Source organism: Chlorocebus sabaeus, chromosome 21 (genome assembly GCF_047675955.1).
Source record: "Chlorocebus sabaeus isolate Y175 chromosome 21, mChlSab1.0.hap1, whole genome shotgun sequence".
Taxonomy (NCBI): Eukaryota; Metazoa; Chordata; class Mammalia; order Primates; family Cercopithecidae; genus Chlorocebus; species Chlorocebus sabaeus.
Genome location: NC_132924.1, coordinates 86,873,697 through 86,945,785, shown reverse-complemented (window position 1 = coordinate 86,945,785; position 72,089 = coordinate 86,873,697). Strand labels below are relative to the sequence as shown.

Below are 72,089 nucleotides of genomic sequence, written 5' to 3'. Positions count from 1 at the left end.
TTGTAATGACTTAGAAGGTACTTCAAGATCTTATATTGTTGAACATTGATTTTTACTATATTGTAGAAGTACAGAAATGCAAGAAAAGGTATCATTAATAGACTACTAGGAAGATGAGGGCTTATGTTAAATTCATTCATTCTGCCTTGTATCTATCCATTTACCCATCCATCTATCCAGTCATCGATCTATTGATCCATGGAAGCATCCATTTATCCATACTATCCATTCATTTACACACTATGGGATTTATGGGGATACAGTGATGCACAAAATAGATATTTTTTTCTCATGGAAGTTTCAGAAAGAAAAATAGACAATAGCTATATTGATAAGTAATCTTTTCCCTTGTAAATTTTTAACTATGTAATTTTGACTGATATAGATATTTCTATTGTTCCAAAGCTTTCTATTAACTCATTTGATCCCTGTAGCATCCTTTTGAAGTAGTAACTATTAGTCTTCTTATTTTACAGTTGGGGGAATAAAAGCAGAGAAAGAGTGAATAATTCCTATGGTCACTCAGGTAATAAATAGAAGAAGCAGGATTTGAGCTTATGCAATGCCTCTTCAGACACCATGACACTGTGTTCTGAATCCCACACCTCGATATTAAAAGTGTGTTAATACAATCATCAATACTGCAATATTATCAGCAAGAATAACAATAATAATATATGCCACTTTTACTGCTTATAATAAACTTGTCACTATTGACAACTGCTTATAGATATGCACTAGTTTAGTCCTCTCAGTGATCAAATGAGTTAGGCATTATTGTGCTTCATTCATAGAATGAAAAATAAGGCACAGAGTGGTTTAATATCCTGCTCGAGATCAAACAGCTTATAAGAAAAAGAGCAGGCATTTGAATCAGGTCTCTTATTCTAAAATCCAGGTTCTATGCCAAGCAGCCATAAAAAAGAACAAGATCGTGCCATTTGCAGAAACGTGGATGGAGCTGGAGGCCATAATCCTAAGTGAACTAAGGCAGGAACAGAAAACCAAATACCACATGTTCTCATGTGCTTTTTTTTTTTTTTTTTTTTTTTTTTTTTTTTTTTTTTTTTAGGTGGAGTTTCCCTCTTGTCGCCCAGGCTGGAGTGCAATGGCGTGATCTTGGCTCACTGCAACCTCTGCCTCCTGTGTTCAAGTGATTCTCCTGTCTCAGCCTCCTGAGTAGTTGAGATTACAGGCATGCACCACCATGCCTAACTGATTTTTTAATTTTTAGTAGAGATGGGTTTTCACCATGTTGGCCAAGCTGGTCTTGAACTCCTGACCTCAGGTGATCTGACCACCTCGGCCTCCCAAAGTACTGGGATTACAGGCGTGAGTCACCACTCCCGGCCCGCATGTTCTCACTTATAAGTGGGAGCCAAACATTGAACACATGGACACAAAGAAGGGAACAACAGACACTGGTGCCTACTTGAGGGTGGAGGGTAGGAGGAGAGAGAGAATCTAAAAACTACCGGCAGGGCATGGTGGCTTACGCCTGTAATCCAGCACTTTGGGAGACCGAGGTGGGCAGATCATGAGGTCAGGAGTTTGAGAACAACCTGGACAACATAGGGAAATCCCATCTCTACTTTAAAAAAAAAAAAAAAAAATTAGCTGGGTATGGTGACAGATGCCTGTAGTCCCAGCTACTTGGAGTTGACGTAAAGAATCACTTGAACCAGTGAGCCAAGATTGTGCCACTGCATTCCAGCCTGGGTGACAGAATGAGACTCCATCTCAAAACAAACAAACAAATAAACAAACAAACAAACACAAAAAACTGCCTATCAGGTATTATGCTTATTATCTGGGTGATGAAATAATCTGTACACCAAATCCCCATGACACGCAACTTACCTATAAAACAAACCTAGACCCTTGAACCTAAAATAAAAGTTTAAAGAAAGAAAAAACCTCACATTCCTGACCACTTGCTAAACTTCCAGTTAAATGTTTAATGAAATAAATATTGTATGTAGACAGGGCACAGTGGCTCACACCTGTAATCCCAGCACTTTGGGAGACTGAGGCAGGCTGATCACGAGGTCAGGAGATCAAGACCATCCTGGCTAACACGGTGAAACCCCGTCTCTACTAAAAATACAAAAAATTAGCTGGGTGTGGTGGTGGGCGCCTGTAGTCCCAGCTACTCAGGAGACGGAGGCAGGAGAATGGCGTGAACCCAGGAGGAGGAGCTTGCAGTGAGCCGAGATCACGTCACTGCACTCCAGCCTGGGGGGAAAGTGCAAGACTCTCTAAAAAAAAATAACAAGTATTTTGCATAAAAAATATGACATACATTGGAACAAGATGGTCAACTAGATGCAGCCAGGTGGAACAGCTGCTGCTAAGGGACTGGGACTACTGGTGCACTCCTAACAGATCTGCAGAGGGAAGGCACTGAGAATGCAGGGAGGGAAGACACAGAAGCTGGGCTGAAGGGGAGGAAGCTGGGAACCCTGCAAGGGGCCACCTCACACCAGGACTCCTACCTGGCCCCCACTGACTCTGGCAGAATGGGTGAGTTGAACTGGCAAGGAGCAACCTGCTCTCATTATAGAACTCTGGAATTCTGGAAGGAGGACACCCCTTGACCACAGTGGACACTTGAGCTGTCAGGGAAAGCTGCTTAGAGAAGTCTAAGGGGTAGCACATCTGCCAATGCAGAGCCACGAGGGTTTGGTGTGAGAGCATCTGTAATAAAGCATGGGTAAGAATGCCCATCCCCCTAGGCTCCACTTGCACCCATAGCAGACTTCAGTCCTAGGGAATCTGTCAGACCTAAGCTCTGCAGGGCAGTCTTGCTCATCAGACAACGCCAGTCCTACCTGAGCAATCCTTGGTCTGCTGGCCTTTCCCAGGGCCCCAACCTGTCCATGCCTGCTTGCATTGTATCCTCAGGTGCCCTGGGGACCCACATCATAGCTCCTAGGCTGGCAGACCATGCCTATCCAGCAGACAGCTCCAGCATGGCAGCCAGTCTACAGTGTCATGCACCAGCCTGCCTGCTCCCTCCCCAACCTGCAGCTTCCTTGGGGGCCCATGGCCACCCCCCACATCACTTTGCTGGTGTGTGTGCACACACAAAATTTGCCTTCCTAGTCCTGCCAGCACATGTATGTACATACACCATGCCCTGCCACTGCTGCCAGTGGAAATGCACTCTGCCCCTCCTCTCCTGCTGTACTGCCATTGCACTTGGAGCCTTGGTGGGCACAGAGCCTGACAGACCCAACCCCACCAGCACCTCACCCCCACCCATAGGGGTGAAACTAGGCACTGGAGAACAGCGGACACTCCCTCACCCTGAGTGGCCACCCCCACCTGCATTAATGCACAGAGAGGGCACACACAGGCCTGCATCTGCCACTGCTCTGCCCCTGTGCTAACACCACCACCAGTGTGACTACATGCAAAGTTACCAGTGGAGACCACCAGAGCCATGCTGTCTCCATTGCTACTGTGAATGCAGGCATGGAGGAAGGCACCCCAGCACCTGCTAGCACCCTGCCACAGCTGATGAGCATGTACCTTGCTGTGTTACCACTGCTGCTGCTGGCACATGTGAATGAGGACAGATCCTGCTGCCACCACCCTATGAAACACTTTGGTTGGATGGCACCCATCAGAGGGTAGTGGCCAGTGGTCAAGGAGCACCTTGACTCCACTGGTGCAGTGGGTTCCTAACCTCAAGGAGATAGAGAAGAAAGTTGGGCCTGTCACAAGTCCTCCAGAGTTAAAGCTTGCAGCCCAGGAGATGGGATCTGAGTCTTGGTCCCTAAAATCTTCCAGAAACAAAGCCAGTCAACTGAACCCATCTTATACCACAATCAAACTCTCAAGATCATCAAATAGGATAAAGTGAAAAAAAAAAAAAATCCAAAGGACAGCAACTTCAAAGATAGAAGGAACATCAGCCCACAAAGATAAGAATGAGCCAGTACAAGAACTCTGAAAACTCAAAAAGCAGACTGCATTATTTCCTCCAAATGACCACACTACCTCTTTAGCAAGCGTTCTGAACTGGGCTGAGATGTCCGAAATGACAGATAGAATTCAGAATATAGATAGGAATGAAGACATTGAGATCCAGAAGTATGTTGAAACCTGATATGGTTTGGCTCTGTGTCTCCACTCAAATATCATCTTGAATTGTAATTCCCATGGTGGGAGGTGATTGGAACATGGAGAAAGTTTCCCCTATGCTGTTCTTGTGATAATGAGGGAGTTCTCATGAGATCTCATGGTTTTAAAAGTGTCAGTTTCCCTTGTGTGCTTTCTCTCTCCTGCTGCCATGTAAGTTGTTCTTTGCTTCTGCTTTGCCTTCTGCCATGATTGTAAGTTTCCTGAGGCCTCCCTAGCCATGTGAAACCATAAGTCAATTAACCTCTTTTCCTTATAAATTACCCAGTCTCGTGTAGTATCTTTATAGCAGTGTGAGAGCAGATTAATACAGAACACAATCCAAGGAAGCCAAGAATCATGAAAAAATGATACAGGAGCTGACAAAAAAAAGAATGTAACTGATCTGATAGAGCTGAAGAACACATTACAAGAATTTCATAATGCAAGTATTAATAACAGAACAGAGAAAGCTGAGAAAAGAATCTCAGAACTTAAAGACTGGCTTCCTAAAATAAGATAGTCAGACAAGAATAGAGAAAAAAGAATAAAAAGGAACAAACAAAACCTCCAAGAAATATGGAATTACGTAAACAGACCAAATCTGTGACTCATTGATGTCCCTGAAAGAGATGGGGAGAATAAAACCAATTTGGAAAACATATTTCAGTATATTATTCAAGAGAACTTCTCCAACTTAGCTAGAGAGGCCAACATTCTAATTAAGGAAGTGTAGAAAAACCCAATAAGACCCCTCTTAAGAAGGCCATCCCCAAGACACATAATCATCAGATTCTTTAAGGTCAAAATGAAATAATAAAATGGTGAAAGCAACTAGAGGGAAAGGTCAGTTTACTGACAAAGGGAAGCCCATCAGTCTAACAGAAGACCTGACAGCAGAAACCCTACAAGGCAGAAGAGACTAGGGGCCAGTATTCAACATTCTTAAAGAAAAGAAATTCCAATGAATAACTTAATTTCCAGCCAAACTAAGCTTCATAAGCAAATGATAAATAAGATTGTTTTCAGACAATGCTGAGGGAATTTGTTACCACCAGACCTGCCTTATAAATGGTTCTGAAGAAAGCACTCAATATGGAAAGGAAAAACCATTAGCAGCCACTACAAAAACACACTTAAGTACAAGAGCAGTGACACTAAAGGAACACACAATCTGCATAATAACCAAATAACATCATGATGACAGTATCAAATCCACATGTATCAATATTAACCTTGAATTTAAATGTGCTATATGCCCCTAATTAAAAGACATGGAGTGACAGGTTGGATGAAGAACCAAGATCCATTGGTATGCTGTGGTCAAGAAACCCATCTCACATGCAGTGACATCTGTAGGGTCAAAATAAAGGGATGAAAAAAAAATCTACCAAGCAAATGGAAAACAGAAAAAAGCATGGGTTGCAATCCTAATTTCAGACAAAATAAACATTAAACCAATAAGGATTTTTAAAAAAGAAGGCTGTTACATAATGGTAAAGGGTTCAACTCAACAAGAAGAACTAACTATCCTAAATATATATGGACACAACCCAGGAGCACCCACGTTTATAAAGCAAGTTCTTAGAGACCTTCAGAGACTTAGACTCCCACACAATAGTAGGAGATTTCAACATCCCAGTGACAGTACTAAACAGATCAAGGCAGAAAATTAACAAAGATATTTAGGACCTGAACTGAGCACTGGTTCAAATGAACCTGATAGACATCTAGAGAACTCTCCACCACAAAAAAGCAGAATATACATTCTTCTCACCACAGGGAACATACTCTAAAATAGAACACATAATCAGACAAAATGCTCCTCAGCAAATGCAAAAGAACTGAAATAACAACCACTCTCCTGGACCACAGCACAATAAAAGTAGAAATCAAGACTAAGAAATTCTCTCAAAACTATACAATTACTTGGGATTCAATAAACTGTCCCTGAATGACTTTTGAGTACATAATGAGATTAAGAGAGAAATCAAGAAGTTCTCTGAAACTAATGAGACAGGACATACAACATACCAGAATATATGGGACACAGCTAAGGCAGTGTTAAAAGGGAAACTTGTAGCACTAAATGTCCACATTAAAATGTTAGAAAGATCTCAATTTAACAACCTAAAATCACAACTAAAATAACTATAGAACTGATTTGATTTGGCTGTCTCCACTCCCAAATCTCATCTTGAATTGTAGCTCCAATAATTTCCATGTGTCGTAGGAGGTACCCTCTGGGAAATTCTCCCATACTGTTCTTGTGGTAGTGAATAAGTCTCACAATATTTGATGGTTTTATAAGGGGTTTCCCCTTCCACTTGGCTCCCATTCTGTCTTCTCCGCCACCATGTAAGACACAACTTTTGCCTTGTGCCATGATTGTGGGGCCTCCCCAGCCATGGTTTTTCTTTATAAACTACTCAGTCTCAGTTATGTCTTTATCAGCAGCATGAAAATGGACTAATACAGTAAATTGGTACCAGGAGTGGGTGCTGCTGTAAAGATACCTGAAAATGTGGAAGTGATTTGGAACTAGGAAACAGGCACAGGGTGGAAAAGTTTGGAGAGCTCAGAAGAAGACAGGAAAATGTGAAAAAGTTTGGAACTTCCTAGAGACTTATTGAATGGCCTTGATCAAAATGCTGATAATGATATGGAGAATTAAATCCAGGTTCAGGTGGTCTCAGATGAAGATGACGTACTTGTTGGGAACTGGAGTAAAAGTGACTCTTGCTATGTTTTAGCAAAGAGACTGACAGCATTTTGCCTTTGCCCTGGAGATTTGTGGAACTTTGAACTTGAGGGAGAGGATTTAGGTTGTCTGGTAGAAGAAATATTTAAGCAGCAAAGCATTTGAGAGGTGACTTTGGGGTCAGGCACGGTGGCACATGCCTGTAATCCCAGGACTTTGGGAGGCTGTGGTGAGTGGATTACGAGTTCAAGAGATCAAGACCATCCTGGCCAACATGGTGAAACACTGTCTCTACTAAAAATACAAAAATTAGCTGGGTGTGGTGGTATGCACATGTAATCCCAGCTACTCAGGAGCCTGAGGCAGGAGAATCGCTTGAACTAGGAGTCAGAGGTTGCAGTGAGCCAAGATTGCTACTGCATGACAGCCTGGTGACAGAGCGAGACTCCATCTCAAAAAAAAAAAAAGTTCAGAAAATTTGCACCCCGATAGTGTGATAGAAAAGAAAAACACATTTCATGAAGAGAAATTCAAGCTGGCTACAGAAATTTGCATAACTAATGGGAAGCCAAATGTTAATCACTAAGACTATGGAGAAAATGTCTCCAGGGCATGTCAGAGACCTTTGTGGCAGTGCCTTCCATCATAGGCCTGGAGGTCTAGGAGAAAAAAAATGATTTCATGGACCAGGGCAGTGCCCCCCTGTGGTTTGCAGCCTAGGAACTCAGTGCCCTGCATCCCAGCTGCTCTAGGCATGGCTTACAAGGGGCCAAGGTACAGCTTGGTCCATGGCTTCAGAGGGTGCAAGTCTAAAACTTTGGCATCTTCCACATGGTGTTGAGCCTGTGGGTCCACAGAAGTCAATAATTGAGGTTTGGGAACCTTTGCTAGATTTCAGAGGATGTATGGAATTGCCTGGATGTCCAGGCAGAAGTTTGCTGCAGGGGAGGGACCATCATGGAGTATCATTGCTAGAGCAGTGTGAAGAGAAATGTGGGATCAGAGCCCCTACAAAGAGTCCCCACTGGGGCACTGCCTAGTGGAGCTGTGAGAAGAGGGCTATATCCACCAGACCCCAGAATGATAGATCCAGCAACAGCTTGCACTATGCACCTGGAAAAGCCACTGACACTCAACTCCAGCCCGTGAAAGCAGCCAGGAGGGAGGGCTATACCTTGGGAAGTCATAAGGACAGAGCTGCTCAAGACCAAGGGAATCCACCTTTTGCATCAACGTGACCTGGATGTGAGACATGGAGTCAAAGAGGATCATTTCAGAGCTTTAAGATTTAGCTGCCTCACTGGATTTTGGAATTGCATTCAGCCTGTATCCTGTTAAATTTTGGCCAATTTCTCCCATTTACAATGGGTGTATTTACCCATTACTTGTATCCCCATTGTATCTTGTGAGTAACTAACTCGCTTTTGATTTTACAGGCTCATAGGTGGTATGGACTTTCCTTGTCTCAGATGAGACTTTGGACTGTGGAATTTTGAGTTAATATTGAAATGAGTTAAGACTTGAAGGGAGTGTTGGGAAGGCATGACTGGTTTCGAAATGTGAGGACATGAGATTTGGGAGGGGCTGGGGCAGAATGATATGGTTTGGCTGTGTCCCTACCCAAATCTCATCTTGAATTGTAGCTCCCATAATTCACACATGTCATGGGAGGGACCCCATGGGAGATAATTGAATAATGAAGGTGATTCATTACTACTGTCCTCATATTAGTGAATTAGTCTCATTAGATCTGATGGTTTTATAAGGGGTTTCCCCTTTACTTGGCTCTCATTCTCTTTTGTTTGCCACTGTTTAAGATGCTTTTCACCTTCTGCCATGACCGTGAGGCCTAACTAGCCATGTGGAGCTGTGAGTCCATTAAACCTCTTTTTCTGAATAAATTACCCAGTCTCTGGTATGTTTTTATCAGCAACATGAAAATTGACTAATACAAGAACTAAGAGCAAACTAACTCCAAAGCTAGCAGAAGATAAAAAATGGCCAAAATCAGAGCTGAACTGAAGGAGATTGAGACATGAAAAACCGTTAGAAAGATCAACAAATCCAGTTGGATTTTTGAACAAAATAATAAAATAGACCACTATCTGGAAAAATAAAGAAGAAAAGAGAGAGGATACAAAGAAACAGAACAGAAATGATGAAGTGGATATTACCACTGACAGCACAGAAATACAAATAACCATTAGAGAATATTGTGAACACCTCTATGCCCACAAACTAGAAAACAGAGGAAATTGATAAATTCCTGGACACATGCACCCTCCCAAGACTGAATCAGGAAGAAATTGAATCCCTGAATGGATCAATAATGAACTCTAAAATTAAATCAGTAATACATAGCCTGCCAACCAAAAAAAGTCCATGTCCAGATGTGTATTAGTCAGTTTTCATGCTGATGATAAAGACATATACAACACTGAGAAGAAAAAGAGGTTTAATTGGACTTACAGCTTCGTATGGCTGAGGAGGTCTCAAAATCATGGAAGGAGGTGAAAGGAACTTCTTACATGGCAGCAGCATGAGAAAAATGAGGAAGAACCAAAAGCAGAAACCCCTGATATACCCATTAGATCTCGTGAGACTTATTTACTATCATGAGAATAATATTAAGACTGGCCCCCATGATTCAATAATCTCCTCCTGGGTCTGTCCCACAACACGTGGGAATTCTGGGAGATACAATTCAAGTTGAGATTTGGGTGGGGAGACAGCCAAACCGTATCATTCTGCCCCTGGGCCCTCCAAATCTCATGTCTTCACATTTCAAACCAATCATGCCTTCCCAACCATCCCCCAAAGTCTTAAGTAATTTCAGCGTTAACCCAAAAGTCCACAGTCCAAAGTCTCATATAAGACAAAGCAAGTCCCTTTTGCCTATGAGCCCATAAAATCAAAAGCAAGCTAGTTAGTTCCTAGATACAATAGGGATACAGGTATTGGGTAAATACTGCCATTCCAAATGGGAGAAATTGATCAAAACAAAGGAGTTACAGAGCCCATGCAAGTCTGAAATCCAGTGTGGCCATCAAATTTTAAAGCTCCAAAATGCTCTCCTTTGACTTCAGGTCTTACATCCAGGTCACGCTGATGCAAGAGGTGGGTTCCCACGGTACTGGGCAGCTCTGCTGCTGTTGCTTTGCATTGTACAATCCCCCTCCAGGCTGCTTTCACAGGCTGGTGTTGAGTGTCTGTGGCTTTTCCAGGTACACAGCGCAAGCTGTCAGTGGATCTATCATTCTGGGGTCTGGAGGACGGTAACCCTCTTCTCACAGCGCCACTAGGCAGTGCCCCAGTGGGGACACAGTATGGGGTCTCCAAACCTACATTTCCCTTCCACACTGCCCTAGCAGGAGGTCTCTATGAGGGCCCTGCCCCTGCAGCAAACTTTTGCTTGGGCATCCAGGCATTTCCATACATCTTCTGAGATCTAGGCAAAGGTTCCCAAACCTCAATGATTGACTTCTGTGTACCTACAGGTTCAACACCACATAGAAGCTGCCAAGACTTGGGGCTTCTACCCTCTGAAGCTGCAGCCCAGGCTTTATGTTGGCCCCTTTCATCCATGGCTGGAGTGGCTGGGACACAGAGCACCAAGTCCCTAGGCTGTACACAGCATGGGGACCCTGGGCCCAGCCCAACAAACCACTTCTTTCTCCTGGGCCTCCGGGACTGTGATGGGAAGGGGTACTGTGAGGGTCTCTGACATGGCCTGGAGACATTTTCCCCATAGTCTTGGGGATTAACATTAGGCTGCTTGCTACTTATGCAAATTTCTGCAGCTGCCTTGAATTTCTCCCCAGAAAATGGGTTTCTCTTTCCTGATGTATAGTCAGGCTGCAAATTTTCCAAACTTTTATTCTCTGCTTCCCTTATAAAACTGAATGCCTTTAACAGTGCCCAAGTCACCTCTTGAATGCTTTGCTGCTTATAAATTTCTTCTGCTGGATACCTAAATCATCTCTCTCAAGTTCAAAGTTCCACCCCTCTCTAGGGCAGGGGCAATATGCTGCCAGTCTTTTCACTAAAACGTAGCAAGAGTCGCTTTTGCTCCAGTTCACAACAAGTTTCTCATCTTCATCTGAGATCAACTCAGCCTGGACCTTATTGTTTGTATCACTATCAGCACTTTGGGCAAAGCCATTCAACAAGTCTTAAGGAAGTTCTGAACTTTCCCACATTTTCCTGTCTTCTTCCGAGCCCCCAAAACTGTTCCAACCAGTTCCAAAGTCACTTCCACATTTTGGCATATATTTCAGCAATGCCCCACTCAACTGGTACCAATTTACTCTATTAGTCCCTTTTCACACTGCTGATAAAGACATACCTGAGACTGGGAAGAAAAATAGGTTTAATTGGACTTACAGTTCCACATGGATGGGGAGGTCTCAGAATCATGGTAGGAGATGAAAGGCACTTCTTACATGGAGATAGCAAGAGAAAAATGAGGAAGAAACAAAAATGGAAACCCCCGATAAACCCATCAGATCTCGTGAGACTTATTCACTATCATGAGAATAACATTGGAAAGACTGGCCCCCATGATTCAATTTACCTCCCTCTGGGTCCATCCCACAACAAGTGGGAATTCTGGGAGATGCAATTCAAGTTGAGATTTGGTTGAGGAAATAGCCAAACCATATCAAGATGGTTTCACAGCTGAATTCTACCAGATGTACAAAGAAGAAATGGTACCATTCCTGCTGAAACTATCCCAAACAATTGAAGAGGAAGGACTCCCTGCTAACTCGTTCTATGAGGTCAGCATTATCCTGATACCACAACCTGGCAGAGATACAACAATAAAAGAAAACTTCAGGACAATATCCTTGATAAACATTGTTGCAAAACTTTTCAAAAAATACCGGCAAAGTAAATCCAGCAACACACCAAAAATCTTATCCACCGTGATTGAGTAGGTTTTATTCTTGAGATACAAAGTTGGTTCAACATATACAAATCAATAAATGTGATCTAAACAGAACTAAAGTCAAAAACACATGATTATCTCAATAGATGCAGAAAAGACTTTCAGTAAAATTTAACAACCTTTCATGTTAAAAACTATCAATAACATAGGTATTGAAGGAATATACCTCAAAATAATAAGAACCATCTATGACAAACCCACAGCCAACATCATACTGAATGGGCATAAGCTGGAAGCATTCTTCTTGAAAACTGGCACAAGGCAAGGATGCCCTCTCTTGTCACTCCTATTCAAAATAGTATTAGAAGTCCTGGCCAGGGCAATTAGGCAAGGGAGAGAAATAAAAGGCATCCAAATAGGAAGAGAAAAAGTCAAACTATCACTATTTGCAGATAACATAACTCCAAATCTAGAAAACCCCATAGTCTTGGCTCAAAAGCTCCTTCAGCTGATAAACAACTTTAGCAAAGTTTCAGGATATGAAATCAAGAAACAATGATTACTAGTATTCCTATACACCAACAACAGTCATGCCGAGAGCCAAATCAGAAATGCGATCCCATTAACAATGGCCACAAAAAGAATCAAGTACCTAAGAATACAGCTAACCAGGGAGGCCAAAGGTCCCTATAATGAGAACTAAAAACCACTGCTCAAAGAAATCAGAGATGATACAAACAAACAGAAAAACATTCCATGCTAAAGGACAGGAAGAATCAATATTGTAAAAATGTCTGTACTGCCCAAAACAATTTACAGATTCAGTGATATTTCTATCAACCTACCAATTACATTATTCAAAGAATGAGAAAAAAACTATTTTAAAATTCATGTGCAAACAAAACAAAGCTCAAATAACCAAGGAAATCCTAAGTGAAAAGAACAAAGCTGAAGGCACCATGCTAACTGAAACTCTAGTATAGGGTCAAACTCTAGTATAGGGTTACAGTGACCAAAACAGCATGGTACTGGTACAAAAACAGACACATACACCAATGGAACAGAAGAGAGAAGCCAGAAATAAGGCTGTGCACCTACAACCATCTGATATTTGACAAAGCAGACAAAACGAGCAATGGGAAAAGGACTATCTACTCAATAAATGGTGCTGGCTAGCCATATGTGGAAGTTTGAAACTGGATCCCCTTCCTTATACCATATAAAACAATTAACTCAAGATGGATTAAAGACTGAAATATAAAACCCTAAACTATAAAAACCATGGAAGACAACCTGGGAAATAACATTCTGAACATAGAAACACTCTGTACATTTGTTTAAGTTCCTTATAGATGCTGAATGTTAGATCTTTCTCAGATGCATAGTTGGCAAATATTTTCTCCCATTCTGTAGGTTACTCTGTTGACAGTTTCTTTTGCTGTGCAGAAGCTCTTGTTTAATTAGGTTCGATCTGTCAATTGTTGCTTTTGTTGCAATTACTTTTGGTGCCCACTCTGGACAAAGATTTCATGACAAAGACACCAAAAGTAATTGCAACAAAAGCAACAGTTGACAAATAGGATCCAATTAAACTAAAGAGCTTCTGTATAGCAAAAGAAACTATAACAGAGTAAACAGACAATCTACAGAATGGGAGAAAATATTTTCAAACTATGCATCTGACAAAGGTCTAATAAAGAACTTAAACAAATGTACAGAATAAAAGCAAACAACCCCATTAAAAAGTGGGCAAAGGACCTGAACAGACACTTTTCAAAAGAAGACATAACATGTGGCCAAGAAGAATATGAACAAAAGCTTAATATCACTGATTGTTAGAGAAATAAATATCAAACCCACAATAAGACAGCATCTCACACCAGTCAGAATGACTATTATTAAAAAGTAAAAAATAAAAGATGCTGGCAAGGCTATGGAGCAAAGGAAATGCTTACACACTTGGTGGGAGTATAAATTAGTTCAACCATTGTGGAAAACAGTGTGGCAATTCCTCAAAGACCCAGAAACAGCAACACCATTCAACCCAGCAATACCATTACTAGGTACATACCCAAAGGAATATAAATTGTTCTATTACAATGATACATGCACACGTATGTTTATTGTGGCACTGTTCACAATAGCAAAGACATAGGATCAGCATAAGTGGCCATCAATGGTAGGCTGGATAAAGAAAATGTGGTACATATACACGATGGAATACTATGTAGCCATAGGAGAGAATGAGATCATGTCCTTTGCAGGAACGTGGATAGAGCTGGAGGCCATTATCCTTAGCAAACTAATTCAGGAACAGAAAACCAAATACTGCACGTACTCCCTTATAAGTGGGAGCTAAATGACAAGAACACATGGACACATAGAGGGGAACAACACACACTGGGGCCTACCAGAGGGCAGGGTTTCGGAGGAGGGAGAAGATCAGGAAAAATAACTAGTGAGTGCTAGGCTTAATACCTGGGTGACTAAAATCTGTATAACAAATCCCTAGGACATGAGTTTACTTGTATATATAACAAACCTGCACATGTACCCGTGAACTTAAGATAAATTAAAAGACATATGCATCCAAAACATGAGTCAAAATATACATTGTCTAAATGTAACTATTAGAAATAATAATTTTAAGTTTAAATTAAAATTAATCTTTTGATAATTCATATTAACATAAATAGAACTTTAAATTTTGCTTTTCCCCCTAATTGCACAAAGTAATGATTCTAGGCTATCTGTATCATACCAGGGGATATTTGACTCTGGTATGGACTCCTTGGTATTTCTTGGCTGATGCATCTAACTAGAGTGAAAGTGTGGGATAAACAAATTAGCAGAGAGTTTTCAATTAGCATGCAAGCACTTGAGTCCCTGCCACTGAATGGTTAACAAAATCAACAAAGTAAATAGTCACAAAAGTCATTATTGGCAGGTTTTGAAGTCCAGACTTCTTTGGAATAGTAATGGATGGTCCCTGGCTGCTAATAAAAAATTGTAAAAATCTGTCTATGATACAAGAGTCCAATTCTAACATAATAAAGAGGAGACTGTGGGCAGAACCCCTAAAGCCAAGTTTATGATTTCCCAATCAATAACTAAAGCTATTAATGCAAGGAAGTGAGATCCATAATGATGGAGAATTTCTGTTGTTCCCTCTCTCCATTAGATGCTAGGGTATTGAGAACAGATTCCGTATTTTATAACTTACTTCGTAATCTTAGGATCTAACACAGTGCCTGACATAGAGTAGAAGTCAATGAATGCTTGCTTCACAATTAAATGACAACTTTCTTTTTTTTTAAAAAAAAAAAATTTATTATACTTTAAGTTCTAAGGTACATGTGCACAATGTGTAGGTTTGTTACATATGTATACATGTGCCATGGTGGTGTGCCGCACCCATTAACTCGTCATTTACATTAGGTATATCTCCTAATGCTATCCCTCCCTACTTCCCCCACCCCACGTCAGGCCCCGGTGTGTGATGTTCCCCTTCCTGTGTCTAAGTGTTCTCATTGTTCAGTTCCCACCTATGAGTGAGAACATGCAGTGTTTGGTTTTCTGTTCTTGCGATAGTTTGCGAAGATGGCTTCCAGCTGCATTCATGTCCCTACAAAGGACATGAACTCAACCTTTTTTATGGCTGCATAGTATTCCATGGTGTATATGTGCCACATTTTCTTAATACAGTCTGTAAATGACAACTTTCATGATAAAAGGTTCATGTGTCTGCAGATTTCACAGTTTTGAAGAGATTTTCAGTAATATTCAGACATTTACACAAAGAACTTAAATGATTTCCAAGGTCACAGTTTCTTAACAATAAGCATGGCTCTAGAACTTAGGCCTACTTACTCCTAATACAGTGTGCTTAGCTATATTTTTAAATATGAAAATATTTTTAAATATATACTATGAACACAAATTTTATGGGTCAATTAAAAATTTCCTAAGATATTATTAGATGAGATCTGTCTTTAAGCTTGTAATATATTTTCCTTCTAGGGTTAATGCTGGAATCACACACACATCAAGGAAGAATCCACTTGACCACTGAAATTTCAGTTTTCTTAAGTGCAAAATGAAGAGGTTATCTCTGATGTGTGCTTGCTAAACATCTTAGAGATCTAGATTTCTGACTATATATTTATATGTCTTTATTTTGGTCAAAATTTAAAGCACATTATACAATCCATATAAAATAAGCCCTTGGTGCTTGAGTATTATACTAGTTTATCTTTCATAAATTAAGCTAAACAACCTGAATGCTGCCTTTGGTGGCCAAACTCTTCTGCTATAACATGATCAATTATCTATATTGAATCATTCAACTATTCAAGGAATAAATGACACAACCTTTTGCAAATGTAGTGACCAGCCTGGGCAACATAGTGAGATCCCCATCTCTCAAAAAAAAAAAAAAAAAAAAATAGCCGAGTGTGGTGGCATGTTCTTGTAGTCCCAGCTTCTAGGTTGGCTAAGACAGGAGAATTTCTTGAGCCCAGGAGGTTGAGGCTGCAGTGAGCCATGGTCACACCACTGCACTCCAGCCTGGGCAACAGAACAAGACCATGTCTCAAAAAAGAAATTACCTATATCTTGCAAAGTTTCCATTCTGTTCTGACTTAACTGTGCATGCCCTATTGGTAGATATGAACATTTTCAAAGAAAACTTTTCAGTGACTGACATCTGAAGAACAATCTCTGTCTCAAACTGTTTGAAGTGATATCCTTTCACTAGTAGTCTTTTAAAATACTAAATATTAATTTTAGTTCTAAGAGATTACATAATTCATTTTTATAACTTAGATCAGTAATTCCCAAATAGAAATACAGCAGTGTCTCTGAGGGAGAGAGAGAACCATATAAGATATTAAATTTATTAAAGGGGGCATAAGCTGGAAAAGGTTGAGAGAGCTTGTCACAAAGAAAAATTGTCTGGACACCCCTGGAGATCTTTCATCAAATGGAAAAAGGAAAGTTCACAAAAGTTAATTGATTTAAAAAAAAATGAAATCTAGAAGAGATTAATTTTAATGACTATTTTCAAAGAATGATTAATTTGTTAATTATGAATTCTAAAACTAGAAGTTGGCATATGTATGGAATAATACGAACATTATTGGACTGAGGGCAAGAGAGAGCTGAGTTCAAGAGAGCTGAGTTCAAGTCAGCTCTCTGTTATTAGATAATGGAGTCCTTCATTATTCTGAATTTATGTTTCTTTATGTGAATATGAAGGGACTAGCCTAGATGATTGCTAAGTGACGTTAAAGCTCTACCCAATTCTTGCTTTGTTTTTCCTAAAAGCATTTTATAGCACCCCCCCACACACTAAAAATAGCACATAGTACGTATGTAGAGGGATAATAGCTACAACCGTTTTCATAACTAGAACTTAAGCCCCTGACTATGGCAGACAGACTAGGAGACCATACCCTTTTTTTTTTTTTTTTTTTTTTTGTGAGAACTAGTCTCCACTCTGTCTTCAGGCTGGAGGGCAATGGCACGATCTCAGCTCACTGCAACCTTCGCCTCCTGGGTTCAAGCTATTCTGCCTCAGCCTCCTGAGTAGCTGGGACTACAGGTGCATGCCACCATGCCCAGCTAATTTTTCTATTTTTAGTAGAGACAGGGTTTCACCATGTTGGCCAGGATGGTCTCAATCTCTTGACCTTGTGATCCGCCTGCCTTGGCTTCCCAAAGTGCTGGGATTATAGGCATGAGCCATTGCGCCTGGCCAGAGAGCATGCATCTTAACCAAGTCTATATATCAGAATCACTTGTGAAGCAACATCCTCTTGGAAAATCTTATTTGAACATCTCTCCTAGTGACTTTTGACATCTATCTCTGTCAAATTTAAAAACTCCAGTTCCAGACTCTCTCTTGATAAAACGTTTCTTTAGGTTGCAAAAACCTATGCTAACATGGGAAAGAAATGCAAAGTCATAGTTAATTTCAAAATAGATCATTTCTTTCCTACCCATTTGTGGATAAACTCAATCTCTCTTATTAGTAATTCTCACCAGATCAGAGCTGACAGACCTTAGATATTTTACCTTTTTTTTCTTGAACCCGTGACAGTAGAAGATCGGGTAATAGAAACTCAGTTGGCATTGAGATGGAGTATGTATAAATAAAGAGGAACACATATATGTATTTTAAGTTATATATGTATATATGTTATATATAATTATATTTGCATATATTTCATATCTCATATCTTCTGTTTGCTCCTCCAAATCCACTTGCCACCCTTTTCACCATTTTCCTCCCTGTTTTCTGCTGCAGGAGACTGACCTGAATGAACTATAATAGTTCCCATGCCCTCTGGCCAATAGGTAGCTCTGGTAGGACATCATAAAAAAGGAGAAAAACGAATTCAGTTTATTTATGCTCCTGGACCACTGGCAAAGTCGTCTTCAACTGGCTGTGTCCCTTGACCAGGTCTCCAGTTGGTAAACTCTTTATGGCACTCTTTGCTTTCAAGTTCTGGTAAGTGTTCCTTTCCCTTATCCCTTGAGGGATGGTAAAAGCTCTGATGCAACTGACCCCAGTTTGTCACACTAGTTCTTGTGGCTTCTCTGCATTTACACTTTATAAATAGACCCTTGTAAATAAACCCTCCTGGAATTATCTTATTTGAGCATGCCATCTATTTCCTGTTTGCTGGGTTCCTGACTGACACTGTTTTTTATGTTAATGGTGCCTTTGAGAATATTTGATTAATACCAAAAATTGTGGAATGCATGGAGACTTGAGCTTTAGTTTGTAACAACAAGAACAACAACAACAACAACAACAACAAAGCAGAAAGAAAAAGCTGTAACTCTTCTAAAAACAGTATACCTTAGTGGCTGAAGAAGAGTGTGATAAATTGTGTTGAAATTGAGGTAGTAGTGGATATGAGAAAATGGGATGTTGGTCTAATCCGTGATATGGAAATAAAGCAAGGAAATGTGAATTTTAACTGAATGCAAACACCAAATCACAAGGCTGAGGCTGTTAGTATTTCTTTTCATGCTCCAGAGACACTTGATCTGTAATATTGCATTCATCTGGGGGCAGCTCATTAACAGAAAAATACAGGCAAGCTGGAAGGAGTTCATAGAGGAGTAACAAAATGATAAAAAGCACTGGAGGATTGACATGTGAGAAGAGATTAAAAAGATGAAATCACTCTGCTTTAGCTAAGTGGTGACTAAGGGGGAACATGTCAACTGTCTACAATTATGTGAAGGTTATAAATTCCAAAAGAAAAGCAGTGATTACTACAAATTAAGGTAGTGCTCTGTGTAAAGAGACACATTAACAAGGGAAAAGTTTAGAACAAATAACAGGACCATTTTCTAATGTCTAGCTATATTATGTCTTATAAAGCTAAATGTTACACACTATAGCCTTTGAAAAAGACAAAAATAAAACAAATTACAAATCACTTCTTAATGATATATATGTATTCTCTATAGCTAGATTACATACCTATCCATCTATCTATTGATATATCTTAGAAATCAGCCTTTTACAAACATATATCAGAATTAAAATAATGACTTGTGCTATTACTATAGGTTTTGTAGTAGACACATTTAACAAGCATCTTGTTTAATTTTTAACATTGCACTTTGACAATTAAGGCAACTGTGGGTTAGAACATTTGAGTAATATTCAGAAGGTCATTCAACTAGTAAGCAGCAGAGCCAAGAAATGGACCCAGGGGTCTTCATTTCCACTCCTTTGCTAACTAAATCCTGGATAGTTAAAATATTTCAGTACATTACTATATCTTAAATTTTCATTATCCCACTATTTACATGGCTATATGAACTATTTTACTAATTTCCATAGAGCATTTTGTTACTGATTTCCTTGACTACATAGCAACATATTTTAGGTACCTTGAAATACAGCTACTTGTGGTCATCAAATCTGCAAGGCACAGACATTTCCACAGCCATTCTTAAGCAATCCATGTGGTCACTACCCATTCTAGCTATGTGAATGAGATAAAGCTCAAATAATTTCATTTCTTTATCCTTCTAGACTCTATAGTCACTTATAATTTTAGAAAATAATTTCTCCATCCACTACTTATGCAATTGAAATTACCTAATAAGTTATACCACATTAATGAGGTTTTCATTTGAAAGAAATTATGCTATTGGGCTCTTTTCAAAAAGAAAACCTAGTCAGTCACCTTTCACACTTTATTTATTTTTTCAGTTTAATTAATAGATATTTGGAAAGAAAAGCATGCTCACGTGTAACATTTCAAACAGTACAGCAGACTATAAAGTAAAATGAATAGAGCCCCCATTCTGCTGCCATCTGTAAGTTTTGTGGATAGAAGTAAATACTGCTAACATTGTCTTTTGTATCTTTCCAGGAATTTTCTATGCACATATCTGTACACATTTTTTTTTTCACTTAGCCATTTATCTTGATTATCTTTCCATATTAGCACATAAAGTGCTACTTTATCCTTCTAAAACATTCTATTGTATGGGTGTAATGCTGTTTATCCAATGCTCTTTTGAGAGGGACATTTAACAGATTTGTAGAGATTGTTAAACACACAATTCTATTATGAACATAGATCTGTATTTATCTTTGTATATTTTCCTATGCTGATAGAGCAAATTTTTATCTGGGGGCATTTCTGGGTCAAATCGTGTGCAGTTAAAATTTTTATAGTTTTTACAAAAATTATCATCCCCCAACTTGGGTTTTATGACATAAAAAAAATGTGACAGTTTAAGCAGGCTGTTCATACTTTAAAACTCATGTCAAAATTCAAGGTGTGATGGTATCAGCTTGTGCTTTGAGGGCATAAAATGGCTATTTGCAAAAGAACGTTTTATTCTACATAAATGTATAAGTCCTGGGTCAGGCTTACCTTAGCCCACTTATATTTGCAAATCAATAACACATATCTTGTCTGTATTTTCCCACGGCTTAATTAAAATGAATGTACTAATGTTCAAAATAATGAATTTGATTACTTCTTTGTTCTAGGTTTTTGCTTGGGCTATTTCTTCTACTTGGGCAATCTACCTTGCTCTAACCTTGCATGTCTAAATTCCACCTACCCTTCATGCTTTATTTAAAATGATACCTTCTCCATCTGAATCATGTTTCCTTCCTCAGAACTTTCAGCCCCTTTATTTAACCCTTTTGTAATAAAAACTATACATTTATAAATCCCTGAAAATGATAGGTATCATTATTAGTAGGCTCTGGATCTCTCCAGTTCTAAAAATGTTCTTATCTTCCCCTGTTTGCACTTACCTGCTGCATGAATTAATTTAGTTCAAACTACATATTCAGTACTGTGATACTACTTTTATTTTATTTAAAAAAATCCACATTTCCATTTTTTCTTATGCAGAAAGATGTTTATCACAACAGTTTTTACAATGGCAAGAAGTGAAAGCAATCTCAATGTTTAAATATAAAGGAAAGTATACATAAGTTTTACTGTATACATAGGATAAAGAAACTACATAAAAGGTTTTGATGGTATGGAGAAATCCTTATGAAGGAAGTGGAAAAAATCAGGATACAATACTGCATATAATCTCAAGTATTTCCATTTTTAACATCAACTAATTAAAATAATATTTTTATCTTAAAGTTCCAGGATTTCCAATATAGCAGAACATGATTTAAAAATACCTCTTTGGAACTTAGCTTATAAACAAATGCAACTTTAAAAACTGTGAGTTAAATCTGAAACATACTGGCAAGAGTAGCATGGATGCTATCATATTCAAGGCCTTTAGAGGCAGGCTAGCATAGTTTGCAGGCTAGCATAGTTGACACGCCATTGGACCTATTTATAGAGCTGACTCCTTTTTGCAATGTCAACTGTAACATTATACTTATTTTAAGCCTCAGTGTCTCAAATGTCAGCCTCTACTAGTGGAACAGTTCTCTCTTATTTGATATCAGAGAGCCCAATGGAGCCTTCTGAAGTACCTAGTCAGATTAGTAAAGATAATTTTTTAGAAGTTCCTAATTTATCTGACTCTCTTTGTGAAGATGAAGAAGTTACTTTCAAACCTGGTTTCTCCCCTCAACCGAGCAGACGAGGTTCTGATTCTTCTGAAGACATATACCTGGATACCCCATCTTCAGGTACTAGAAGAGTTTCATTTGCTGATTCCTTTGGATTCAATCTCGTGTCTGTTAAAGAATTTGATTGCTGGGAATTACCGAGTGCTTCAACCACTTTTGACTTAGGGACGGACATTTTCCACACAGAAGAATATGTTTTAGCCCCACTGTTTGACCTGCCTTCTTCAAAAGAAGATCTTATGCAACAACTCCAAGTACAGAAAGCAATACTGGAGTCAACTGAGTCTCTTCCTGGGTCTACAAGTATCAAGGGTATTATTCGAGTTTTGAATGTTTCTTTTGAGAAGTTAGTATATGTACGAATGTCTTTAGATGACTGGCAGACACATTATGACATTTTAGCAGAATATGTTCCTAATTCATGTGATGGTGAAACTGACCAGTTCTCCTTTAAGATTTCATTGGTTCCTCCTTATCAAAAAGATGGCAGTAAAGTTGAGTTTTGTATACGTTATGAAACTTCTGTTGGTACATTTTGGTCAAATAATAATGGCACAAATTATACATTCATTTGTCAAAAGAAAGAACAAGAGCCAGAGCCTGTAAAACCATGGAAAGAAGTTCCTAACAGACAAATAAAAGGCTGCTTAAAGGTAAAATCAAGGTGAGGATATATCTTACACACTTTATTCATAATCTTAAAGTTTTTATGTTATTCTTTATTTCATGTGTTGTAAGAAAGTCACTCTTTAAAAATATACTGCTTGCTATGTAAAAAGCAATGGTGCCAGGGTTTAACAAAGTCAAAGCTATTCAAATGATAGCAGTGGGTTATCCTTTCTACAAATGTGAGAAAAAAAACATGGGAAGGGAACATCACACACCGGGGCCTATTGTGGGGAGGCGGGAGCGGGGCGGGATGGCATTGGGAGTTATACCTGGTGTAAATGATGAGTTGAAGGGTGCTGACGAGTTGATGGGTGCAGCACACCAACATGGCACATGTATACATACGTAACAAACCTGCACATTGTGCACATGTACCCTAGAACTTAAAGTATAATAAAAAAATATGGCTATAATGCAATAGGTTGGGAGAGAAGTGCACTGTGTATATTAGTTGCCTAATGAGTTATAAATTATTCCTGTTCAAACCTTAAAATCTAGATTATTCACATACAAAATTATTTACTTTGATATTTAAAGTACATTTATTTTCAGTGGTTTTTAAATGTCTATGTTTTACTTTGAAACAGTTTTGATTAACATAAAACTATATTTCAATTTGTAAACTTCTCCCAAAAGCTGCAAATAACTTCTTAATAATGGTTTGAGTTATACAGGGATGTTTGAAGTGATACATGTTAGTTTAAATTATAAAAGAAATGACCTTAATGATTAACAAAAAGACATAAGTACATGAGTGATATATGAGTTACACACACAATTTCATTAATTATAACCAAAGATAACATTATGGAACACAAATTAGTATAATTTAGTAAAAGTCAATGGAGCAGAACAAAAAAAATGACCCAAATATAAATAGGGATATTCAGCTGTATAGATTAGAGATTTGGGATGTGACCCCTCATTAGTAACCTTGCTCTCTTGTTAATGTGAAAAATAAGAAAAACTGGCATTCAGCTGTCTCGATAGTAGCTGGCTAATTTCTGTGACACTAGGTAAGTAGATAAAACGTTCATGAGAAGTGATACCCCTTCTTTCCTCAGTATCCCAGAGGGAAAGTCTACATTGCTCCAGGCACAGGCAAATGTTTGATCATCCTCTGAGTGCTCCATCCTAACCGTCCCTAAACCCAAGGATTTTGGTAACTGTACCGGAAATAGTGTAATATAGGAAATAGGAAAAGGAACTGTATTTGGAATCAAGGCACCCAGATTTAATTCTCTAAGGGGAATTTAATACAGAGAATAAGATATGATATTGGGAAATTTTTAAAAAATTTTGCTTTAAAGGATAAATAATAACTACTAAATGCATTGTTCCAATGTATTAATAAACTAAATGCAGTATAGGTGGAAGCAATTCAAACATATATGTTATGTTTATTTTCATTTTCCTTTAAAGTCATTTGAAATATTGACTTAATCAACTTTGTGAATTAGGCCAACTTTCTTGGTCTAAATTAAACTTTCTTTGATTTTGACTGATGCTGTTAGGAGATACAGTTTAATAATAATCTCTACATAGGCTAAAATAATAATTTAGATGTTTATGAAATTACTCTAACACATTGGCTACACAAACAAAATAAGTTCAACATTATTTGGCAAACTAATTTATATGCATAAATATATACCTATTAAATACTTTAAAAATAAGGTAATCATCAGTGAATATATGTTAAACACACTGCAACTTGCTGTATATGTTAGAGAAAACAAAATTTAGAAAAGGTGTAGCATTATTGTCTAAAAGTTCATAAAAGAGGCAGTGTTGAACATAGTGGATTTTTCTGCAATTTAAAGATGCAGTTTTAAGATTGCAAGCAATACCTACTGAACTGTGGTTTGGCTAGGGGATTCCTTTGATTCCTTTGACAGGCCGTACTCGACTGATACCAAGACAAAGAGTCGCCAGCTGATAGGCTTCATCTTCTCCCTTGGGCGTGATGTTTTTGGAACTTTTCCTAGTTGAAGATACGTAGAAATATATGTGTCCACACATACATTTGTATTCAGAACAGTAATCACTGGATTCACAGCGGACACCATTCAAGTTTTAATATTGCTTTGGGGAAAAACCTGAGAAGAACTAAACCACAAAATGGTCTGAAGGCCTGTAAAGTTTCCTAATGAGTTATAAAAATGGAAAAAATCTCTCTCCCTCAAAACCACAAATACATTTTCTGCACTTCTGTAACTTAAAAATGACCAACATAATTCAAACCACATTTTGAAAAAAGCATTTGCCTCTGGAGGAGACTTTTTGTGCTGAGTTTCAGTCCAACATGAATTTTTACATCTGATTTATATACCACTCAAAATGGAGTGTATAAAGGAAATCCTGACAGATCCTTAGAACAGCATGTGCCATAATAGAATATTTGTACAGCTTTTCCATGATATAATTTATATGCAATGGGGTTTCAAATATTCCTAAAACTCACACAAGAGAGCATTATCAAGTTTCTAAATGAATATTGCAGTTGGATTTTATTGTGAAGAGTTTGGTTAGAGAAAAATAGCACACCTTATTGGTGTTATTTTACAAAATGTGTACTTGGTTAAAATAAAAATGAACTAATACTTATTTGATCAAAAAATTATAGCTACTAAAATCTCCTCCTCTCTCCAAATAGTTACAGAATCTAAATGGGTCATTTTTGAGCATTTCTACACTTCCTATGTAGCTTAATTTGGAGGTTATTTCTTTCAGAAAGTAAAAACAGAACATATATACATATATGTATGATTTTTTTCTTTATATCTACAAATAGATTAGTAATAGTGTGTAATATCAGTTATAGTTAAAATGAAAATCAGGCTGCCATAGTGTAGAGAATAACAGCTAACTTCTATTCTTCTTAATACAGAAGTTAATTTGCTATCAGGGTCCCTGAGATTATATCTTCTCAAAGTGTCAATAATCCCTTCTAATAAGTATGGAATGAATGAATGTGGGAATACATTTAGGTAGGATTTCTGTTAAGTCAATCACCCACCCAGGCATTATGTTTTCTCTGTGGAGATTTTTCTCATGTTAGAGTTTGCAAATCTCCACATTGGTGTGGGTTGTCTATTTTCTTTTGATGCCTGATAGTCTATACACTTTGGACAGAAAGAAATATGTAGAGAGAGGGGGAGGTAGAGCTTGTAACTCATAGGCATGTGATTGAGAGTGACCCAAAGATATTTAATTGCACTGACAGGCATGCATCATGAGATACTTGTTAAGCATCACCACATATCCTAGCAAACTAAAAAGATTTCTGATATATCTGACGGGTTTTATTTTAAAATCAATGATAAAGATGACATTGATATAAATCACATTAAATGTTCATAGACAAATGAGCTAAAATAGCATACAAAACAATATAACCTCAAAGTTAAGATTTTAGGCTTCAGAGTTAAAGATACCTGAGTTTGAGTCCAAGCTCTCCTGCATGCTAGCAATGTGAACTTGGGCGAGTTAAGCTTGTTTTTCTGATATGTTAATTGAGAATAACCATAACTCTATCTCAGAGGGGTTGAGATTTTGGTGAAGTAATACATATAAACTTTTAGCACAGCATCTGGCACATAATAAGTTATCAGTAAATGTTAACTGCTGTAAAAAGACAATGGTAACTTCATTTTTGGTTGTGTCTGAAAAATTGTAAGGCTCAAGTTGCACCAAAGTTTTTTTCCTCTTTCCTTTCAGGACTTCTAAATTTTCAGCTTTGGAGAGCCATTCCTTTGTCTCTTGTGAGATTTTAATCAACAAGGCAAACTAACTGAACTGTAAATTTTCTTTAGATATGTGTCAACTTATACATGAATTATCTTAAAGCCGAAAGAGAACTTAGTGAATGTTAGAATTTCCACATTTAAGAGAATAAAAAATGAAGAACCAGACCAAAAGGGATAAAAAGGCATTCGTTTAGGATTGAACAGACATGCATATTAATTTCAGTAAAGTTTACACTTAGTAGCTATGTGACTGTGGGCATATTACTTCACAGCTCAAAGCCTATTTATTCACCTGTCAAATAAGGGTCATGATGTCTAGCGTCACATTGATTAAAATAACTTTATATACTTAAAACTTTTCATATAGCATGTTAGACACACAAAAGGGTATTGTCAAAAGCCCAATATCATAATTGTCCCTATTATTATTAAATCTTATTCAGCTAATTTCCTGACTCTTGAACTTGCATTATTTCTCCATACATCATAGGTTTCCTTGTTTCAGGCTCCAAAACGTATTCAGCAAATGTTTACTAAAGAACTGTATGTCAGGTTCTGAGTTGTTAGGCAGCAGTATCTAACTGAAAAATGTGGCTGGAGACAGCTGCCTGTGAAGACAAGTAGAGGCCCCAAGGGAAAAGGCCTTGAAAAGCAGAGAGAAATGAAGGCGAGAGAGAAAACAGCAAAACCAAGTTCAGATTCTCTGGGTATACAATAGAAGCCATAGATTAAAAATGAAATAAGAATTATTTCCACTTGAGGTTTTCTAGAATACATGACCTAGAGCTGACATTGTGTACTTACTGGCCTTGGGGGTGGTCTCCCTTCTTAGCATCTTGGCTTTTTTTCCCCACTGCCTGCTAAATGTATGTTCCTAATGGCTGGGTACACCGGTTGACTTCATCTGGTTTTGTATTTTATTAAGTGAAACCAATTTATTATTTTAAGTAAAGAAACTGCATGATATAGGTGTTTGACGGTATTTATAACTTGGCCAGGTGAATGCAAATAAAGTTCTAAATGACTTTAAGGCCAAAGGAGAAAATTGATTAGTCCTTAATTTTTGTACTGTAGGAAAAGAACCAGGTACGTTCAGGAATAGGAAAGAGAGAAATCCTTTCTAAAACATAATTTTAAGAATACAGAGGGTTTATCTTTCAGGGTGGTAAAATTGTGAAAGTAAGGCCAAGAAAAGCATTGGGAAATGGGGCATAAGATATGGCTACGTTAAGTGTTTCAGTCAGAGCTGTTGGATTGTGAGACTTCCTTAATTTACACGTACAGTATAATCTGGGGTCCTGGAAATAGTCCAAAGAGGTGTAAATAGCCCCACGAGGCCTTTGGGACCTCATGTATGCCATAACCAACTCGTTTTGAGTCCACACTAATTGTGGAAGCTGGGTCTGTTTAAGGGAGGGACCTCTGGCAAGGCCACGTGGAAACATAAAACACACCTGTGCAGGGCCCATCAGGAGGGCGTTTGGAAGCAACCAGCTGGTTGACAGCAAGGCGCCAACTGGCTTCGCATTTCCTTGGAGGTCCACCAAGGTTTCATGGCTTCCTGGTTTTGTGGAAGTACATATCCCACCCTAGACTTTCCTTAGGGTGGTTTTGAAACTTTTCTGAGAGAAGAGGAACAAAAGGGTATCCTCCTTCAGCGTGTCTCTCACGCTCTGGCTGAAAGGAGTCGCTATGAATGCCATGCCTCAAATGGATCCTCTGGGATCTCTGGGAGCCTATCCTCCCCACCTGAAGCCCATCTGCAGCCTGTAAAAATAAAGCAGGGCCCACTATTTCTAAGCCCAAAATCCTCCTGGCCAAAAAAAAAAAAAAAAAAGAAAATAAAAAAGGAAGAAAAAAGAAGATGGCACTGTTATGAAGTGGGCCAACTTAGTTTTTCACCTTCCTCCAGTTCTGCTAACTGTGACTCTCATCCCTATTCCAAGTTTTTACCCCAACCCCTCAACAGGAATAACTCAGGGTTAAAGACCTCAAGGGAAGATATCTGAAGTGGATCTGATTGCCCAGGGCCCTATCAAACTTAAAAAATCCTCCCTAGTCTGACACCTCACTTTGTAACCTTGCCTAAAATTTACATATATGTGTGTTTGTGTGTATGTATGTGTGTGTTGTATGTTTATCTATGTATGTACACATGCACACGCGTGTATGAGATTTTCCTTCTTAAATGCAGACCCCTTGAGGGTGGCAGGAGCTCTCTCAATCTTATACCCATTGAGGTCAGTTGCACAAAGGCACTTTGAGTTTGGATTGAGAAAATGGAAATGCCTGATTTTAGAGCAGAGAGCACTACAGAGTACAAGGCAGATTTAAGTATGTTGTGATACGGGTTCTGTAGTAGTATGAGACTCATGGGGTCTGGAGTACATGTGTGTATGGAGGGTTGTGAATTCCAAAAACATTGAAGCACAATGGAAACAGCAAGGGCTTTAAAGTAAGGCAAGGCCTTGGGGTTTTAATTCTAACTAATTACTATCTGCTTGTACTTGGAAAATTATATTTTGTATCTATTTTATTCAAGTGTAAAATAGTGATAATAATTTCTACTTGGCAGAGTTGCTATGAGGAATACATTAGCTAACACATACAAGCATCTATTCCAGTTGCTGACATTTTGTAGATACTCAAAACGGTAGTATTAATGACATTCCTGTGATAAATTCCACAGTTTCCAATCCTGTGTAGTACTTGGCTAGTACTGTGCTCAAGATTAACGGAGAAATGCTGTTTTCCCTCATTATCATTCCTGCTACCAGGACCCAGGCTAAACCAAATAGTTTCAAAATTAATCATGTTATGGTTCAATAAGTCTTGGGGGACTAGCCAGCGAGACTAATATTTATGGCGTTGCTTCTATGGGAAAATGATTTCCAAATTATAGCATCTTCTGGGTCACAAAGAAAACTTTGGAACATCACCTGTTCATAAATTGGAGACTGAGGACATGTTTTTTTTCTTAAAATAGCTCTTCTGAAGATGGTTCTTTTGGACTAAATAACTGAGTTTATTGCACACAATTCACCTTATTATCACTTTATGCCTATGAATAGAAGATGAAATTGAAGTTTATATAATTCTCTTCTTCTAAGAAAATACATTATGCATCATCAAATTTCGGTCATTCCTCTGTTTTAAAGCATTGTGTATACCCCACAACTATATGAAAAGGAATATATCTCTTTTCAGAGTATCTCTCTCAAATGTTTTCAGGTATCTATTCTGCTGCTTCAGTAACTTTGCTAGGTTAACTAGCATGGTAGTGTTTTTATCTATTAAATAAAAATAACAACTGGTTTTCAAGGCTTAATCATGCCATCCTGCTGTTTAAAGATTTTATGATAAAAAGATGAAAACAAACGAGTTGCTAAATTTAACTCTTATGCTGCATTGCTCAGGGACAGAGACCAATTGTACATTAAACAATTGGTCTCTTAGGAAATTCTAAAATTCCCTCACACACCAAGTTACTCTGAAAATGGTCTGTGTTGTACATCAGTGCTATTGAAGTCACAACTATAAATTGAATTTTAATATTGTAAGGTAATTGGTGTCCTATGTGTAGTCATGGTTTTGATTTTTATTTACACCTTTTGAAATTTGCAGTAGTAAAAAGGATACAAATACCCTCCCCACTGATATTTGCAAATTATACTGAATAGTGAAAATGCTTTTCCTAATTATGTGAAAACATTTCTTAGCCTATTGACACCATCAGAATACCATCCATGGTATTTAGAGAATTAAGCCCTGGTACAAACCTAACCTATTGACTCTAAATCTGTATGAATAACCTCCAGCTGATTTTCATTTTTAAAAATTACTGTGGATGTGTTAACACAATTACAAATCACATAGAATTGCTAAGATAAATTTCAGTTTCATAGACTATATTTGAAATACAAAATATATTCTATCAACCTCACCTTTTGAAGATTCATATTTATAAATAATTTTATAATATATTAAAACAACTTAAATCTTGTAAGTACTTACCAATTGAAAAATTGAAGTTTTGAAAAGTCACATTTAGGTGCAGCAGAAAATAGATTATATTGTTCACATATAATCTTAAGTAGGTGCATGCATAAGATTATTGTGTTTATTGTATTTAGTATTTAGTGTAAATATAGTTATAATTAGTTTCCAATGTTAATACAGTACTTGATTTCTGAACAGTTTTTGTTGAATCCTTTTGTAGAGAAGACCATCTAATTCTATCCTTTGCTTTTAACAGTATTCAGAAAACACCCAGATTAAATGGTTATATAGTTTCTTCTTAATCATCTTGATATGGTTTGGCTGTGTCCTCAGCTAAACCGTACTTTTAATTGTAATAATCCCCACGTGTCAAGGGTGGAACCAGGTGGAGATAATTGAATCATGGGGGCGGCTTCCCCCATACTGTTCTCGTGGTAGTGAATAAATCTCATGAGATCTGATGGTTTTATAAATGGGAATTCAGCTGCACAAGCTCTCTTGCCTGCCGTTATGTAAGACATGCCTTTGCTTCTCCTTTATCTTCCGCCATGATTGTGAGGCCTTCCCAGTCATGAGGAACTGTAAGTCCATTAAACCTCTTTCCTTTATAAGTTACCTAGTCTCAGGTATCTCTTTATTAGCAGTGTGAGAACAAACTAATACATATCTCTTGGGAAGATTATGTTCTTCACTAATGTGTTCTAGCAGAGAGTTCCATGTCTTTAATGTAGCCACTTACATTGTTCTGTCTTTAGTCATTTATTTACTCTTTCAGTTGAATTAAATGTTGGAATTCCTATCCTTATACATTAAAACTAAGCAAAATTATATTGTTTCTCTCAAAGATTTCTATTTTCCATGTCAAATAACCTCAATAACTTTTTCCCTTGAGATCTGAATTAGTTAACTAGAAAACAAGTTTGTAGTGTTTTAATGCATATGCCAGAGAAGGAAAAACTCCATCATCAACTGAATTCTCATAAGGGGTGAATGATATCATTATTACCAGGACCATACACTGCCAACACTGATGGATCAGCAATAACCCAGTTGGTCAACAATAGTCTAACTAAGGCGTTCTCCAAACCCTGCCTTCTTTATGTTTGAATTCTCGGTGTCAGAGGGACTATTATTACAATATTTCCTCTGGGAGTCAGAGAAGGAAAGGAAACTTTATTTTACAAAATTAGAAAGTTAAAAGGTCTTCAGAAGATCGCTTCGTTTATTCTATCTTACCTAAAAAGATAGCTATATTAGAATTTTTGAAAACTGTGGACAAATAATGAGAAATTTATAATTAAAGTTACACTATTTTCTAGATACCTAATTTTAAAATAACATTTCATTCCAGAATGTAACTGTATAAATAAGATGCTGACCATAACTTTTTAGCCTTTATTAATTTCTTTTTTACATTTTTATTTTATTTTAGATTCAAAGAATCCATGTGCAGGTTTGTTACATGAGTTTATTGCATAAGGCTGGAGTTTGGACTTCCATTACCCATCGTAAATGTAGTAACCATGAGGTGGTTTCTCAAACCTTGCTTCCCTCTTTCTCTTCACACTTCTATAGTCCCCTGTGTCTGTTGTTTCCATCTGTATGGCCATATGTACCCATTATATATCTCTCACTTATAAATGAGAACATGCAATATTTGAGTTTCTATTCTATGTTAATTCACTTAGGATAATGGCCTCCAGTTGGATCCATGTTGTTGCAAAGGACACAATTTCATTCTTTTTAATGGATGCATAGTATTCCATAGTGTATATGTACTTTTTCTTTAATCCACCATCAGTGGACACTTAGGTTCATTACATGACTTTGCTATTGTGAATAATGCTACAATAACATCTACCAGTGTGTCTGGAAAAGAAATGTTGAATAAATTTATAAAAATAAAATGCAGTTTAGACCCACTGAAATTTAAATTGGTTTACATTGTACCCCTTTGTTTTAAAAAGGTTAATATTGAGTCTACAAGCAGAAATTATTTGAACATATGCTAAATTTCTTGACTGTGTATGTATAATTTTAACTAAAAGCTATTTGTTCTAGTCAGTGAATATATACAGAATTTTGGTACAGTCATTCCACCTGATAATTTAGGAAATTAAACATGGGGAGCAGTGTAATACTGCCCAGTTATGGTCAACTCACCCTTGATGCGCCACTTTTTTTCTGTGGAAAAAATACGCACACAAACACATGCGCATGCACACGTGAACTTTTCACTTAACCTGATCTTTCTTATGTGTGTGTATAATCCATATAAAAAAGACATTCTCCAAAGAGTTCATATGTTAGCTAGTATTTTATGTTTTCTATATTGGTAACATCTCATTCCAAGTTAACTTTGGTAAACTTAGTTAAGTTTTTAGACATTGGCAATTATATGAACATTCAAGGCATTTTCTTGCAAATCTCATGAAACCCATTCAGTTCAACAGGACCCCTAGTGCTACTGTGTACCCATATTATGAAACTTGCTTTCACCCCTGATTACTTTTTTTACTTTCTTTAATTTACCAGTATTTCTAGCAACATTTTCCCATGAAATAGCTACTTCTAGAGCACAACTTTTCCTAAATAAAAAGTTGCTGTTTGTCACTATTACATCTGATGCAATTTATAGGCAAAGAAATTAACACCTAGCAAAGGACTTACCAGATATTTTTGTGTCTGGAAAAAATAGAACCTTTGCCACACTGCCCTCTATATCAGTTTAGTCAGCATGTTTACAATGTTGGCATTTCTAGGCAGTCTCCAGGTACAGTCTATTTTTTTCAAACCATAACATTATATTTTATCATTCATAATTTTTTTATTTTAATAAGTTTTATTCCCTTGTGAAAAATCCAAATATTATTTTATTGTAAATCACTTCAGTCAATTCTTAGGCTACTTTCAAAGGTCATTTATTACATTTACACCATTTTTTTTTAAAAACAATTATGAAACTACATCCTGCTGGCCATAACATAGGTGGGGTGATGGGAACAAATATCTTGATTTTTTGGTTAAATTCCAGAAATGTATTCCTTTAATCCCACGAAGTAGTTATAGATGAAGAAACTGAAAGTCAGACTTTTCAGGTAACCCTTGATGAAACTAGGATTACAGCCACTTTTAATATCAAAACCACCTTACCCTTCTCTACTAATGCTGCCTCATTAGGTAACCATTTGTAAACAGTACAGAATATTAAATATCAATAAAGTAGTGGACCCTCAATATGTTGAAATGTAAATATTTAGAAAGCTCCTCCAAGTTTATGAATACAGTGTAGTGACTGTAATAGGGCTTTCCTGGTTTCTGATACTATTTATGAGCAGTAGTTATAAAACAATACATTATGGCGTTTAACAATCCTATTAATAATACAAGATTCTGATTTACAGGTAAACATGAATGCAACCAAAGATATGTTTTTAGAGCTTTCCATTATGTAGACACTACTTCCACTTGTGTTCACAGTTTCTATTCAAGCCAGTTGCTTGCTTTGAAAACATTTTTTTCCTTGTCTCTTACTCTTCCATTTCCACCACAAGAACCATTTTGATTTTCCCTCTTACTTGAGGCTTTCCTAATGTCTCTAATTATCCCGATCCTTCCTTTCTCTAGGCCTGGCATTTAATGCCTACATCATTCATCTGGTACATGTCAAATGTTGCCTATTTCTGCACTTAAGAACTTGTACGTGTGACCTTCTTCCCAAGTTCTTTGAGGTCAGGAAAGGTGTATTAGTCTAAGTATTAGTCCCCATGTGACTAACAAAAACCTTTGAAAAACTATTAATGGCAAATCGTTTTCTCATTGATAACTCTGAGGCCTAGTAAAATCCAAAAAGACTTCTGAATAGTTAAGTAATGAATTATGTTAATTATGGTTTTAATGATGAGTGTATTTATTGGTTTCATAGTTTTTAAAAGTCAGATGCGCCCTGTACATCTCCACCGGAATCTCTTAATCATTGTAACTATCATTTTATGTTTCAAAAAGTCTTGATTAACTTCAATATTAATTTCTAGTACCATGCAAGTTAGATACGTTTATGTAATTTAGTACTTATAAGAAGAAACTTTTTTTATAAAATTAGGAGTATATATACATATATAATTATGTATATACTGTATAAGTATATACTTAATATACTTATATAAGTGTACATACAAGTATATATATCATACATACTTGCATATATCATGTATAGCACTGTATATATATAAAAAATCACTATATAAACATAAAATGCTATATACACACAAATATACATTTTTGATATATGTCATATATAATATAGTATATACATACTATATATGTAGGATATCTATCACTATTTTATGTATATTGACATAAATAATGATATATGTATAAATCAAGCAAACCATTGGAAAGTGATGATTCTGAAAGACGGCAAGTGTAATCTTGCAAGTGCCTTCATTTATATACCATGTTAGGAAGAAAGAAAAGACCAGAATATATGTGGTTATGGTATTTTTATATGAAATATTCTCTTACACATAATAAACTATAAACACATTAAACTATCAGCATTATCCATGAACTTGCATTTAAACCATTTTATTGCAGTTCTACCTTCTTCAATAACTGTCGCTTTATTATTTTCACCTCAAGACTCTGATTGTTTATTTTATGAGATACACTTTATGGTACTTGCATTTATAGTAATTGGGCAATTCACTACATAGTACAACAACTGGAAAACATTTTGCTAGCCCAAGTCTAAGTCTTCATAAACATGATCAATTTTGTAATAAGCAGAAGTTGTTAACATAGAAATGATTAATGTTTCCTACCCAAAACAACATCTAGGCTTCCTTTCAGTTAAAAAAGTAAATTTAAATTCACTGAAGTGTGGAGAGGTAATCCTCATGATGAATGAAAATTAATTGTTTTACAGACTTAGTAGCAGAAGTGCAATCCATATACAATTTATATTAATGCTAGCATGTTTGATTATGCATTTAATTCACTTAATTTCACATTAACCATACTTTCATATAGTAAAAGCCAGTGTAAGATAGAAGTGTAAACTGGTGCTTTTCAAAACTAGCTGCACATAGCAAAGGGAAAAAATAAGGCACCCACACCCAGATCCAACTACAAAGACTGTAAGTTAATTGGTCTGGGGTGATTGCAGGCTTGGAATTTTGAAAAGATCTCCAGACTATTCCAGTGTGCACAAAGGTTGAGAATGACTGATGTAAACCAAGGACATAAATACTGGTGTTTTGAGTTATAATTTAAAAAATAATGAAAATCTTATAACTAGTCACACTATCCCAAAATAATAATGCTATTTAAACAAATAAAAATAAGTAAATCCAAATAAAATAACACTTTAGAAAATGTGGCATGAAGTATTTTTAAGTATTAATAACAACATTAAGGATGTGGGACATTCAGATACAAAGGATAAGCTTTATATATTATTTATTAAATATACTTTGCTGCTTCAGTGATGACTTGGAAGAAGAGGGAACATGTCTTTGGGGAAAAAAGGTACATCACAGAGTGTGGCAAAGTTAATTTTCATTTAGAATGAAGTAAACTTTTAGAAAGAATTCATTTTTCTTTTTAAAGACATTGAATGAAGTGGTAAGGACAGATTTTAATCAGTAATACACTATTGCAATAAGGAAGTGGGTCCATCATGAACTGAACTCCGCTTGAGTTGGTACAGAGGTGACTGGGTATTTTTAAGGGAGAATGAAGAGTAGAGAAGGGGCAAATAGGATCTGAGTGAGTTCCTGACTTTTAATAGAGTCAGAAAACCAAAAAATTGCAAAGGACTGGTCTTTATAAATGCTGATTAGGCTAGCCAGTCTGTTAGCTGGAAATTCTAGTTAGGATTCTATCCTTCCACAGACTGGGAAATAGAAACCCTATCCTTCCTGATGATTACATTTTAGTGAAATAGCTTTCAGGCCCTGGAAAAAGACAATACTGAATTGTAGGACATACATATACATCTTAACACAGAGAGAAGGGATTTGCACTTGTAAGCCCTTTTTAGTAAAAGCTCTAAGAAATGGTGGTCAGGGCCCTATCTTCAGGTGTTGGCTGGAACAAACAATAAACTCTTTTGGCAGCCTTGAGCTTTCTCAAACAGGCACTTTAAATATGACTAGGGTCATCCTAGAAATATGGCCTTGAGCTTTAGAAAAGATGTTAGTATTTGCTTAAGTCTTTTATTGTAGGGAAAGGAGGAGGACAAAACCATTTGTGTTGAGAGGCTGTAGTTTGTGTAGGCCAGGGTTGAGGCCTAGTCAAGAACATGGGCCTGAAGAGCCTGGCTAGAGTTTGGTTAAAGAGAAAATTTTTATCATTATCTTTGTCACTAAGATCTAATTGTACTCATCTTTTACCTGTTTTTGCTGGACACATATCTCTCTCACTGCCATGCCCCATTATATTCCGTCTGCCTGGAATATTCTTCTGCACTGTCTTCTTCATCTCAATAGTCATACTAAGCCCTCAGGACTCAAACAAAATGCTCCCTCTGCCAGGAGGCCTTCCCTGGCCACCTCTGTTCTGAGTTTGACTTCGTTCTCTTATTATTTTCTTCTATAGAACTCCATGCTACCCCGGTCAGGAAACTTACAGCTGTGATTTTAAAGTGCTGTCTTGGGTTATCCTTCATTAGACTGTAAACTTTATGAAGGCAGAATTTGTTCAATGTCAGCCTGAGCTAGTAGTTTAACTTCTAGCCCAATACAAATTAAATACTTGTTGAATGAACACATGTTGAACTTTATCCAACATTATTCTGAATTGGTATCATATTCAATAGGTGGATTGAGTTCTTTAAACCCACTGGGTAGCAGTGTCTTTCCAGGTGTTGACTAATGTCCTGTGCTGCTTTGTTAAAAGCGTGACACTTTGGGAGGCCAAGACAGGCAGATCACGAGGTCAGGAGATCGAGACCATCCTGGCTAACACGGTGAAAACCCATCTCTACTAAAAATACATTAAAAAAAAAAAAAATGAGACGGGCGCGGTGGCGGCCGCCTGTAGTCCCAGCTACACGGGAGGCTGAGGCAGGAGAATGGTGTGAACCCGGGAAGCGGAGCTTGCAGTGAGTGGATATTGCGCCACTGTGCTCCAGCCTGGGTGACAGAGCAAGACTCCGTCTCAAAAAAAAAAAAGAAGTTAAAAGTGTGACAGAGATCTCCATCCTTGTCAACATAACTGCATCTCCGCAGAGTTTGGCTCTTGCACTTCACTCCTTTAGCAATCCCAGTGCGTGGTCCATTTCCTCAGTCATCTGCTGTTTGCCTTTCCCCTTTTATCTGGTTCTCAGCTTGACCTTTCCCGAACACCATATTGCTCTTATACTAATCTTCAACGGTAGTCATCCTAGTGAACCCTTCTCACTTCATCTTCTTAGGATTTTCTGGTAATAAGTTCTACTCATTTAATCAGGGACCCAAAAGCCTTCAATGGGGCAAGGTGTCTTGGCACTTATAAGCTCATCCTGACCTCCTTCATCCCCTCCAGTGGGTGGCTCCAGTGAATATAAGATGATGTCTCTACTGTAAGTTTCTAAGTTTCCTATATCATTTTCAGAATTTTTTTTTCCTTTAAGAGACAGGGCCTCACTCTGCTGCCCAGGTTGGATTGCAGTGGTGGAATCATATAGCTCACTGCAGCTTGGAACTCCAGTAACTATTTGATGTTTTCTGGCATTTAATATTGAAATTAACATTAGCCAGAATAAGAAGTATAATTAGCTGCTTGTAATGAGCATGTTAATAAGCATAATTTATTCTAAAACATATTACCTCATGTTTAAAGGGTTTTAATCAAATAAAATCTATGTAGGATCTCCTCAAGACAGTGAGGACCTTAAAGCTAACTTAAAAATTATACAAATTAATTTATATGGAGATATAATTATTTTATAATCAATAAAAATAGACTTCTGTAGACCCACTGTAGTGTTTAGGATATATGGAGTTTACAAGTAAAGAACTAAGGATCTGTATCTCCTGAAATTTAGAAGAGAAATAGTAATGAAAGATTGTATTGTATTTTAGATCAGGTTAGAATAATAAAGTGTCAAGAAAGTGAATACAAGCAATATAAAAAGTCTCAGATGGAAAGTTATACCATAACATATTTTCCGTAACACGGCATATGAATAGGCTTCAAAAAGTACTTGAATACCTTTCCATGGATTCTGTAGGTAATTCTGTTGCAGGAATGTAAGTTTGATTCCCTTTTTCATAGACTGTTAGTTCAAAGACTGAACAACTTTTACTCCATATGTTTTTTTCTTCATATTTTTTCAAAAGGGAATGTGTCTATTCACTTTTTTGCATAAATACAAAATGGCAATATAATAATAATAGCAGATGCTCCCTGCTTGCTTGCTGCATGCCAGACATTGAGTGGTTTACATCCATTTCCTCATTTACTGTGTTACATTGGTATCAAATACTCTTACTTGATTTAATTGCATTCTTTTTTCTGGTGTCCTCTCTTGTGCCTTTCTCTGCTCTTTTTCGGTATTCCATTCCACTATGTTTTCTCCACCCACCTTCAGTCCAAATTATTCAACTGCTAATTATGCTACTCACGTTTCATCGTTTCATTTTTAAAAACAAGTGCTTTCTTCACTTTGATGTGTCATTAGCCAAAAACCAATTTCACATTGGAGAAAAATATAAAAGCAGATATTATATTTTTCTGAATTCGACTGGTTTAGTCAAAATGGTGCAAGCAAGTGGTATGTATGTATAAACCAGCCTTAAGTAAAAAACATCAACAACAACAAAAACAAAACACAACATGAGCTGAAGAGGAGGAGTTCTCTGAATGTGAAGTGGTAGATTCCATATCAGTATAGGCTGTTTTGTGAAGAAATCTGTGACAGAGGATGGAAGAAACAAAATAGCTCACAAAAGGTGTGGGTGAGGGGTTGACAAAGAAAATGTGTAACACAAAATGTGGACATTTGTGAGGTATGCCTCAGTGCTTTGTGTTCATAATTTGCATATTAAGAAGTCACACATCTGCACGTTAATGAATCCCCAACTAGTCTCTGACACAATAGACTGATAGTCCCTGGAGGAGTCATTATGGCCTATCATGTCAATGATCCGCATATTAATGACTGTTATATGCTCATCAACAGGTAGTGTAATAGGCTTCCATTGAGTTCTTTTTCATTTGCTTTATAAATATATCCTCTCTTCTCTTTTTTGTAATACTATTGTGAAGAATTGACAAAAAGGTACATTAAGATGACTTTAATGTGTGACGTAAGTTCACCAAAGCATTAAATTTAGAAACAATGCTTTAAGACTTACTGAATCTGCCTAGAAAACTTTTCAAATGCTGTGAAATACAAATCCGGTGTAATAATAGGGTTCTTGTTTGGATTTTAATGCAAACTCATCCAATTTACTGTATTTCTATTTTTCCTGACACATAAATTTATGGCACGATTAGCGTAAGTAGAATAACTAATTTGAAAATATGTTTGTAAAATGGAATTGCTTGAAAATAGGTATACATTCCAAAAGATTTCATATCATAGAGTCATCTAACCACTTATAAAAACTATAAAGCAGTAACTGATAATATAAACAAAAACATAGAGGAAATACTAGACATATATTTGACTGCATAGCAATCCAGAAACATGCCCAGGGTCTAAAAGATGACTTCATATCTTTTAAAGTTAACATTTAAATAAAAGTATCACAACAATGCAGTATCTTAACATTCTAACTTGCTTTGGCATGCTTTAATTTTATTAGTCCTAATTATTTAAGATTTCTGATTTTTTTAAACAAATGTAAAAATCTATGATTTACCATGAAACATATTGAAGCATTGCTTTTCCAGTATTTTTATTGAGTTATGCATCATTTCACCTGATTTACTCTCCGGATAATGGGAGGGCTATTGACACACATTTGAAATTCTTCGTCAAGAGCCAGGAATGAGATAGAAGCTAGGAAAAAAGTTGAAGTTTGGTACTTTTTTCTCCTTAAAAAATAACAAACAAACCACATGAAAACATCTCATCTTGGGGAACATTAGAGGTCACACATGCTCAGATGAGTGGCTGCAGTTTGATGCTGTGAGCTCACACCTGTCAAGCTATTGGGTAAGATATTCCTCTCTTGAGCGCTGTCACTTCTGAATGATTTGATTTCAAAGTTCAGAAGTCTCATCCCCTCTTGTATTCATTCCTTCTCCAAACCCTTCCAAACATATACTGAGAATATTGGTTTACATTTAAGATCACCTTTTCTTAACAACAGTTTTCAAAATAATATGTTAATTCAAATACAGTAGAGTTTGAAGGTAGAGCTCAATATTTAACAAATCAAGTGACTTAGGTGAAGTTTACTGTAGATTCCATGAAAGAAACAGGTTTTGTTGAACTGGAATTAGTTGACTCAGTGGTCATGACTCTAATAATGATTTTTTATACAATCACAAAAAATTAACAACATTATGAAGAAAATAACACCTGAAATTTAGTATCCCTAGGAAAAAAATACACATGACAACACACTGATTATTTTTGAAGGCTGTAGGCGTTATAAAGCTGTCAGTATATGTTGTGAGGAAATTGTGGAGATAAGACTTCTGAGGTGGCAAGACTCTCAGCTAGACAATCGCTACTTTCTTGCTACCCACCTGTTCCAAGGGTGACTATTGCTTCATTTAAGAATGCAGGTAAAATAAGGACTTTAGGCTAGTAAGTTTGAGATTTTTTTAAATGGTATCTCTCTGAAGTATATTCAGTTGTTCTGGTATCCATCACTGAAAAACATTTGATTTTTCTCTCAATTGAATATGATTGGCAGATTGTAATGGAGTTCTTTGGGCCAGGTTTATCTGTAAGTCTTCTTTTACTTATGACATATGAATTCTGCTTGTAATTAGATCTCAATCCCAAAGCAACCTAAATGTTTTTTGGTTCGCACTTGGACCTCCCAGATTCTACTTAGTTATGCATTAGATCCTGAAAATTGAGTGCCTCTTTGGAGAGTACACAGCTACAGAATTGCACATGGTGCCCAATCCAATCAGAGAATTAAGTCTAAAATGTCTTTTTTCCCTACTTCCTTTGGGGTAAGCTAGAAAAAACACTGCCACCTACCTCTTTGTCACGACAAAGCAGATTTAGACCAGTTATCCTTGGTAGGAACTGAAGAGTTAAAAAATGAAGAAACTTTTGAAGAGAGCCTTAGCAAAGAATTCTCCAATAAGATTGTTTTTCCGTCACTTTTCTGTCTGCTGTTGAAATTTTCTGGATCAATAAGGCAAAGTACCTTTTGTTTTCAGTATGTTCTCAAGATCAAGCTCCGAGGTACTGGACAATGTTCTAACTTAGATATTGAAATAGATAAGATTTTTAGAAATGCAACAATTCAGTTTTATGCAAAGAGGAAGATAATTCAATGAAACAATCTGGTCACAAACATACTGGTATGTTCTAAGTTACTTGAATGCTTGAGCAGTTCAGTACAGTTTCCCCAATGGGCTTGTGGTTTTACATGGTTTATAGTCACATTTTAAAAGTAATAAATTAGCTTATGTAATAGGTATATTCAATGTATTGTTTTTCTTAATCAATTATAGATATTGGCAATGTTTTACTTTTGTAAAGGTTTTCTTTTCCATAAACGAAATATCATGGAAATACACCATTCCATTACATGTAGTAGAAATAATATAAGATTAGCTCACAAACTATGCACGTGAGATTTCTGTGGTATTAAATTTAAATTGATAATACAGATCATATGATTTAACTGACAATTTATCCTTGGCTATATTGCAATTTTAGGTTGTCAAGAAAGTGAATAAAAGCAGTATATAAAGTCTCAGATGAAAAGTTATACCATAACATATTTTCCATAACATGGCATATGAATAGGCTTCAAAAAGTACTTGAATGCCTTTCCATGGATTCTGTAGGTAATTCTGTTGCAGGAATGTAAGTTTGATTCCCTTCTTCATAGACTATTAGTTCAAAGATTGAACAACTTTTGTTGTTCAGCATTTCTCCATTTCTTATTGGAGAATTGATTCTACCAGCATTTTTGTTTTTGAAAAATATTAGGAATTTTTCCAATTAAACACCTCTAAATGATACTCAGAATACTCCTATTAGTTATACAGATGTAGAGGTCTTATTTAATATTAAAGCTGAGAAGGCAAATTGGTTCCATTTTGAGCAATGAAGGGGTTGATGGGTAGTGGCTGCCTGGCCGTGTAAAAGAAAAGTAGTGGGGCTCAATATGGCCACAGCAAGGAAGTTCCTTTATCTGTTATCAGTGCTTGCCATGAGTGTTAGAAAGGTCAGCATGAGTGTATTCTATTTGTGGTCTTCTAAGCTAATCCAGAGCTTTCACTTTACAGATAAGAAATGTGATGCCCACCAAAAAACAATGTTTCGGTCAAAACCAAAACAAAACGATGTACCTTACTGTGTCAGATATTAGTTTCCAGATTCAGCATAGAAGAATATAAAGACATTTTTAAAATTCTCACTTTTTTTCTTGAGTTTTTTTTTTTTTTTTTTTGCTTTTTTCAATGCCTGTTAATCATGCCAGACTGTATTCATTTTGTTTTCATTTCTGGCATTATGAAGAAACTGAACCTAATGCATCTTTTCATCCTTAATTCCTTCTGCATATTTCCTTAAATTTGTTTTTCCTCTGGCACTTCTCTTCACAATTAGACACTGATCTCTCTTTTAATCAAATGTTTCTCTTCTGCTTTTGGTTTTATTCCTGATCAAGAGAAGACTAGCCAGTACTGCAACACCAAAGGAAAATATATTAAGCTGTAGTAGTTGGGTAATGTATTATGAATTTTGCCTATTGTTAAGTATAAGCCTTTACTTTCTTCCTTTCTTCAATATATGAGTGGCTATGAAATGGCAGAATTCTAGAAAGTCAATTTTTAGAGAAGCTGCAACATAATATTATGAAAAGAAACAGTCCACAATACACTATATAATTATCCTTGGAAAACCTATTCCATACAAACATTTCTGTATGTGTCCACTTAGTGCCAATGATGATATACTGTTCTTGAATGACTTTTTAAAAATCTCAAAGGAGGCTCATGTTATTTCTGATTTTAAAGGTCATTTATTTTCTTCTCTTTCATGGGGGTGAAGGAGTATGAAAGAAAAAAAATGAGATCACAAGCTTTGAAGAGGGCTGGTCTGAACTTGAGTAGTTTCACATTTAGTTTTTAGTTGTTTATCATAAAGAGAGAGGTGATGCCCAAGAATTCCAAGTTTGGTCCTGTTTAGAAAATTCTGAGCACTTTCAGGCTGAGTATTAGGGAGACACAAATACAGTATTCATGATTCACTTTGGAAATGATCCCTTTTCATGCCAACATTTTGATTCCTCTTGGAGCAGAATTAGGCTTTGCTGCTTACAACCTAATCCTGCCATTCACCTTAACTGGTTGGGTAATTCCATCACATCAGACTTAGACTTTGTGGCATAGATCTTTAAGAGGTTTTGCTCATTTTTTAAGAGACATATGGGGTTTTAGCACAACGGCATCATAGGACCTTTGGAAAAACTATATTATTATACCAAAAACGACTACATTTTGACAGTGTTAAAATTAATTGTAACTCCAAAAGCAAAAGTGGAACATATCCAGAAGCTGCAGTAATATTAACATGGTGCCTAAATCCTGGCACTGAATAAATCAATTGGGTAATGAAAGAAGGTGCAAATTATCATGCCAGTGTACATTATATTTGGAGAGGATACTTTTAAACAAAAGGTTACTGTCACCGAAGATCTAATGATTTTTTTTTTGAAGGGTGCTCTTCTAATAATAAGGGTATATTTAAATGGCTGAGCAAGTATGCTATCAAGGACTGCACATTTTACTCTTAGAAGTACCTTGCATATTAAATATATGAGAGAATATGGTAAACATTAAAAGTATAGATAACTCAGCGTAAAAGAAGCAGCATATAAATTTGTTTTTGTGATAATTAGATTTAATGATCAGTGTGCCATTTACTACATTTCCTAATGAAAATAATAATTTAGTAAACACTTTCGTGTGTTGGAAACTATGCTAAATAATTACTCTGTGTTAGGGGTAGGCAAGATTTTGGAGAAAAATTAGACGCAGAGAGGTTGATTAAGTATCTTGACTGAAGTCACATGGTGAGTAATTGACTTAGTAAGTGTTAAGTAACCGGAAAGACTAAGATTTGCATGCAGGTTTTTTTTTGCTTTTTTTCACCACAGATTGACCCTTTATGGAAAGAACACTAACATAATGACTAAGAAACTTAGAGCTAGTTATGGATTTGCCACTAGTTGGTTAGTATGACTTCTGCCATATTGTTTAACTGGCCTTTAGTTTTCTTTTCTCTATAAAATGATGGGATGAGACAATCCAAGTATGTATGAGGTCTCTTACAAATCTGAGAGGAATTTGGCATAAAAAGTAAACTTTCTGTAAGTTGCATGGGGCTCAGAGGTAAAGAGTCTGTAGAACTCACATTTTTGAATGATTAATAGCTGACTTAGAAACACAATTTTTTTTTTTTTTTTTTTTTTTGCTTATTAGATAGGTTGAAAATGTCCTTCAATTTCTAACCCATTGATGTTTCATTATTTTATTCTGTAAGTCACAGAAGATGATTGGTCTATTCTTCAATGTGTTTCTTCTTTTCTGGGTACATATGAGATACACAAACATTTATTCTTTTGTGCACAGAGCTATAGCTGTAGCATAATTGTGGGTAACTTGCTGGAAAAGTTTGAGACATAAAGAGGCACTTTGTATACCGCATTCCTGGAGTCTGAGTGTTTGCCTGCAGATATTCTTTTTCAGTATGTGTAGTTAGACAAGCACTAGTGCATCTCAGCTAACTCTGAGGTTCCAGTTAAAATGCAGATTCCCACTGCCCACTCAGAGATGCTGATTCAGTAGATCCGATTTCTGGCCCCGAAGCAGCATTTGTAGTAAGTACCAGGTCATTTTCACATAGGAGGTCTGTGAACCACATTTTGAGAGGCACTGTTTGGGTTTAAATTTGTGTCTCTTAAGCTAGTTGACTACCAATTGGTTGGTAGTCTTTCATTTTTACTAAATTGTCTTTCATTTTTACTAAATTGTGTCTTGGATTATTTAACAAGTTGAGAATAATTCTTTTTTTATTTATAAGGTTTTTGAATATAATGCCTTAAGCTTGGAATTGCTTCTCTTCTTTTCTCTAGCTAAGACTTCTTATTTAGGTTTCAGCTTACGGGTCATGTCCTTCTAGAAGGTATTCCTACCCCACTCTGTTCGTCACAGAGCTCACAGTTGTCGTACCCTGGAGCTGCTGCTTTATGTACTTGTCCACTCTCCCCATTGGCTTGTGAGCCTTCTGAGGGCAGGGACGACTTGCTTTTTGTGACAATCCAGTGCAACATTTCGTAATTGGTGGGCACCCACTAAATATCTGTTAAATGATGATGGATTGAATGAATAAACACAGATTGCTATACATTTAAAATTGCTACTACATGTCGCAAGTGTAACTATTGCCTGGAAAACCTTAATTTGTTATGTTCAGCACATATTTAATGTCTATTAGACGTCATCACATAAAATTTCAATATGATGTTTCACTTCTCTGAAGTGAGGGAAAATTTACCTTAACTTATAAAGACAGTGCAAGCCTGTGTGCAATGATACTGTAAGGGAAAAGGAAAAATGTCAATCTGGGCATTTTTCATTCAACAAACACTAGCTTTTACTTCCCAGTTGGTTGAAGAGTTTACAAGTTTAGCACATATCCTTCAATAAAACTTATCCTCTTTCTTTCACCCATGTTTTTCCTTTTAAATCTCCACATCAAATGATGGTGGTTCCATCCTTTTAGATCTCCAAATTAGAAGCTTCTGCACAACATTTTCTTGATTTTATGTAAATAGTAGCAAACCATGCTTTAAACTCATATGAAACTAGTAAGAAGCAGGGGAACTGGATTTGGGGCCAGGAATTGCAACTACAGGAATGACTCTCCCACCTGCCTATCAACTAGGAAGGAACCGTCTGCATACCTAAATCCAGTGGGGCAGGGAGATATATTGTTGTCTACACGAGGAGTTTGCAAATCTGGCCTCACATCAAAATCATATTAGGAAATTTTTAGCACCATCATTCTCTGTTCCCCATCTTTACCTCCATATGCAGGTCTATATTAATTTAGATTTTACAGAGGTAGGGCCTGAAGTTTCTGACATGAAAGGCAATTCTAGGAACTGTTGTTGTATTTGAGATCTATTGTATTTATGAGAGAGGGGAGAGACAAGGTAACAGGGCTTCTAAACAACTGACATATTTAAAGTTCCTCTGTGAACTTGATTTCTAGTTCCTTAGAAATTCTTCCAGTAGAATGCCCAAGAAGGCATTCTAAAGGCTGGTAAGAACTCCTTAGAATGTTAGTCACCCAGGTGACTAGTGTGAATGAGAAAACATTTTATTTTCCTCAGTGAACGACTGGAATAAAAACAAAAAACCTAGAAATAACTTGCTGGTTTACCATCTAGACATGTGTACCAGAGATTAGGGAGGAACCCTGAAAAAGGTGTCCACATGAACTCCTGGGAAGCAAGTCACCCAGCACATAAAACATCAAAACCAATCTGCAGACTAATTCAAGACCTTGCTGACCTGTAGTGCAGGATCCCTCAGTTAACCATCTTGGCCTAGGTCTTAGAAGGGGCAACAATGTAGATTTCTAATTCTGATGAATGCGACTGAGGTTGGGTAGAAAAGGGCTTTAAAAAACATCTATGTACAGCATATTGATCAAATCATATTAATGCTACATCAAAAATTAAAACTCACATTTGGTTCTTTTTCTCTTTCTTCATTAATAGTACCCTTCGCCCTTATTTTGTGCCTGAAAATGTTTCAGGAGCCTCTGATTAGTCTTTCTGCTCCATTGTGGCTCATCCCATCCAGTTTCTCCTGTACATTACTTCCAGAAATAGGTTGGTAAATGTAAATGTGACCACGTCTCTCTCCTGTTTAGCCCTAACCCCCCATGCCACTGGTTAAAAAGTACCTAAATAATTCAACCTCATTTTGCCTGCTATGCTAAGCCCTTTACAATCTGGCTTGAACTAACTCTTATTCTACACCTTGGCATTCTTTCCCCAAACAGAGTCCAGCCCTTTGAATATCTCATTGTTTCTAGATGTGACTTTTTCTTTTGTGCTTTTTTTTCTTTTTTGAGATGGAGTCTCGCTCTGTCTCCCAGGCTGGAGTGTGGAGTGCAGTGGCGTGATCTCAGCTCACAACAAGCTCCAAGCTCCACCTCCTGGGTTCACGTCATTCTCCTGCCTCAGCCTCCCAAGTAGTTGGGATTACAGGTACCCACCACCACACCTGGCTAATCTTTTGTGTCTTTAGTAGAGATGAGGTTTCATTATGTTGACCAGGCTGGTCTCAAACTCCTGACCCTCATGATCCGCACTCCTCGTCCTCCCAAAGTGCTGTGATTATAGGCGTGAGCCACCACACCTGGCCCTTTTGTGCTTTTTTAGTCTTGTCTTTGGCCACCTGTTGTTCCCTCTGCCTACAATGACTGTATTCTTCTCTAATTGGGAAACTTCTAGTCATCCCTAAAACCTAAATCAGAATGTTAGTAACTTTGAGATAAACTTCCTGATTCCTCTAACAGTCTCCTGATAACTTCTGTCCTTTCTCCTTATTTCTAAGAGAATATCATATACCATTGTTTATTATAGTACTTATCACTTATAGTAATTATAATTACCTGTTGATATGTCTATTTCCATCTTCACATTATAGATTCCTTGAGATAAGAAACTAGGGCATATTTATTTTCAATTTCTCAGTGTTTGTTATAATTCATGACACGTGGATTATTTTAAAATATCTATTAGAAAAATAGAGACCATGATTAAATAATATAGATGACTATATTATAAAATTTAAGGTAGAGTGGAAACAAAGTATTGTTCCATTAATTAATTTTTTACTTTTTAATTTCTAAAATTATAATAATTTTAAAATTATGTTTAAATCTTGACTCATTATTGACTCCATAATTGAAAACATTGTCCTGAACTCTGAAGGGGTAATACTTTAAGTCTTAGAAGATAAACAAAAATGTACATATTTTAAAATATTAGATTATTTTCTGAAATTAGACGAGGACATAAGAGAAGCACACTGTCACAGTAATGTTGGCAAAAGGTAAAGAGGAGAAGGGAGGATGGAAAGGATGCTGTGCAGTTATTGACTCAACAGCATTTATTATGCCACTATTATGTTTCAGGTACTGTGTTAGCCACTGTGAATACAGAAAAATATGAAACTCTCCTTTACCAAAAAGAACTCAAGGAACATAAGGGGGAAATGAGAGATATTCAAAAGTATACTTTCTTCATGTCACAATTTTCATGGTTCTGGACCCTATCATCATCAACCATCAAGTTCTTTGTCTTTTTTCTCAAATGTTCTAAAGCTCTTGAATTCAACTCTTTAGATGTAATTAGTCATATGACTAGCACTTTGAATTTCAGAGTGGCATTTTATTAATAGACATCCTCTAATGTGGGCCAGAGAGTAATCCATCTATCCTCATAAATTATTTGAAACTAGAATTGAACTATGTAGATATTTCAAATTATTAATAAGCACCTGCAAAACAACCACCCAAAACAGTGACTGAATTCTCATTTCCTGATTTCTTCCCCCTAATTTGACCCACCTGTATTAGTCTGTTTTTATACTATAATTTACAAAAGAAAGAGGTTTAATGGATTCACAGTTCCACATGACTGGTGAGACCTCACAATCATGGCAGAAGGCAAGGAAGAGCAAGTCACATCTTACATGGGTGGCAGTAGGCAAAGAGAGAGCTTGTGCAGGGAAATTCCTGTTTTTAAAAACATCAGATCTCATGAGATTCATTTACTATCATGAGAATGGTGCAGAAAAGACCCACCCCCTTAATTCAGTCACCTCTCTCTGGGTTCTTCCATGGGAATTGTGGGAGTTACAATTCAAGATGAGATTTGGGTGGGGACACAGTCAAACCATATCACCACCTGATATAGCCATAATATCATAAAAATCAAGCTATTGTTAGTGTAATTGTTTATTATAAAATTACTTATCACTTGCTATATAAATGAAATTTATAATATATAACAAACCATAGAGACATACAACAGTATGGATAAATCTTGTCAATATAATATTAAATGAACAGTTCCAAAGTATTATAATAGAGGACATTCTTATTAAGCTAAAAACTACACATATGTAAATAAAATTACTTGTCCCTTGCCATATATATTATAAAGTTATATTTAACTATATATAACTCTGTAATTTATATAAATATATCAAATATTATATATAGGTATATATAGCTATAACTGTATAATTTATATTATAACTGTATACAGCAAGGGACAAGTAATTTTATTTACATATATAGGTAGCTTTTAGCTTAATAAAAAGAATGTCCTGGCCGGGCGCGGTGGCTCAAGTCTGTAATCCCAGCACTTTGGGAGGCCGAGACGGGTGGATCACGAGGTCAGGAGATCAAGACCATCCTGGCTAACACGGTGAAACCCCGTCTCTACTAAAAAATGCAAAAAACTAGCCGGGTGAGGTGGTGGGTACCTGTAGTCCCAGCTACTCGGGAGGCTGAGGCCGGAGAATGGCGTGAACCCGGGAGGCGGAGCTTGCAGTGAGCTGAGATTCGGCCACTGCACTCCAGCCTGGGCGGCGACAGAGCGAGACTCCGTCTCAAAAAAAAAAAAAAAAAAAAGAATATCCTCTGCTATACTTTGGAATGGTTCATTTAAAATTATATTGCTAAGATTTATCCATATTGTTTGTCTCTGTGGTGTGTTAATTTTGAGTGCTGTATCATACTCCTTTTTGTGATGTTAATAGTTTTGTATCTATTCTGTTGATTTGGGTTGGTTCAAGACTTATACAGCTAACAATGACACCATGAGCATTCCTTTAGATATCTCAGGTAATAAATGCAAGAGTTTCTCTTGGGTATACACCTGGGAGTGGAAGTAGTGGTCATCATTTATATAAATGTTGGATTTTGAAGATAATGTCAGTCAAATTGTTTTTCAAAGTGGTTTTACCTATTTATTCTCCCATCAGCAATGTATAAGAAAGCCTGGGGGGTCAGGTGTGGTGGCTCATGCCTGTAATCCTAGCACTTTGGGAGGCTGAGGCAGGTGGATTGCCTGAGCTTAGTAGTTCAAGGCTAGCCTGGGCAACATGGTGAAACCTCATCTCTACTAAAATACAAATTAGGATGTGGTGTCACGTGCCTGTGCCTGTAATCCCAGCTACTTGGGAGGCTGAGGCACAAGAACCTGGGAGGTGAAGTTATAGTGAGCTAAGATTGCGTCACTGGACTCTAGTCTGGATGATGGAGGAAAATGTTGTCTCAAAAAAAAATTAAAAAAAGCCTACAGCTTCAGTCATCTTCAACTCTTGGTATTAATATATTTTTAATTTTTTATGAATTAAATGAGCATAAAATTATAACTCTTTGCAGTCTTGATTTCATTTATTCTCTAACAATGCTGACCATCCCATTATGTACTTATTGACTATGTGTTTCCTCTTCTCTGATATGTCTGCACCCTTGCTCCCCTACACACAGTGAATTGTGCTTTCTTGTTGATTTGTAGGAGTTCATTATGTATTCTTGATGCTTATTTGTGTTGATTTTGTGTAATGAAAGCATCTTCTCCCACTTTGTAACTTCATTTTTACTGCATAGTCTCTTAATAAACATTTTAAATTTTACTACAGTTAAACTGACCAATTTTTTAAATCTTTTTTTTTTCTTCTTTCTTAAGAAAATATTTCCTACTCTTAGGTCCAGAAGATATTCACATATATTTTCAACTAAGAATTTCAAGGTTTTTGACATTTAAGATCTAAATCCAACTGGTAGCCATTTTCTCTGTCTCAACTTACTGAAAAGTACCATATTTCCTATTGTCTGACATACCATGTTTGTCATTTACCAAGGTTCTGGATATACCATTTGTCATATACCAAGGTTCTAAGCTCTCAATCTTGTCTTATTAGTTTGTCTGACTCTACCAATATAACACTATCTTAATAAATAAATCTTCATTAAAAATACTTAATCTGATAAAATTCCTCCTCCCTGCTATTTCTCAGAAACATTTTAGCTATCACTTGCCCTTTATTTTTCTTTTTAGAATAACATTTTCAAATTCTATAAAAAATGTTTTGATGTTTTGATTAGTATAAAATTTGTAGATCAATTTGTGAGAGAATTGACATCTTCATAATATTTTCTATCTATGAACATGGTATGTTTATCAAGTTTTTGAGGATCTTTTTTTAACACTCTTTGATATAATTGTATTACTTTCCCCATAGAAATGTTACACGTTTTCTGTTTTTGTTTATAAATATTCAATATGATATTTAAATTGCATTTATTTCTGCTTTTCTTTGTACTTGTCCCTGAATTTGAAGTTTTTCTCCTGTATTTCTATATTTGCATTTTAAGACACTAACATAAGAATACATACTTGAATACTTATTTTATCACCAAATAAGTTAAAGCAGGCTCCTGTCCTTTTGACTCGATCTTTTTTTTAAGAATTAAACTGTTTTAGAGAATTGAATTAGAGAAGTGATAGATAATAGTTTGATTAGGTAAAACCAACAATCCTTGACTATTTTTCTTCTACAAATAATACTTTCAGTATTTTTATGGGAATAGAGATGAAGCAGGAATAAATAAATGCTGTTTAATGGTTTATATATTTTTAAGCATATAAACATTATATACATGGAGAAGGAAAGATGTGTCAGCCTGCTGTTGGATTTCATAAAAATAAACTTTGGCATAGTTTTTGACCTCATTAAGCAATATGGGTTTATAAATTAAGTCAGTATCAATTATGCAAACGGTATATTTTTCTAATAAAATTATATTTATATGGAAGCATTATGTTCTATAAGTGGGCCCACTAAAGATACCGAATGTTTTTAGTAGAGTTAAAATTATGAATCATAAAAACATATAAAACTGAATTATCTTCTTGCATGGTCAGGATGGAAGAATTTTCAATTTCTCATGATTTGTGAATATAAAATTGGCCTTCCTGGGATTTGGATCAGAACTGCTCATGCAATGAAGGCTAGACTCTTATTACACAAGTTCATCAGCCATTGCCAACTTTCCAGATTTCTTTTGCTGCAGAAAAGTGGTTGAGAACAGTCACCATAAGGAAATTCAGTTGAGACAGTACAAGAAAATGTGTATACTGGGCCAAATATTTCTTATAAATTGACTTGTGACAACTATACACAAAGTGGGCTTTTTTTACCAACATTTTTCCTACTGAGTTTCATGGACAAATCTAAATTCTAATGACTCCACAAATACGACTACAAATAGATTACATTTGAAAGAAAAAGGTTTTGTCTTTTATAATCAGTATGCAGGGTGTGCTAGAAAAGGAAATGTAACCCAAATCATTTTAAAGAAGGAAAGTGTATGCTTGCATATAAATGATCCAAAGTCTTGCTTATAAAATTGGCCTGTGGCAGTACATATATAAAGTCTTTTAACTGAGTATAAGTTTAGCTGCCTTTCAGTTTTTTTCGCTTGTTTCTTTCTTTCTTTTACTTTTGGTGGTTTTTTTTTTTTTTTTTTTTTTTTGCTTTTCTGGACAGAGAGTTAATGTTAGTCCAACTGGAAGAATTTTGAGTAAAATGGAACACAAAAAATTAATTGAAATGTTAGCAATTTCCGTGACCACAAATGGACTTTCAGTTCATAAAATGTTATCATTAAGCCATGAGAAAAACATTCTCATTTGAAAAGATGAAATCCATTGAAGATAGAATAATCTACATTTACATGTATTTTTACTTTGGTTATATAAGTTTTAATATGAGAAACATACTCTGTTTAGAAATATGGCATGTTTGAATTATTTTTAAATTTTTCTACAACCAATACTTAGTATTACATCATTCCAAAAAGATCATTTTTATTTAAAAAAAATGCCAAGTAATATAGGAAAATAAGAAAGTTATATAATGTTTATTTGGCTTGTTACTGATTGAATTTCCCCCTGAATAAAAATACTTAGAAGATGCAGTCCCAGAAAAACATATAACATTTTCTTTTAAATTTAACAGTAAAGAAGAATCATCAGTAACATCAGAAGAAAATAACTTTGAGAATCCAAAGAATACAGGTAATATTCTTCATTAATTTTAAAACCAAATTTGTCTCTTTTGTTAAAGTCTACAATTAAAACAATCTTACATAGGCACAATTATATTAACTTTTCAGATACCTCTATCCCTACAATCGTTTATTCTCATGAGGACAAGGAAGATTTGGAAACCAGTAATCAAAATGTAAAAGATGTAAACAGGGAACATGATGAACATAATGAAAAAGAATTAGAGTTGATGGTAAGTGTTCTGGTTGCCACGGTATTAGAGAAGATGAATCCATTTCTGCTTCAAAGATGCTGCAATGCCTGTCTTTCAATAGCTTCAACTAATATAATTTGCAAATGTGAAAGCACAGCCTATTCTGTCCTTGCATCTCTAGCTTGATCAACAAGGAACTTTGATTTCTGTATGTTGCTTCTGGTCTCTGCAGTGGTAAATTAATGACATTCATTTCTTATCTATTTACCAGCGTCTCTGAGTAATAGTTTGTAGGAATTACAGGAGAGGTAGCACTATCCTGATGTGTATTTCTAATCTTTGTGACAAGTGTATACTTAGCACAAATTCGTCTATAAAATGAGAGGGCTGGACTAGAGGATTGTTAGTGTCCTGTCCAACTCTAAAAGTCTATGATTCTCACATGTAACAGCATTTTTAAAAATTCCATCCTTGTGAGAATCTCCAAGTTCCATATCATTGTAGAGTATTAAATTACCAAGTAAAAAGAAAATAGCCTGTGCCATAATTTTAAAACAGGAAACAAATTCAGTACTATACAATTTAGTATTAAATTTGTTATAAATTTCATACTTGGTGAGCATTCAATCTATTTGGAATTTTTTTGGGGGATGGTTTAGATAGCACTTTTATCACAAAGGAAGAAATAGGAGTAAATGAGTCACATAATGCGATTTATCCTTTACTGTATTTGGATGGACCTCATATCATTGGAAAACATGGATTCATAATCACCTAAGATTAAAATGACATTTGCCTCTTCAAGTGTCAGTCCTGAAACAGGAGAGAAATAGAGCTCATCTATTTCCCCACATATTCCACCTTTTCTGTAGTGATATGGGAGCTGCATCACTAAAGTATGCAATTTACTTTGCTCCAACTTTAAGAAACTACAAAGTTGTCACCCATTGTGAGAATTCTCACCAGCTGAAAGTTAACATCGCCATTTTTTTCAAACCACAGAATATAATGAAAGGGTCCTGAAAAATCACATACTTCACCAATACATCTCATTACAATGAGCAGGCTCAAATATAAAAGTCTGTTTAGAAGTTACTGAGATTGTACATCCAATAAATGAACAGGGAGCTGTAATTTAGATGCTAATTTGCTCCATGCTGACGTTAATGCATAAAACAATGAAGCTCTATAATAGATGGAAATACAACCAAATCTGCGGAACCCACAGGCATTGGCTTACAAGACAGCTGTGCAGTTGACAAGTAACATGAGCCTTATGTGAGAAGAAGGGGAAAACGTAAGATTTGCATATAATTATTGAGATCATGCAAATGTCAGTTATGAGGAGGAGAAAAAAAACTAGGCATCTCACTGTTAAATCCTGACAGTTGGCATCACTGAGGAGCTCAAATACATTTGAGTACCAGTTGGCAGAGGGTCATTAAAACAGAATTTGCAGAGACATTAACTCCCTCACTTTTCTTTGAGTGACGTTTTGCTATTAATAGTTTGCAGAGGCTTTGCAGAAAACATATTAATAAGAGAAACTGTAATGGGGGGCACCTACAGCAAGTGTAAATGTAGCAAGGGGCACCCAGGAAACTGCTCTCTAATTGATTAGCATGGAGCTATCAATGTGTATAGCCTAAGTGAGGAGAAAGTGCAATGACAAGCAAGAATAGTTGAATAATACAATGTGATATTTGGAAGCTGGGAAGGAAAGTGACTAATTTGGGCCCCCTTTCTTACTAATCTCATTCCCCAGTCATAGCCTACAAGGATCTCCCCAAAACATCTGGCTTCCAGAGTTTATATGAAATCCACAAATGAAATCAGTCAAAGAAATCTACCAGATAATTACTAGCCGAGTTAATAAAATTCACTGCATATTCAAAATGATCTTATGGTCATTATTTCTTTGTTGTTTTTATCCCATAAGATAAATCAACACTTAATAAGAAACAGAAGTACTGCTTCCAGAGATGAAAGGAATACATTTTCAACAGATCCGGTCAATTTTCCAAATAAAGCAGAGGGTTTAGAGAAGAAGCAAATCCATGGTGAAATGTGCACTGACTTGTTCCAAAGGTCTCTGTCTCCAAGTTCATCGGCAGAAAGCTCCATAAAGGGAGATTTTTACTGCAATGAAAAATATTCCTCAGGAAATGACTGTACACATCAACCTTTAGAGGAAATTACTTCAAATATGGGAGAAATCAGGCCATCATTGGGAGATACTAGTAGTGATGAACTAGTGCAATTACACACTGGCAGCAAAGAAGTTCTGGATGATAATGCTAATCCAGCCCGTGGCAATGGCACAAAGCAAATACCTTGCCCCTCTTCAGATCAACTAATGGCAGGAAACCTTAATACAAAGCATGAAGGAGGAGCTAAAAAAATTGAAACAAAAGATTGGGGGTGTTTAAGAAGAGATATCCATTCAGATATATCTGCACATCTCGACAAATCTTCTAAAGAAGATTATGGCAATGGTAAGGATGATGAAGAACAAAGAATATATTTAGGCGTTAATGAAAAACAAAGAAAAAATTTCCAAACAATCTTACATGACCAAGAAAGGAAGGTGGACAACCCTAAAATAAGTGTGGAAGGGATTGGAGCTAGTAACAGAGACCTGCCTGCTCTGCTGAGCGAAGATACCACAATCCCCACCCGGGCAATCACAGCAGACATGTCTCATTCACCAAGGACAAATGTAAGTTGGGAAGAAGCTGTGTTAACCCCAGAGCATCATCATTTGACCAATGAAGGCAGCGCTTCAGAAGGGATAACTGGTCAAGTTTGTTCACCAAGAACTGGAAATGTTTTGAGGAATGATTATCTGTTCCAAGTTGAAGAAAAATCAGGTGGGATTGATTCTGAAGATCAGGATAATAGTACACGGCATAAACAAAGTTGGAATGTTCTGGAAAGTCAGGGAAAAGCAAGAGAGAATAAGACAAACATAACAGAGCATATCAAAGAACAAACAGATTGTGAAGACGTGTGCGAAAAAAGAGATAATACGAGGAGTTTGAAAGCTACTACGGAAGAATTGTTTACCTGCCAAGAAACAATGTGCTGTGAACTGTCTTCTCTAGCTGATCATGGTATTACTGAGAAAGCAGAAGCAGGTACAGCCTATATAATTAAGACAACATCAGAAAGTACTCCAGAAAGCATGTCTGCTAGAGAAAAAGCAGTAATTGCTAAGCTACCTCAAGAGACAGCACGAAGTGACAGGCCCATCGAGGTAAAGGAAACAGCGTTTGATCCACATGAAGGGAGAAATGATGATTCACATTATACCCTTTGTCAACGAGATACAGTAGGTGTAATCTATGACAATGATTTTGAAAAGGAATCACATTTAGGTATTTGTAATGTACATGTAGATGAAATGGAGAAGGAAGAAACCATGTCTACGTACAATCCTAGAAAGACACATGACAAGGAGAAATGTGGCACTGAAAATATAACATCCGTGGAAGAATCCTCACGGGTCATTACAGAATATCAAAAAGCAACTTCAAAACTGGATTTACAGTTGGGAATGTTACCAACAGACAAAACGGTATTTTCAGAAAACAGAGATCATAGGCAAGTTCAAGAATTATCAAAGAAAACAGACTTGGATGCCACCGTGCATTCTGCTTTTAACTCAGACACCAATAGAGCTCCTTGGAAGAGCTCTCCTTTTTCCAAACATACTGAAATTTTGGTGTCAACTAATGAGCAGGCAATTGCTATAGATAATGCAATTACTACCATGGCTAGCCAACCTATTTCTACAAAATCAGAAAGTATTTGTAATTCAACAAGAGAAATCCAGGGTATTGAGAAGCACCCTTATCCTGAGTCTAAACCTGAAGAGGTTTCCAAAAGTTCAGGAATGGTGACGTCAGGTAGTAGAAAAGGAAGATGCATAGGCCAGATTTTCCAATCAGAAGAGTGTAGTGTGGAAAAATCTCTAGGGCCAATGATTTTAATCAGCGAACCTCTTGAGAATATGGAAGAAGCAAGGCGTGAAAATAAAGGATTAGTAAGCTCTGGGCAATTACTATGCTCTTCAAGTGAAAAAGAATCTGAGAGCTCTGCTTCTACTAGTCTTCCTATTGAGGAAAGTCAAGCTCAAAGCAACGAATCTTTGTTTTCAAAATATACCAATTCTAAAATACCTTATTTCCTTTTGTTTCTGATATTTATTGTAACTATCTACCACTATGACTTAATGATTGGCTTGGCATTCTACCTTTTGTCATTGTCCTGGCTATCCTGGGAAGAGGGTAGACAAAAAGAGTCTGTCAAGAAGAAGTAACCCCAGCACTACTATTCTCTCTTAAAAGATAAGCTATTTAACCCCAAACATTTGGATTGGTGAATGGGACTATTCATTGTTCAAAGATCCAGTGCAGTTTTTCTCTTGAAGGATCATTTAAAAAGGAACGCGAATAAGTTTGCTCCTTCATATAAGTAATTATTCTATATAGGACCATTATGTTTGGATCATTAAATACCTATATGAATATGAGATCTGAAGCACGTCAAGTTGAAATTAGGTACAGCTGTTGCTCCTTAGCAGGCTATGAAGTTGCAATGCTTCATATCTCTTCGCTACTTAAAGTGCTATTTCTTATATTCATTTCTCTCGCAATAAAGCTTCATTTTTTTCCCTGAGAGTATATAGTTTCCCCTACGGTTTTAAAAAACAGATAAAACATGGACAATGGCAGAGGACTTTTTTGATCTTTTAGTATTGAACATGAAATTTGTATTTAACACTGTATCATTTATCAGGATTCATTGATCAAATATTTCAACCTTTCATATTTTTAAGAAAATACCCATATACATTGAAATGTAAACTTAAACATATTCTGTTCACTTGAGTGTGACACTGGATGTGCGTGCGTACACACACACACACATATGTATCTTATACCTTCTTTATAACTACAAAGTCAGGGCGTTCATAAGCAAAATCTGATAAGACTGAAACAATTGGGAGATTATCTTTCAATTCTGCGAAATTTTGTGAGTGGCCTGTCTTTAAGCAATGCTTTTCTCCTGTGAGGGAAGACTGTAACACAGCTGAACTATTTCAATGTCAACTATTCAGAATTGAAACTGTATATTAAAAGTTCCACAAGCATTGCTTCAGAATGAATTTGCACCTATAAAGCATAAGGCATTAAATGACAATAAAAATTCCAAGTGGACTATTTGTTCCACATGGTAGTATTTTTGTCTTCAAACAAAGTTTTGATATTTTCTCATTATAAGACAATGAATTATTCCCCAAAGTGCATTTAGAAAACAGTCTTTGGTGACATTTATTATATGATTATCAGGTTGTTAGATAACTCAAAATTTTAAATAGGCAAATAGGTAAAGTGGAAATCTATTGAAGAAGAAATGAATATCCAGTATAGCAGTGACTTTGCTGTTATTACCTACAGCTAAGGGTGTATGATAATGAAACTCATTTTAGTCAAGTAGAGGCAATGCAAAGATTTGCATAGTTTATTTTAACTATGGAATGACTACTATATGCAAAACTCTGTGCTCTGTTCTGTGGCATAGCACTTCTTTGATATGCTGCATAGCTAGTTCTAGGCATAGGTATGTAGTGTGACACTTTTGTCATTACTGAAATTATGGAAGAAAATCACCCAGAGGAGGCCTCTTTGGTTGGTTCTTTTTTCATAGGAACTTCTTTCATAACACATGTAACACTGATTTTCAGATAGAAAAAGTAATCTGTTTATTTACCTGAAAGGGCAAAGTCAATGAGTAAAACTTGCATATGTCATCCCATAGAGCTAAGACATATGCATTTATGGGAAGACAAAATAAGAAGGAAACATTTATACTGACTTTCATCTGGTAGTAAATGATTTTCTTAATTTTTATTAGGTACATAACTATTTCCAAATCCTCTAATTGCATACTACTCTCAAGTCCCATTGAAAATGAATGCTTGACTTCATCTTTTTAGTTGACCAAACACAAACATCCTGAAGGAGAACTTAGGGCAAATATTTGATTGAGAGGGCAGAATTTCATTCACTACAAGAGAAGTACTGTAATCAGTACCTAGAAATAATCTCTAAAATTGCTATCCTGATAATTTTGTTGACAGGTCTAAATTACAATGAAGTTAAGGTTAGGATTTCCTTAGTTCTTAATGGCTCAGTTTTTGAATTCTACCTTTAAGGGTTTTAGTCAACATGCCATATCTCATTTTTGCCGAGAACACTACATTATGAACACAGGTGTCTTAACTAGAATTATTCTCTTAAAAGACAACATAACTTCTTTTATGTTTTTTATTTAACTTTTGGTAATATTAACTTACCAAATCTCCTATACATTTTTAATATGACAAAACAAATTTTAAAAGATTCGAAATACTTAATTGTGTATTTCTCTGAATTCAATGAAGAAATAATTCATGATTCAACTGCATCTCCAAACATTACTTATGACCTTGAAATAAAATAAGAATCTATGAAACTACTGATATCTGAAGAGATGGATTATTGCAACCTGTTTTGGTCACATCACTATGCCGAGCAAGAAAAGTGGATCTTGGAGTACTAGCAGCCCCTGGTTAATGGAGATCTGCCTGTGAAACATGATGGCAAGAGTAATCTTTATAAGCATAGCTGCCTGCACTGTCTCTCTCCAAGTACCAGTTAAGGCCCAAATGAGGGCATGGCAGGAGATTTAGAGAGGTGCATCACACATCCACTTCATATGTTGGGTAAGAAACATCACCTCATCTTTCATTTTGCTGGGCTCCTGACTTTTAGAAACAAAATTCTGAATATTTGCAAGTCAAGTAAGTATGGGTAGCAAAAACAATTATCTTTTCAAAAAATCACATCGGTATAGGCCATCAATATCACAACAGATTTCTCAAGGTAAGAGAAAATAAGCCCATGAGATGACAGTCACCCTTCAACATAAAAGAACATTGGGTTAATGCAGCCATGGTATCCTGCTGAGCTCCAGTATTTTGATAGTGAATTATTTCAAATAATATATATCTAACATTTTATTAAGCAGGCCCATCTTTAACGTGTTATCTCAAACCAGTCTGCTGGTTAAATGGAAAATAAAAATGTCCATGCCAAATTTCAGAAAATATTTTTCCCAAATAGCATTTATAATACTTAATGTTTTTCTCTAGTCATGAGTATTATTTTGTAACACCAGCTCTTTATCTTCATTAGACTCATTCTTTGTATATAAATGAACCAAAAAAGCAATGCAAAACAATAAACTAGCAGAAGAACTAGTAAAGATACAAGCAGATTTATCTACTGATTTCTGTTCTTGTGATCTCTGACTTTCAAATTTTTACTGAAAATATAGAAATTGAATTATGCAATAAGATCTTATTCAGTTATTTGAATCTGTCTTAGTCAGTTCCTATAGAACTGAGAAATAGGATTGACTCTGATTCCACAACAAGATCTGAAATGAGAAGCCAAACTCTTCAAGCATCTCTATCTCTGTACTCTTATGTGAAGAGAACAGTAAAAAATTACTGGTATTTATTGGTTAAATTCATTTGCTTATTTTTTTTCTGTTTTTGGAAATAATTTATAATAAAAACATAATTCATTTTTCATCTTTTAAATATAGATTTTGCCATTAATCCAACATGTTTCCATCACTTTACCAAAACCTATTTAAAACAACGAATTAAATTTTCACTAGGTTTGAATGATCATGTTTTATAAGAAATGTCTTTATTTTAGCGTGTTAAAACCTTATTAAACAAACAACTCTTTAAAAAGCATAACTTTTTTGTGTCACTTCTATATTTGTTAAATGCATTCATATTACTTTCATTTTTCAAATATGAAACAAATGTGAAAATTTGATGAACTCCCTTTTTCCTAACATACTCAGTTCTTTGTATTAATGATAATAAAAAGAGGCATGGGTAAAACAATAGATTATAGAAAAATTACCTCAATTTAGCTATGATGCCTCCAACATATGATTTGCAGCAGATTTCAATGCCTAATTAAACTACTGGTCTTGGTTAGAATTGATGCATCTTCCTACTCACACCCCTACAGAAACCATTCAACCTTATTTCCCACTGCTCCCTGTCTCTACCTTAGTAAGTGACATCATCCCCAGAACACGCCACAGGAATCTGCTCCTCCATGACTGCTCTTGTATGCCTCCCTGCCTAAAGGACGCTTTCAGCTATCTCTACTTCTCTCTTCCTATCCAGTTCTGCACACTTTGCTATGGAAATTCAACACCCTGCCTTTTAGAATTATCCTGCAGTTTGAGTCAGTAGGATCTCTCCATTTTCATATCTCTCACTAACCTTCTTGCATGCACTAGGGATTTGACTCATTATTCTAACTGGACTGTCTGCTTATTCAAGACAAGGACAAGGTTTTCTATCATACTGCAAGGTCTAGTTTGTAGGAATATTCAGTCAATACTTGTGGATAGAATTGAATTGCTGTGAGGTCCTTATTGAAATGCGGACAGGATACTCTGAGGTCTGATTACAAAGGAATAAATTTAACCAAATCAAAACTAGAATGTTTTAGTAAACTACCAAACACAAGGCTGAAAAAGGCAGAGACATGGAGAAAAAAAGGATAGAATGGTACAATGGATTTGGGAGGTAGGGAGGAAAGAAACATCCTTCTCTCTCCATTTCTGTTAAGAATTAAGTTGATTTATTATATTTATAATTTTTTTCTAGCACACGAATCATTCCCTTTATTTCATGGAGAATAAAATACCAATTATATGTTAAAGGAACAATAACGCAAACTTGAATTCACTGGCTAAGGTGAAAATAGAACAAGACATGTTTTCAGATAAAGTAGCTCAGTAGCTTAAAAACCAACAAACATCACAAGACATAAAGTGTAAGAAACTCAATCTTATTAACTGCTGCCATGCCCTTTGAAAATGGCTGATGTTACAGTTTTGCACCTGTTCTGCATGTCAACTTTTAGGGTAAACAGAGCAGCCAGAAAAAATAATCAGTGGAGTTTTTTAAAAAAAGAAAGCATTTGCTTGATTAATATATGAGCACCCACCCACCAGCATACACACACACGGCAGTGAATACAATCTACTAATACTTCGTGTAGTGATGCATGTAATGTGTGGTGGTTCACTTTTGATGAGATTCACAGTATCAGACTCAGATATGAAATTAAAATGTTAATACAAAGACATGCCTAATTTTGAGGCAGAGTTCAAAGGAAAGAAATGTAGCCTAGAAATGTGGTAGCATGTCATGTAACAGCTTAAGACTATTGGCAACTCGTATCTGAAGGTTCAAACAAAAGTCAGAAAAATGTCCATTATATGGTAGAATTCAATAATCCTGTATATGATTGACTTGGTTCTGAGTGTAAGCAGACTTAAAATTTCCTTAAAGACAAACTCTATAAAACATAATATCAAACAGCAGAGAAATGGTGCTTAAAAATCATTGAGTTTAGAAATTCTCTTTGTAAACACTTAACCCATAACCTACTTTTAGTAATTTTATGTAGGAAGCTTTTATGTTAGAATTTGTAAATATTTTTAGCATAAAGTGTTTATAGAAATATACATTTAAATCATTTATACATACACACTAAAAAGATTATATTTTTCTACATATTAAATTGATTCCCAATTAATAAATATTTGGAAAATCCAATTGTCCTTTTTTCATGATGCAAATACAATTTCTTTGTTTTTAAGTGAAATGGTGGAGTCCTACCTAAAGAAGGGAATAAAAAGATTATTTCCTGTCTTCATAAATATGTGAAAATATTTTAAATATATTTCGACTCCTTGAAAGTTGGAAAAGAAAATAGAAAGTAAAGATAGATTATGTTTTTCATATTTTCATAATCTTTTGCTTTTATTATTTTTAATTGACATAATTGTACATATATATGATTACAGTGATATTTTTATACATTTTTACAGTGTGTAATGATAAAATCAGGGCAATTAGCATATTCATCACCTTAAACATTTATCGTTTCTTTGTGTTGAGAATATTCCAAATCCACTCTTCTATTTGAAAATAAACAATAAATTGTGGTAAATTCTGTTCTATTCCCCCTAAGTACTATAGAATGATAGAATTTATTCCTCCTATCTAGATGTAATTTTGTGTCCATTAGCCAGTCTCTGACAATTTCTATCTATCCCATCTGTTCAAACTCCTAGTAACCACTATTCTAGTACCCTCTACTTCTATAAGCTCAACTTTTTAAACTTCCACATATGAGCGAGACTATATGATATTTGTCTTTCTGTGTCTGGATTATTTCACTTAACATCATTTTCTCCAAGCTCAGCCATAACGCTACAAATAACAGGATTTCATTCTTTTTTTATGGCTTAGTATTCCATTGTGTATATATACCACATTTTCTTTTTCCATTCATTTATTGATGAAATTTTAACTTGATTCATATCTAGGGCTATTGTGAATAGTACTGCAATAAACATGCTTCAGTTCATGGTTCAGTTCAGAGATCTTTTTGACATACTGATTTCCTTATTTTTCATAAATAGCCAGTACTGGGAGTGCTGGATCATATGGTAGTTCTGCTTGTAGTTTTTGATGAAACTCCATATAGCTTTCCAAAATGGCTTTACTAATTTACATTCCCACCAGAGTGTATCAGGGTCCTTCTTTCTCCACATTCTTGCCAACATTTGTTGTATTTTGTCTTTTTGTTGATAGCCATGCTAATTGGAATGAGGTGATATTTTATTGTGGTTTTGATTTGCATTTCCCTGATGATAAGTGATGGTGAGCACTTTTTAAAAATATACCTATTGGCCATTTATATTCTTCTTTTGAGAAATGTTTATTCAGCTCATTTGCTAATTTTTAATCAAGGTACTTGTTTATTGACTGAGTTGTTTCAGTTTCTTGTATATTCTGGCTATTAATTCCTTGTTGGATTAATATTTGCAAATATTTTTCTACTGATTGTTTACTCTGTTCATTGTTTACTTTGCTGTATAAAAGCTTTTTAGTTTGATATAATCCCATTTGTCTGTTTTTGCTGTTGTTGCCTGAGCTAGTAAGGCCTTCTCCATAAAAATCTTTGCCTAGACGAATGTCCTGAAATATTTCCCCTCTGTTGTCCTCTAGTGTTTCAAACTTTGGAGTCTTAAACCATTTATGTTTTTAATTCATTTTGAGTTGATTTTTTAATATGATGAGAGAGGTCTAGTTTTATTCTTTTGCATATGGAAATTCAGTTTTCCCACCACTATTTATTAAAGAGACTGTATTTCTCAAAGAATGTTTTTGTTGCCTCTGTCAAAGATCAGTGGCTGTTTCTAGTTTCTCTATTTTGTTCCATTGGTCTATGTGTCAGTTTTTATGCCACTATCAAGCTATTTTGGTATAACGTAGTATACTTTAAATTCAGGTAGTGTGATGCCTCCAGTTTTGTTCTTTTTCCTGAGAATTACTTTGGCTATTTAGGGGTCTTTTGTGGTTTCCTATGAATTTTAGGGTTGCCTTTTTCTATTTTTATAAAGAATTTCATTAGAATTGTGATAGAGATTGAACTGAATCCATAGATTGCTTTTGTCAGTATGGTTATTTTCAGAATATTAATTATTTGAATCCATGAACTTACGATGTCTTTCCATTTGTGGGTTTTTTTTTTTTCAATTTTTTTCATCAGTGTTTTATAGTTTTTCTTATAGGGATCTTTCACCTCTTTGGTTAAATCAATTCATAGGTATATTTTGTGGATATTATGAATATAATTGTTTTCTTAATTTCCTTTTTTTGCTAGTTGTTTTTGTATGTAGATTTTGTAGCCTGTATTTTTACTGAATATGTTTATTAGTTTTAAGGGTTTTTTGGTACAGTTTTTAGGGTTTAAAAAATATATATATAAGATCATATCATCTTCAAACAGGAACAAATTGACTTCCTCCTTTCCAGTTTGGATGCTGTTTATTATTTTCTCTTGCCTGATTGTTCTAGCCAAGACTTTCAGTACAACGTTGAATAAGAGTGGTGAAAGTAGACATTGCTGTCTTATTCCAATTCTTAGAGGAAAAGCTTATAACATTTTCCTGTTAAGTATGATGTTAGCTGTGGGTTTGTCATATATGGCCTTTATTATGTTGAGGTATGTTCCTTCTATACCTAGTTCATTGAGAGTCTTATTTATGAAGGGACATTAAATTTTATCAGATGCTTTTTCTGTATATATTGGGATAATTACATTATTTTGTTGTTTATTATATCAATATAAAATATCATATTTATTGATTTTTGTATGCTGAAACATCCATACATCCTTGGGATAAATTCTACCTCATCATGGTTAATGATTTTTTTTAGTGTGTTACTGGATTTAGTTTGCTAGAATTTTGTTGAGGATTTTTAAAAATCTATATTTATCAGGCATATTTGCCTGTAGGTTTCTATTTTTTTGTGTGTACCCTTGTCTGGTTTTGGTACAGGGTAATACTAGCCTCATTAGAAAGAATTTGTAAGAATTACTTTCTTAAAATTTCTCCCTTCCCTTCCCTTCCCTTCCCTTTCCTTCCCTTTCCTTCCCTTTCCTTCCCTTTCCTTCCCTTTCCTTCCCTTTCCTTCCCTTTCCTTCCCTTTCCTTCCCTTTCCTTCCCTTTCCTTCCTTCCTTCCTTCCTTCCTTCCTTCCTTCCTTCCTTCCTTCCTTCCTTCCTTCCTTCCTTCCTTCTTTCTTTCCTCCCTTTCTCTTTTTCTCCCTCTCTTTTTCTCTTTCTCTCCCTCTCTCCCTTTCTTCTCCCCTTCTCCCTTTCTCACTCTCTCTTCTCTCCTCTCCTCTCCTCTCCTCTCCTCTCCTCTCCTCTCCTCCCCTCCCCTCCCCTCCCCTCCCCTCCCCTCCCCTCCTCCTCTCCTCTCCTCTCCTCTCCTCTCCTCTCCTCTCCTCTCCTCTCCTCTCCTCTCCTCTCCTCTCCTCTCCTCTCCTCTTCTCTTCTCTTCTCTTCTCTTCTCTTCTCTTCTCTTCTCTTCTCTATGGCTGTCTCACTCCATTGCCCAGGCTGGAGTGCAATGGCATATTCATAGCTCACTGCCATCTCAAACTCCTGGGCTCAAGGTATTCTCCTGCCTCAGTCTCCTAGGTAGCTAGGACTACAGGTACATGCCAGGCATGCCTGGCTAATTTATTTTTATTTTTATTAGAGACAAGGTCTTGCTATGTTGCCCAGGTTGCTTTCAAACTATGGGGCTCAAGTAATCCTCCTGACTCGGCCTGTTAAAGGACTGGGATTAAAGACATGAGCCACTGTACCTGGCCCAATTTTCTATAAAATTTTGAGAACTAATGAACAACTAACTAGACTAACAGGGAAAAAAAGAAAAAAGAAAAACACAACAGAGTAAATAAAATAAAAATGAAAAGGGGACATTACCATTGAGAACACAGAAATAAAATGGATCATTAGAGACTATTATGTACAACTGTAAGGCAACAAATTGGAAAATTAGGAAAAATAAATAAATTCCTGGACACATACAATCTACTAAGACAAAAATAAATAGAAAACTTGAACAGACTAATTATAAGTAATAAGATTAAATCAGTAATAAAAAAATCTCCTCTCAAAGAAAAGCCCAGGACCTGATACCTTCTCTGCTGAATTCTATTAAACATTTAAAGAAAAATGAACACCGATTCCTCTGAAACTCTTCCGGAAAATTGAAGAAGAGGGTATAGCCTTTAGCATGTTGAGTAAGCCTGTAGATTACAATTTAAGTCAGATTGGCTCTTCCCATGTGAATTCTTTGGCCTATTTAGTCCTATTCGCATCTTTAAATTGTTATTTAATTTAAATACAACAGTTGATGTTTATTATATGAATAAACGATGTATCAGATTGTACTCTGAATCTTTGAGTATAACTTCTACATATATATCCTACTGATCTGTGCATGTGAGGTTTCCATCTTTAATAATATCAACAATAACAAATTTATAGCCAATTATTGAGTATTTATAATAAATTGGGTAGTATTTAAAGTTACTTATGGAAGATAACACATTTTATTTTTCACAATTGCATGAGAAAATTGTCTCATAGGTAGAAGCAGATGCATAGATTAATTTTTCCAAAGTTAAATAGTAGTCAGTGGTAAAGTCTAGGTTCAGATCCTTAGTAGTTTTTCTCCAGAGTTGATCCACTTAACTATTTCACTATGTTGTACCTTCAATTCAGATACACTGAGCTATTCTTTTAATTGCACACTTTTATGTCAGTGTGCTCTGTGGTACTGTATTTACATACAAGTACACTACACATAACACACTGTATCTTTTGCACAGATAATTCTTTCTTTATTAATGCTCCTGAAAATGGAAACTTCCTAAATCATTCTATTCTTTTCCATTCATTTTTATTCAAATGGGTTCAATTCAAAAAATACTCATTGGGCTCCTTCTAGGCCACAAAAAATATATTAGTCCTACCTCTTACCTGACTTGAGCACAACAATGGAAGTAGAGACATAAACCAATAATGGCAATATCTGCCACCAGTTCAGTAATACAGATAAGATTTAAGAGCAGAAGTGGCACAAAGTAAGGATTGTTTGGTTCTATAAGCACTTTGCTTTACACATTTCAGAGATGTGCCGTCTTTTTAACACTGTAATTTTAGGGATCAAGGAAATCATACACACAAAATACCCTCCAAACGCATTATTATATCTAACTTTTACTTAACATAATAACTGGGATGAGGATACATCTTGATGTAATTGTTGTAGTGCTTACTTATGCCTAATGTTCTGGTGTAATTAATAGTAGCACCCCTTTAACTTTCATAAGTAACATGGTTTGGATGATAAATTGTAAGGTCAGCCTAATAAATCTATGAAAATAACCTAGCCAATAGGTGTGAAGTACTCTGTGTCACATGAATAAAAGGGGCAGCTTTCAATGCAACAGCCTTCTATTACCTAAAGACAGAATTCTTGTCCTTGGGATCATAGATTGCAATTCATGTATAACAGCCCCTCATCAGCTTAGGTAAAGTAGAATAATATTTTTACATATTCAGTAATGCTGAGGACAATGTCCAAAAAAAAAAAAAAAAAAAAAAAGAAAAGGAAAAAAAATGGTAGGGACATGTTAAAAAGAATGTGGTAGCCAAAATCCGTTAGAAAGAAAACATTTACATTACTGACATAAGGTAATTATACCATTGTGAAACCAGATACTGTAGGCCTACTCAGACGGTTTGGGACATGATAATTCCATCATCCAAGATAGCCAGCATGGCGCAAGATGGAAGAAACTTTTGCAAAAGTTGTGGAGGCCACTGCGTGATACTCAAAACTATAATGGTTTATGGTGCTAGAAGCTGTATTATGAATATGCATTCTGCTCCTCATCAGTAAGAGGAACAAAAATTTTGGGGAAGTACTGTATCCTGTTACCAGGATTTAACAATCATAGGGTAAAACGACACTATTAAAACAGCAAAAATAAATGAAAATGCAAAAAAATGACCCAAGATATCCAATAAGAGTCAAAGATATTTTAAGGCAGAACCAATGTCACTTTGTTTAATTTTGGCCTTTGCAGTAACTTTAACTTTTGGCCATAGTTCATGCAGGTGATGCTATGCTGAGACTGAATAGCAGTGGATCTCTCTTCTTTCACTCTGCTTAAGGAATGTGTGTATTGGAAACATATCCAAAGAAGTACTATCGTTATGTAAGACCACGGAATAAGTTCATACTGATATGCTAGCAAAAGACTGGCATAGTTGCTTCAAAAGCTTTTAGCTATGCTTCTTCTAGCAGCATAACCTTACCCACATAAGACACAGAGGAATGGTTCTTGAAAACTGCTCTTTTTATATCGTCTCTTTGCTCAATTAAAAAAAAATAATGGGTCAATTTGCTGCATCTATAAAGCTGTTCTATCACTGAGGGTCAGAAAAGAAAAATAGCTTAGAGTAAGTTGAGCTCTGTGAGTTATGCAAGCCCAAAGAGACACGAGGATGGGATTTCGTGGATCAGTACTGTAGTCTGGTCTGTAGTCTGTTAGGAACTGGGCTGCATAGCAGGTGGTAAGAGGTGGGTGAGCAAGTGAAGCTTCATCTGGATTTACAGCTGGTCCCCATGACTCCCATAATGACCTAAGATCCATCTCCTGTCAGATCAGTGGTGGCATTAGATTCTCATAGGAGCACAAAGCCTACTGTGAACTACATATGTGAGGGATCTAGGTTGACTGCTCCTTATGAGAATCTAACTACTGCCTGATGATCTGAGGTGGAACAGTTTCATCCCCAAATCAACCACCCCTACAGACCCCCACTACCCAGGTCTGTGGTAAAATTGTCTTCCACGAAACCAGTCCTTGGTGCCAAAAAGTTGTGGACCACTGGTATAAAGGAATTTTGTTCCTGACTAGCTGCCTCATCCATTATCTTCATGTTCCTGGAATTTTCAATAAAAAGAACAGTGTATAACTTATGCTAATTTAATGTAAATTGTTTATAAACAACTTAGGGACTGCCTGATCCTTTCCTTTGAAAAACCTACTGATGTTGCTAATTGGAGTGTCTATTCAGGGCATGTTAAATCAATCTACACTCCTAGGTTGCAACCTGTAAGCTTGGCCCAAATAAATTACTTATATTAATTTTGCCTCTGCTTCTTCCTTTCAGGTAGATGAAGGCATAGAGCCTATGGTATTTTATAAAGCTGGACATCATTTTAATTTCTAAGGCCAAGTGTAACTTGATAACAATCAAACTTGCTTATTGGTTGAAAATAAGACCCTTCAAGGTAGCTTTAAGCAAAAAATGGAAAGTATCACAAATAAGGCAACTTCTGGGTTAGAGGTGAAAATAGGGATCACTAGGAACAGCAACAAGGAAATAAAAAGCCACCAGAAATGTACTCTCTTTTGGACTTTCATGTTCTCTCATCTTTTTTTTTCCTGTTTTCTGTGTCCCCTTCATTTTTCTGTTTTTGTTAGTGGATTTTCTCCCTCCACTTACTCTTCAAGATATATGGTCCTTAAAATAGAGTTTCCCAACAGTGACTTTGCATCCTAATTATATACATCCAAAAGCTTACTGGTTAGAATTTTCCGGGTCTGAGTTCTAAACTTCCAGGACAGAGAAACTCCAAGTTTAGATATTGGATCTTGATATCAGAGAGGGGTCGTTGCTCTAACTTGTTCTTTAAAATTCTCTAACTTATGGCTATTTGCTCTTCCATATGAATTATAAGAATAGCTTATCAAGTTTCATGAAAAATATGATTGAAAACTTAAGTTGAAATTTTACTGAATAGAAACATCAATTTGAGGAGAAATAATATTTTTCAAATGTTGTCTTCATCCATGAGAATAGCATATTTAATTTATTCATGTCTTTTATTCAATCATGATTTACAACTTTATCAATGAATACATTAAACATTTACTATTAGATTTATTCCAAAGTACCTTATGGATTTTGTTGCTATTATAAATAATTTTTCCTATTATATCTTCATTTGAGAAATTTTTGACAGAAAGTCATTGATTTATGTGTCACTTAACTATTTTGTTGAACTCTTTTATTAGATCCAGTAGCTATTAGTTCTTTATTTTGATAATTATGCCAATAGGGTAAGAATGCTATTGACTTTTATATGTTCTTTTATGCAACCTGCCAAAATCTTGCAATTGTGCTAGTTTGTTTTGTTTCTAATCCATTTATTTCTGTTTTATTTTCCTTGCTTTCTTGAGCTGAATGTATAGCTCAGTTATTTTTAATCTTTTCTCTTTAAAAAAAAATCCACATAATGCTACAAAATATACTTGACATTTTAGTTGCATTGGATTGGTTTTGAGAGAATTATGTCTCAAAAGCATACACACATACACGTAAAATGTATCTTTACATTTTTAACTTCTATTTCCTAATTCCTTTTTTAAATGTTTTAAATAATACTTCAAGTTCTGGGATACATGTGGAGAATATGCCAGTTTGTTACATAGGTATACATGTGCCATGGTGGTTTGCTGCACCCATCAACCCATCATCTACATTAGGTATTTCTCCTAATGGTATCCCTCCCCTAGTCCCACACTCTCTGACAGGTCCTAGTGTGTGATGTTCCCCTCCCTGTGTCCATGTGTTCTCATTGTTCAACTCTCACTTATGAGTGAGAACATGTGGTGTTTAGTTTTCTGTCCTTGTGACAGTTTGCTGAGAATGATGGTTTCCAGCTTCACCCATGTCCCTGCAAAGGACATGAACTCATCCTTTTTTATGGCTGCATAGTATTCCATGGTATATATTTGGCACATTTTCTTTATCCAGTCTATCATTGA

At 36.0% G+C, this 72,089-nt stretch overlaps 1 protein-coding gene across 1 annotated transcript; it reads left to right on the top strand.

Moving 5' to 3' along the window:
• Positions 1-21,373: 21,373 nt before the first annotated feature.
• On the top strand, positions 21,374-59,023 carry PPP1R3A (protein phosphatase 1 regulatory subunit 3A). Its single transcript, XM_007982634.3, has 4 exons — positions 21,374-22,471; positions 53,478-53,536; positions 53,635-53,759; positions 55,660-59,023. The coding sequence occupies exons 1-4, from the start codon at positions 21,636-21,638 to the stop codon at positions 58,039-58,041; spliced, it is 3,402 nt and encodes a 1,133-aa protein (XP_007980825.3). The 5' UTR covers positions 21,374-21,635; the 3' UTR covers positions 58,042-59,023.
• Positions 59,024-72,089: the final 13,066 nt, after the last annotated feature.

Bases quoted from the DNA above. Each gene is read 5' to 3' on its own strand.
- PPP1R3A (XM_007982634.3), top strand. From the start codon at position 21,636: ATGTCAGCCTCTACTAGTGGAACAGTTCTCTCTTATTTGATATCAGAG. The intron at 22,472-53,477 runs GTGAGGATATAT...TAAATTTAACAG, and splicing joins TGCTTAAAGGTAAAATCAAG to TAAAGAAGAATCATCAGTAA. The intron at 53,760-55,659 runs GTAAGTGTTCTG...TTATCCCATAAG, and splicing joins AAAAAGAATTAGAGTTGATG to ATAAATCAACACTTAATAAG.